Source organism: Cynocephalus volans, chromosome 6 (assembly GCF_027409185.1).
Source record: "Cynocephalus volans isolate mCynVol1 chromosome 6, mCynVol1.pri, whole genome shotgun sequence".
NCBI lineage: Eukaryota > Metazoa > Chordata > Mammalia > Dermoptera > Cynocephalidae > Cynocephalus > Cynocephalus volans.
The window spans coordinates 22,223,986-22,296,074 of record NC_084465.1 but is presented as its reverse complement, the minus strand read 5'-3'; the positions used below and the strand labels follow the sequence as shown (position 1 = coordinate 22,296,074).

At 38.2% G+C, this 72,089-nt stretch overlaps 1 protein-coding gene across 5 annotated transcripts; it reads right to left on the bottom strand.

Annotated features, from left to right (window-relative positions):
* Nucleotides 1-39,659: 39,659 nt before the first annotated feature.
* Nucleotides 39,660-65,029, bottom strand: SLC35B4 (solute carrier family 35 member B4). Of its 5 annotated transcripts, none has more exons than XR_010023875.1 (11): nucleotides 64,770-65,029; nucleotides 58,690-58,803; nucleotides 55,878-55,980; nucleotides 54,770-54,819; nucleotides 52,268-52,349; nucleotides 51,981-52,041; nucleotides 50,258-50,367; nucleotides 48,818-48,893; nucleotides 46,136-46,211; nucleotides 40,736-45,289; nucleotides 39,660-39,685 (listed from the first exon to the last, which is right to left on the bottom strand). XR_010023875.1 is itself a non-coding variant. In XM_063100364.1 (10 exons), exons 1-10 carry the CDS (start codon nucleotides 64,844-64,846, stop codon nucleotides 45,046-45,048), a joined length of 993 nt encoding a protein of 330 aa, XP_062956434.1. In that variant the 5' UTR covers nucleotides 64,847-65,029; the 3' UTR covers nucleotides 40,356-45,045. The 5 variants fall into 5 exon arrangements, 1 of the variants encoding a protein (XP_062956434.1); XR_010023877.1 differs by lacking the exon at nucleotides 39,660-39,685 and having other exon boundaries at nucleotides 40,356-42,145; nucleotides 43,671-45,289; XR_010023876.1 differs by lacking the exon at nucleotides 39,660-39,685 and having other exon boundaries at nucleotides 40,356-43,853; nucleotides 44,536-45,289.
* Between the last annotated feature and the right edge of the window lie 7,060 nt (nucleotides 65,030-72,089).

Sequence of the window (72,089 nt, the reverse complement as noted above, 5' to 3'; positions counted from 1 at the left end):
CAATCATCAATGGCTTAAACTATTTTACAGCTTTTGAAGAACTACAGAAAAATTTTGAGCTTTGTGAAGATTATTTTAAACCTCCCTTTGGACCATATCCTGAAAAGAGGTGAGTTGAGGAGTTTTGTTGGATAGAATTGGTTATTTTCTGGTGGCTAGTTAAAATCATGGTACTCATTCCTAGGTTTTAGAGAAATCCTAAAACTGGGAAGCAGGACCCCACCTCCCACTATGGAATTTGAAGGGAGTAGCCCTTGTACCTCTAGGGAGGGCACTGGCATATAACCTAGGCTCACACAGTTGAAAACTTCCATCTGGGACTTTGAATCTTGAGAGAGTGACACAAAGGTGAAAGAAGTTAGAGATTATTCAAGTTATCAATGTCAGAAAAAGCAAAATCCCAAGAATTGGCCCAAGCATCCATTGTGATAGCTCAGGCAATGATGTTCTACCAATCTCTTCTTGTATTGCGACACACCTGTGTTCTTGGCTCCTAGCTAACCTTGGTTCCTGCCCAGTTTTTAAACCTGGTTCTCTAGTTTCCATTAATTCTACGAACTATCAAATAGCCTTCTAATAACTCCCTTTTTAATATTCAAATTAGCCAGAGTTGGTGTCTGCAATTTGCAACCAACATCTCTGATTAGTACAATACTATATGAGGATACTTCAAAAAGTTTGTGGGAAAGTTGAATAACATATAATACAAATCTTTCCATGAACTTTTAGAAGAGCACTCATATTTCAAAATGTTTACCAAATGATGTCCAACATATAAAAGGCCATTTCAGGGTCCCAGTGTTTAATATGTTAATATGTAGTTCAAAAGCTGAATATGCGTAGGTTGAGGACCCTGTATAGACCACAGCACAGCCTTCACCACTGATTTTAGTGCTTTGCTTTTGTGGGCCTTCTACTACATTCTGTTTCCCTTTCAGTTGCTTCTGCCACTACAATTGACTACCTCTCCGTAGGTTTTGAACATGAACTTCCCAAGCAAAGATCTGACTGGGTAGACAGCTCCAGGGCTCATAGGTTACAGGCTGGTCAATAGATTGGCTGCCCCTATGTCAGGCCTCCATTCTTTAGCCAATCTTCTGGGTTGGCTAATCTTCTAGACCAGTGACAGAGAACCACGTAAAGAACTCTTAAAGGAGGGGTCTGTGGGTATGGCAGTCTCTCTGGGGTGTCCAAATGCTTGGCAACATAAAGATAAGAAATATGACTGGAAGAAAGTACACCAAAATGTTAACAGTGGCTATTCCTCTAGAATTACCAGTTATTTAAATTTTCTTCTTTATCTTTTTTCTGTAACATCTACAGTGTCTGCACAAGATATATATCTTATTCATATGTACTAAAAGACTATTAAAAATCCAGGAGAATTTGATAAAATATTCAATAAATAGGAAAAACAATGAAAAGATGTATACCAAAAATAGTATATTATTATTTTCTAGTGAGGGATGGCCAATTTTTATTTATTCTTTCATTCTTCCTCCATATTTTCAACAGTGAGCATTTTCATCATTTTTGAAATATTAACATAATTTTAAAAAGTTTTTTAAAAGTCCACTTCAGCAAAGGGATATTTTATAAGGGTGATGTGTCATAATGAGGATGGCAGTTTAAAAGATGAGCAATCCTTTCCTTCATTTCTGAGTTTTATTGTTGTGATACTGTAGACTCTAGCATTATAATTAGCTAATTAGCTTTCTGTAACAATGTTGAAACTGTAGCTCTCTGAGGATTTGTCTGAGCTCTGGATTTTTAGTAAAGGGAGGCTGATGGGAATACAGTGAGGAAGAGAAAACAAAATGCCTAATAGACTGCAGTGGGCTCATGAGTCATCTGTTCCCATGGTGAAAGGGTCAGGCCTGTCACTCAAGTCTGCCACTTTACATGTGGTAATACACATGTCTTTCAACTCCACCACTTTCTTCCTTCTGGCTTTCAGAGCATATTCATTTAATACTTTGGCGCAAAGGAAGAGTAACTGTTGAAAGGCAGAACTTGCTCTGTGATCCTTTTTGTGGTGTGTGTTTTAAATGCGGACATATTTTTTTCCAAAAATAAGGAACCAAAACATATGTGGTATGGGTTGAACTATGTCTCCCTCTACTGCCGCTCCCACCCCGCAAATTAATATGGAATCCTAACCCTCAGTACCTCAAAATATGACTTTATTTGGTTTTGGATTCCCAAGAACACCCAAGTGCCGCAGCCTCTGCTTGCCATTCAAACATAATGCAGACAGTGTGAGAGGCCCCACATTGGACATGTCACCTTCCATCCTAGTAGACACAGATACCCTCACTAAATGGCAGGCTTTATCTTGTATAGACCAATTGCATCAGCCTTTGCTACTGCCAGGTGTAAACCTAAGTTAGATGTGGAGTGTGAACAAGCAGAGTTCAGCTTGAACTTGATCCTAGAAATGTACTTCTTTGCTGGGATAGGTATCAATGGAAACATAGCAGCTAGACAGGAAAAAGAAGTTCTGTGGATGTATAGTTGAGCTAGGCAGCTCTAATTAACAATTTTTTTCTGAGTGTTATCAAATGGCTAGAAGAGAGGAGATCGAATGTCCTCATCACAAAGAAATGATTAAATTTTGTAATGAATATGATAATTACCCTGTTTGATCATCACACATTATATAAATATATTGATATTCAACTCTGTACCCCACAAATATGTATAATCAATACATTTCCAAAAAAAAAAAAAAAATTCTAAAGAAAAAAAAATACGAGGATACTTCAAAAAGTTTGTGGAAAAGTAGAATTTAAAAATACAAATCGAATCTGTGAACTTTTTGAAGTACCTTCGTAAAATCACAGCCAACTTCTAGGTTCTACAGTGAGCAATTTTCTATTAATTTTCAACATTTTTAATCAACCTTTGGCCAAATCATGACTAAAAATACAAAACAGTATAATCAACTTTGACATGAAATAAGAACTCTAACAACAAAGTTTAGGAGGTGAAGATGGAGAGTCAATATGATTATCTATTGTTGATGGAGAAGAATGTCACCTCTCCCAGGGTGACGGAGACACAAAGGATTACTCAAAGCCCATTTCTTCTGAGCAGTGAGAGTCCCCAGAGGGGTTAATTTCCAGAAACCCTCAAGAGAGAGGCATTCCTCGGGAAATAAGACCGAACTAGGGTTCTCTCTCAGTATTTATTCTCCAGGCCAGAAAGTTACAGGAAAGGAACATACGTGGTTACAGAAAGAACAGTAAGATAATTGTCATGGCAACAATCATTAGGTTTTGCTGCACCAAGGACATATGCCCTTAGAGCCAGCAATTTTGCTGTGCTACAATTCTTTATCTACAACAGAGACTTTAGCCCGGGGAAAGTTTTCTGTCTTTCGCAAGCTTAACATTTCTATGTGTAATTTTAAAAAGTTAGGCCCTATGAAATACATTTGCTTTATAAATGTTAGTATATTCCACAGAAGAAATGCAAGTTTTTAAATATGGTACATAAAGATGCAGATCTGATAGATAAAGGAACTGAGAATACTGATAGAACTGTATGTGGTAAGGTATATTAGGGGGAGTATTATAAAGTGAGTTAAATCCTTCCCTATCATAGCAGAAATCCCTGTGTACCAATAGGTATGTTTAAAATTGATAAAACAATAAAATTCAGTAACACATATCTTTATAAATAAGATTGTTGTTCAACTATCGGAAAAAAGACATTGTTAAAAATTGTTGGCTCTCAGGAGTGAAACTAGGAGAGATGGAACTTGAATTGTTGCTTTTTATTATAAGCCCTTCTGTATAATTTGACTTAGTTTTAACTCTATGTATATAGCAGGTTGATTAAAATGTTAATAAAAAGTTTTTGGAGATAGGAGAAAAATTACAGAAGAAAAGATGGATACATTTTGATTATATAAACATTCTAAGTTTCTTTAGTTTCAAAACAAATTTAAAAGGAATTGTTTAACAAGCTATATAAAATAACAATGAAAGAGTTAACATTAAATGTATGAAGAGCTAATACAAGTTGATAAGAAAAACTCTAAGGTCCTCAACAGACAAGTGATCAGAAGACATAAACAGTTCACAAAAGAGGGCTGGAGGGGAGCTAACTAACAAATATAAAAAATGATGTTTAATCTTGCTTAGAAAGCAATTTCAGACAATATGTCACTTTTTGTTTGATGAATCAAACCTTATTTTTGTTAACTCTAAGAAAAGAAATTAGTGCAATGTGAAAGACACTGCTGGAAGGCCCAGATTTTGTTGGGGGGGGATAAAATTTCAATCTTTTGGAAAGCAATTAGGAAACTTACAACAAAATTCTAAAAAATATATTTACTATTGACTCAGTTATCCCACTTTTGGGAATTGTACTATCTTAGTCCACTCAGGCTGCTATAACAAAATACCGTTCACTGAGTAGCTTAGGAACAACAGAAATTTACTTCTCACAGTTCTGGAGGCTGGATGTCTAAGATCAAGGTGCAGGCAGATTTGGTGTCTGGTGAGGGCCTGCTTTCTGGTTGGTAGATGGTGCCTTCTTGCTCTGTCTTCACATGGTAGATGGGACAAGGGAGTTCTCTGGCGTCTCTTTTATAAGGACGATAAGCTAATCCCATTTATGAGGGCTCCACCTTCATGACCTAATCACCTGCCAGAGGCCCTACCTCCTAACATTGTCACCTTGAGGGTTAGGTTTACAAAATATGAATTGGGGTGGGGGTGGGGGAATGGGCACAAACATTTAGACCATAGCAGGTACTAATAAGATAACTCAAAGTGTAGAAAATCATTATACTCATTATAACAGAAAGCGAAGATATTCATTATAACAGGAGAACTTGAAAAGAACCTGAATTTCCAAAAATAAAGGGATGGTCAAATAAAGTATGACCATATAGTGGATGGACTGTTATGTGGTCATTAAATATCAGGTTTTAGAGGGTAGTAAATAACGTAAAATTGTTCACTGAAAATGTACACGATTACATAAAGTGAAAAAGTAAAACTATGTATAGATAAAAAAAGTCAAAATGTAGTAGTGGCTTACTGTGTGTAATTTCCCTTTTTCCTTCTACTTTTCTGTATTTTATAAATTGTCAATGTATAATGCATATGTTTTACTTTTATAATGAAGAACAATTAGTAAACTTTATTTCAAGGAAAGAAAAACAATGTGTAAAGATAAGTCAACCCAAAACTATTGAACTAAAGCATGAATGTGCATGGGATATAAGGAGCAGAATGACAAAGCCAGCAGATCTTTATAACCCTTCCTACGTGCCAGTTCCTGTTCTGGGAATGTGACATATGCTATTTTACCACACATATTAATTTCTAACAACCACCCCATGAGGGTAAATACTGTCATTTTCCCCATTTTAAAAGATGTGACAACTGAGGCAAGTTAATTAATGGGGTTAAGGGACTTGTCCAAGGGCATAGCTAACAAGTTGCAGAGCCCAGGCCAAAAGGCTCTAGTCTTGGTGCTAAACCATGTGGCTATACTGTCTGTAAGGCTTAGAATCTAACTGAAAACATAAGACACATATGAGACAAACACTAGAAATGCAGAAAGGTCTATGATGAATGAAAAACAATTAGTTCAGACATCATTTTTGGTGTGATTTTAACTACCTTCTACCAGAGGTTTCTTTTTTCTCTGCTTTTTCTCCTTTCTCCCCAAACCACCTCATATTTGCTAAATCTTCTCACGACATATCAACATCTCCAACAGAGAATTCACATTCTCTGTTACATCTTAAAAGGAACCCCATTAAACTTTTAAAAATGCGAAGGCCCCATATTCACATTTCAATTCCTTGTCTGAGGGGTTAGCCTACATTTATGCCTGTCGTTTTTGACACTTGCTGTTAACTGGAAATCTTTATTTTTGTGTGTGCGTGGGGCAGGGGGACTTTTTTACTTGGCCTCAGCATGATCCTGCACCGAGGACCTCCTAGCAACTGTGGGCACCCATTAGTGAGACAGCTGGTGAGATAGAGGGCACAGTCTATAAAATGCTTAAATCAGCCACTGTCTGGCCCTGGAGTCATTGGTCTGAGAGGCACAGTAACATGGTTTGGAACAAGCCCCGCATGACCCATCTCAGAAGAGATGCACATCACTTTGGCTGCAGCACCCTCTCCCCAATGCCCAATGGTGGTAAAACTCCAGAAATCTCCTACTTTCCCCAACCTACCCTTTCATTAGTTGAGTTATTCTACTCCCATTTGAAGTATCTACTCCTTGTCTTTGTCTTATATGCTGACAGTGAGGATCTTTAGATGCAATGCTCCCTCTACTTAAAACAGTCTCCTTCCTCCTCTCCAGTTCTAACCTCCACCCCACCTTCTCCCTTTGGCTAATTCATCCCTTGGGCCTTAACTAAAATGTCACTTCCTCAAGGCGAGCTGTCCTGGAATCCTTAATGTACCATCTTATGGCATCCTGTGTTTCCCTTCATATCACTTACACATTTTTTTTGTAAAGTATGTATGAGATTGGATAAGGCTGCAAGTCTGTCCATGGAATGAGGGCAGGTCTAGATCTCTGCTTCATTGTTGCATCCCTGAACCTACTCAGTGCTGGCATTACAAATGACCTGGTGAGTGAGTAACAGAAGAGGGCCAAGAGTTCAAACAGACTTTGGGGTCCCAAGGTGGGAGGTAGGGAGTGTATGGGTCAGGCAGAGGAGAGGAGCACGTCCGTCTCCCATGATGTGGGACCAACACTGTCCCCCTTACTGAGTCAGGGAAAACTCACGGCGTGGCTTCAACATTTAGTGAAGAAACTTCGCTAGATCTCTCCCATTTTTATGCCTAAAAATCTGCCATGAGAGTTGCATTCCTTTATTTCCTTAAGATTTTGGGCCTTGTTTAAAGGGAGGAATTCTTCAAAAAGTAATGGTTTAAGTATCAGCCATTTTCCTGTGATCAATTTCGCATTCTTTAACGAGAGCAAAATGGGTAGGGATAAGGGACAATTCTAGCAATGTAAGGTCCGAAACTATGAGAACCAAGGACAGCTGACAAAGTTCACCTACTTTACAGTGCTTTGCAGGATGAGCTCTCCTTGTAGAACTGTCTCCCTGGAAGGAAGCCGGGAAACAGGTGGATTCCAAAGGAGAGGAACCTGGTAGTAGGAAGTGCTTTGGCCCAGAAAAAGGGATTTCAGGCCCCCAGGTCATACCCCAACCTAATCCTTAAAAGGGGAACAAAATCACAGTCCCTCAAAAACTAGCGTTAGATATGCCCAATGTGGGGTCCAGATCAGGCTGCCTAACATGCTTTCATTTTTTCTGTGCTTAATAGCAGTAACTGCCATATATAAATTGCACTTGATTCTAAAGTCCTAGAAATTAGGTTCTGCACCTTATTCGTCTTGTGTTATACTCCAGCACCTGTCATGATGCCTTACTCTTAGTAGAATCTCAGTTATGTTTTGTATAATAGATGAGAAGTTTATGCTAATGTGTACAGTACTTAATATGCTTTAAGATATGTCCACTGCTCTGCAGTGCTTGTAATAGATAATCATTTAAAACTAGCTCAACAGAGACAAGCTTGCGAACTACTGAAGTCATAGGCATGGATTGTATGGCCGCTAGTAGTTTTGTGTCTCAAAAAGATCTTTCATTTTTTCAGTGACAAGGAGTCTTATATTTCCATGAAATATTCTGCATTCCTTCAGTCTTGTCCATGGGCAAGAGAATTGCCTTTTCAGCCTCCAGAGGGCAGCGTTTCTTCACGCCCAGGATCTGGAGTGAGTGATAGTGAGACGGATCAGGCCCTAAAAGGTATGAGTTGTTTTACATATGGCTCTATAAGTATTAATACATATTCTACTCATATATGTTTCTTACTATATTTCTGACTGTTTCTGTTTTGTTTGGTTTTTTAAAATTAAATAAGTGTATTAAGTCAGACTCTCCCTCTGAGGTAGGGTGCATTGTTTTGTCCCTCATTGTTATGGATGAGAAACAAAATTCAGAAAGGTTGGAAATATGCCCAAGGTCACTTAGCTACTTAGAGTGGAAGCTGCTGCTCTGCCCACTTGGCAACACTACCTGCAGGGGTCTGGCACAAGGGCCACATACTCTCTGGAGGATGTCTTGGGTGACTTAGACTCTGCTCAGTAAAAGGAAAGACAAGTGTGGAAGGTTCCAAACTGCTATCCAGTCTTCTACTGGAGGGGTGGGGTTGGCAGGATTCTGATGGTTTAAGACTTGAAGGATGTGGCCCAGCCCCTCTGTTTCACCTTCTTTTTGCCCCCTGCTCCCCAATGCACATATGAATGTAAATGTCCAGGCAGATAGAATAGCCACTGCATTTTTCTCTGTGGGCTCAGTGGCAATGTTCATAAATAATGCTGAGTAAAGACCTTGAACAATACGGGGAAATTGAAGGACTAGAGGTGAGAATGGGAATGGGAAAAAGTAACCCAGGTGTCAGCATGGAAGGTGGGGCTCTATGAGTAATTTTTAGAGGAAGGAGTAAGATGGGGAAATTCTCTAGGACCTGGAGGCCAGGAGGATGATACCATTTGTAGCCATAGGGGATATTCTGCCCGATGCCAGGAGATGATGTTCTGCCTGAACCCCTGCTTGCTCAAGTGACCAGCAGAACTAGAAAAAGAATATAGACCTCTTAGGTTGCCCTGGACAAAAGGACACAGTGGATGGCATCTCCAAAAGGAAGAGGCTATTAAAGCAGGCATTTTTCGAACCAATTCAAAAGTAGACTTCCTCTTCAGCTGTAGTTGTATTTGACCAGAATAGCTGGCTGAAATAAGACATTTTCAAGGATTTTACTCAGGAAGGACACAAGCAATCAGGATTAGAGTTCTGAGACCAAAGGTCCGGGAAATAATCCTAGATTCCCAAGTAGATCTTTATGTCATCTCACAGGAATTGGAAAATGTTCTAGGAACTGCTAAAGGCTGTGACCTGCCACTCCAAGTCCTGAGAGGACCCAGGAGCACTAGGCCAAACAAGGCACCAAGGCTTATTATGGTTCTGGCCCATAGGACAGTGTTCTTAGACCTTCCTCATCTCATTTTGTTTCCTCTGCCTCTATCCTTTCTTAAATGGGATACTTAGAGTCAAACACTGCATTCCAGACAGAGTCTGGCCAGAGTAAAGTGGGGTTGTTACCAATGGTATGGTATAGTGGAAAGAGCATTAGATTAAGAATCAGAAGACCTGGGTTCTAGTTCCATTTTTACATTGTCTGGCAGAATAATGTTGGGCAAATCAGTTAACATTTGAGCCTTGAGAATAACAACTTCTGTCCTGTAATAATACAGTATTATCATAAATTACTATATAACATATATATGTATATTATAATGTAATATATAATATAGGACCAGATAAGATGAGGTATGGTGTAAGAAGTAAAGTGCTAGATACCCGTTAGGTATTGTTATTGTTCATTTTTACACACATAGCAGAAGATTACATTGGTTTTCTTCAAGGATGGCTTCTGTGGATTTATTTTGTTCCTTAGAATGGGCCATGTTTTCCTGTTTCTTTGTATGCCTTGTGATCTCTCTCTCAAAGTTGGTCATTTGAAAAATCAGACACCTCTCCAAGGCTGTGATCTCCAGTACAGGGAAAGACCTTCACTAATTAGCAGGATGTGTTCTGAGCCTAGGATTAGCCCTGTTTGAAGGCTTACATTTTTAGGCCTTTTTTTATTATGCATTTTCCCTGGGCCTGTGGGTGTGATTTTTTTCCATTTTCTCAGTATACGCAGCTGCCTTTAAATGTCTTAATTTTATTGAGAGTCTTACCCCTGCTTTGTCTTGGGGCCTTAGCTGTTCTATTGTATTCCTCAATTAGTAGCCTCCTTGTGGTTTTCATGAGCCTTGTCCACTGCTTCCTGTGGCTTCCCCAGTCTGAGCTCTCAGCTGTGCCTCTTTGGCCATCTGAACTCTGAGTTAGGTGATAAAGAGGCCAGTCAGGCACCCACTAGACAGGTTAGAATATTTCAAATTAGATCTGCTCTACCCTCTCTGGCTCGCAGAAGGGTACTGGAAGGCTGACTGTGCTTCCCCCAAACTATACTGCATTGTGCTGGGGAGAAGGTGGAGCAAGGGTGAGTGAAAACACCATGAAATTTCCTACCATTTTGAATGTGGCTTTTTCTTGGTTGGGCATTCACATGGTTGTCGAGGATCTTTGACTGATTTCAGAGCTTCTGTAAAGTTATTTTAACTAGACTCTATTTATTTAATATTTCCGTACGAGAAAAAGGGCATGGAGCTAAGTCTGCCATTTTGCTTATGTCCTTCTATGGTGGTTTTCTTAGAAACCACATCACACTACTGGCTCTGGGTCAGGTAAACTCTCATATTTTTTTCACATGAACTGCCAAACAATATAATTATATACAGTTGGTTCTTTTACATATATATCAATGCAACTTCTATTTTTATGTTTTTATAATTTTGATTTTGGCCCCACATTCCAACTTGATTAGATCATTTTGGATATTGATTCATCTTCCACATTCACTATTTTATACATTTTTGAAATCTATAAGGCCAACAAGCATGCCACCTATGCCTTTGTTATAGTCACTGTCAACGATAGGACCCAGGACTTGTCCAAGAGTAGTGCCCTATGACAGGTCTTTGGAAACTCAGTTCCAGGGACAGTCCACCTGGTATGTGATTCCTACTCACATCTCAGTAGTGTATTCACATAAGAAAGTTTGATAAGTACCCTGCAGAAATCAAGATGCTTTATATCAGTGGTATTTTCTAACTCAGAGGTCAGCAAGCTTTCTGTAAATGGTCAGACAGTAAATGCTTTTGGCTCTGTGGAGCCATACAGGCTCCTTTGCAACTATTCAACTTACCATTGTAGAGTGAGACCAACCCTAGATAATATGATGAATGGGCATGGGCTAGGTTCCAATAAAGCTTTACTTTCAAAACAGGCTGCAGACCAGATTTGGCCTATGGGCCAAAGTTTGTTGATTCCTGCCTGCCAAAGTAAAAGGGAAATTAAGTTAATTTGAAATAAATTTTCTTTGCAAATCCCTTTCGTCCCATCACTCTCTACAGCATTTTCTAAATGCATGGTTATTTCTTTAATAAACTGAAATTTGCTAAGGTTTAAAGTCAGATGTACTGGCTTGTAAATCTTTGTTCCTATTTTTTAAATGGCAGTATTATATGTCTCCAGTACTTTTCTCACTACCAGTGAAGTCTCAAAGGCCAGATTCTCTAAAACTACTTCTGTAAGTAATTTCATCACCCTGAGATGTAATTTATCTGGTTGTGGAAATTTGAACTGATTGAGAAAAGAGACCTATTCTTCTACTGTCTTTTTTCTTCTCCAGGGCCCTTATTCTAAAATGTTTGCTTTATCATTTCCAGTTTAAAAACCATCTCCATGGTGAAAGAAAGAAAGAAAAAAAGCAAATATGGAGGAGCTTTCTTGTCTTTCTTTCCTTTTCTTTCTTTCTTTCTTTCTTCTCTGTTAACATGATATTTTCTTCTCTATCTGTGTGCCATTTTTGCTCTGAATATACCTTAAAAAGGTCAATTTTCCCTTTTACTTTGGATTGCTTTGGTTTGGCCAATAGATTTAGTCTTCCTGATCTTGCAGATCACTCCCTGTAGAAGTCTCTGCTTCACATTCTGAATCCCTGCTACAATGCCTTCTCACCAGTGAGAATTCTCCTTTTCTATGGCCACCTTGCCTCTACCTTCAGTATCTGTCTTCCAAACACCTCCTGCTTCCTATGGTCCCTGAAGAAAGCTAGCTCCAGATGTCTTCCTTCTTGATGAACAGATCAGTCTTAGAGAGCATTAGATGAAGTGTCTCTAGGAAGGACTTCAGGGTTTGTGTGTGTGAGAGTGTGTGTGTGTGTGTGTGTGTGTGTGTGTGTGTGTCCTGAATCTGCATGTGTATCATTGTGAAAAGGTATGGTGTGGGGCATTGTTACAGAGAGTGTGAGTGTGTGTGTGTGTGTGTGTGTGTGTGTGTGTGTGTGTGTGCCCTGAATCTGCATGTGTATCATTGTGAAAAGGTATGGTGTGGGGCATTGTTACAGAGAGTGTGAGCAGGGTGGAGGAGTAGCATAGTAAGTGCTTGCTGTAGCAACCTTCTGGTCATTGGGCAACTCTTCATAACCTAAGCTTGTCCAACCATGCATGTGATACATTCTGACCTCACCCCCTGTTTTTCTTCTTTGTATGTCATTCATTCCTTACAATTTGTCATGAATGAATTATAAAAATTATTCTGGTGCTTACATCATGCAGTATTTATTTTCTTTGTTTAGGGTACCAAGGAATTAATTATATGTGTTGTATCCTTTTTTCTTAATGTTTTACAGAACTACATGTACAATCATTTTCACATGAAAAAAGGCCACTCCAACATGGAAGACACACCATCTCAATCATCAGTCGCCCAGGTTCCAATACTAAACCTACCCTCCCTCCAATCCCTCAGGGCCGCAAGTAGACCAGTGCTTGACGTCTGATCTTAACATGGAAAACTCGCTCTGATAATGTCCAGTCCCTTTGTCTTACCTGGCCATGGATCCCAGCTGTTTCTCACTCAGCCAACTACCTACAGAAGAATGTTCCACCTGCTTAATTCTCTCAATCAATTTCTTTAGTGATTTTCTGAGTAGTGTCCTTATTTAATTGTTTTTTTAAATGTGAGTTATTCTTAGCTTTTACGAATGTCATTTAAATTTTTCCCATCGCTATAAATGATTCTCCAGCTGCTTCCTGCTGTGAAATATCAGATGGCAATATATCTCAAGATCTCTGCATTGCTATGTGCATAATGATTTTGGGATATATTGAACTGGAATTGTGCTCTTAAAATTTCAATGTGTCTATTATGACATTAGTGCATACTTTAGAGAACTGAACTATTTTGCTCTGATTATAAAGAATTATAGAGTTTCATTGAACTTGTGACAAACATGATATCAACTACATCTCTCAAAGGGAATTAATTAATGTAATTGGAGGGGGCGTTCTTGACTTGCTTTAGCAATAGGAAGGAATAAAGAGTATCAGATAATTCTTTTATTTCACCCTTCCCTAACTCTGATTATGTACGTCTTGTCATTAGACATGTTTTTAAACAAATTTCATCATCTTTGTGGTTTCATTCCCTGCCTTTTGCAGAGAAAAAGCTATTGAGTAGTTATAGACAAGTTGGTATTCAGCTAACATGTGCCAATAAGGTTGTCCTGGTTATTAAAACACGAAAATACATCCTTTTGGATTGGTAAATGGTCTCTTCTCTGAGTCTCCTATGCATGACAACTCGTGGGAACAGGAGCCTCCACATACTACCATAGTAATTGTTAAATATTTAAAATATCAGAATTCTCTAATGATTTCCCTTCTTAAAATATCAAAACCACCTTTAATAGCTCTCTTTCCCGTAACACAAACTTGGATGTAACTTACCATTGGCTCTTGTCTTCCACCTAGCCCTGTTCTCAAACAGGAGCTGGTTAAAGTTCTTCTCTTGGAGTTGGTGGGAGGGGAGCAGGGGAGCCATGGAGGGGAGGACAGGGCTGAGCAGGGAAAAGTGGAGGGGGGGCAATCTTTGTTGGGGAAATTGGGAGGCAAAGGGTGGATCACTCTGCCCCAAGAACCTTAAAGAATAGTTTAACTTTCATAAGTATCTAATCTTTTAAAAATTATTATAAGATATTTTGGACACACTAGAACACATGAAAATAATAGTTTTAATTTCATACAACATGGAGGAGATGCACTTTTCCCTAGTTCTCCCAGTAAGTATAGCTAAAACCCTGGATATTATATATAAAATAAACATAAGAAAACTCTGAGAGGTGGAAAGAAGAGGGAAGATATTCTATGGGCCTCAGAAACTGAGTAACAATGTGGTGGTCAATGCTCTGGATTTCCTTTTTGCCTCATCTATCCTGAACTGGGTGCTGCAGAAGCTACAGTCCAGAACACTAATGGGTATACAGACGAAAGCTTCAACAAAAGCCTGCTTTCTCTAGCCAAAGGACTGGGAAACGGCAATCTCCCAAGACAAACTTTTATTTTTTTATTTTTTTATTTTTTTGGTTTTTTTTTGTCGTTTTTTCGTGACCGGCACTCAGCCAGTGAGTACACCGGTCAGTCCTATATAGGATCCGAACCCACGGCGGGAGCGTCGCCGCGCTGCCAGCGCAGCACTCTACCAAGTGCGCCACCAAGACAAACTTTTAGACAATAGCTGCCCTGCTCTAGCCAAACACCATGGATAAAACTATGGCCCCACCCTCACTCCCCACCCCTATCAGCAAAAGCTTCCACCGTCTTCTGGTTATAACAAGGTTTTCCTTCTCCTCCCTGCTGGGATAGTGTCAGAGAAGGTGTTGTGGAGAGCTGGGACTTTCACCACTGCCAAATATTAATGAAAACCTCCTCCCACAGTGTCATTAAAGGCCACTTGGGAAGCCTGGACTTCTACTACCCTGCCTAATAGTAATGAGGCACCTCTCACCCTTCCCACTTGAGAGTATCAGAAGGTCTCATGGACAGCCAGGACTTAACACCACTGACCCATCTTCTTGAAGGGTCAGTGGGAGGCTATGTGAGGAGCAGTGTCAAGGTGCCCCTCTTCATCCCAGCCAGGGTAGTGTCAATGCCTAGTGGGGATCCTAAACTTTCACCCCACCCCCCAGCATTAATGAGGTATCACTTCCCTCTTTCCCACCCTGAGTGTCAACAGAGTCCAAGAGAACTTGGACTTTCACCTCCACCTGGCAGTAATGAGTCAGTGTCACCTTTCCCCACTGGCATGGTGTCAGAGAAGCCCTGACAAGACAGAAGATTAAATGAGGTCTGGAGTCTCAGAACACACTATCCAAAATGTCCAAGACATAACTGAAAAACTATTTATCATATCAAGAATCAGGAGAACTTCAACTTGAATGGCAAAAGACAATTAACACGCCAAGCGCCAAAATGACTCAAATTTTGGAATTATCTGGCAAGGATTTTTAAAGCAGCAATCATAAGAATTCATAAGAATACAATAACTGAAATTTTAAAACTCCCTGGATAGGCAAAACAGTTAAATGGAGAGGACAGAGAAAAAAAATCAGTGAACATGAAGACAGAACAATTGAAATTACACAATCTAAACAGGGATAAAATAGACTGAATAACTAAATAATCCCCAGAGATATGTAAGACTGTATGAAAATATCTAATATTTGTGTCACTGGAGTTTCAGAAGGAGAACAAAAAACGTGTGGGGCTGGAAAATATTCAAAGAAATAATGACCAAAAATTCCCCAAATTTGGCAAAAGCCAAAAACCTACAAATTTAAGAAGCTGAGTGAACCTCAAACAGGACAAATCCAAAGAAATCCACAAAACACATCATAATCAAATTTCTGAAAACTAAGGCAAAGAAAAAATCTTAAGAAAGTAAGAGAGAAATGACACCTTAATTATAGGAAAAAAGCTAATCAAATGATGGTTGATTTCTCATCAGAAACCATGACACCACCAGAGATCATTAATGGGTTTAACATTTTCAAGTGCTAGAAGAAAAGAACCACCAACCTAAAATTCTATATTTAGTGAAGATGTTCTTCATGGATGAAGGAAAAATTAAGAAATTCTCCAATAAAACTGAAGGAATGTGTTGTCAGCAAACCTATTCTAAGAATGGCTAAAGGAAGTTTTTGAAACAGAATGGAAATGATAAAGGAAGAAAATTTAGAAGGTCAGGAAGGAAGAACAAAAAATGGAAAGAATAAAAACACAGGTAAATAAAATAGAAGTTCCTTCTCATCTTGAGTTTTCTAAATTTTGTCTGATGGTTGTGCAACAATTATAACATTGTCTAATGTCATCAATGTATGTGGGTATGTATAAATTAAGACATTTATAAACAGGGAAGTAAGGGAATTAATAAATTTCTGCATTTCACTTGAATTGGTAAAATGTCAATGCCAATAGACTGTGGTATGTTATATATGAGTAATGTAATACCTAGAACAACCACTAAAAAAGCTATACAAAAAGATACATTCAAAAACATTATCGACAAGAAAAACTTGGAGTTTAAAAAAATGTTCAAGTAACACATAGGAAGGTGGGAAAAAGAAAACAGTAGACTGAAAAACAGGGCAAACAAAACAAAAAACCAAAAGTAAAGTCCTAACATACTCACAATCACATTAAAGGTAAATGGTCTAAATACACCAATTAAAAGGCAGAGGATGGCAGAGTGAATAAAAAACATGAAGGAGATGAACAAAGTTGGAGGACTGACACTACCTGACTTCAAGACTTATAAAGCTACAGGAATCAAGACAGTGTGATAATGGCAAAGAATAGATAACTGTATCAATGAAACAGAAAAGAGAGTTCAGGAATAGACCAACATGGTCAACTGATCTTCTTTGACAAAAGAGCAAAGGCAATACCATGGAGAAAAGGTAGTCTTTTCAACAAATGGTGCTGGAACAACTGGACCTCTAAATGCAAAAATAAATAAGAAAGGAAGGAAGAAAAAAAAAGAAAAAAGAATCTACACACAGACCTGCCCTTCACAAAAAAGAACTAAAATGAATCACAGACCTAAATGGAAAATGCAAAACTATAAAACTCCTAGAAGAAAACATTTTTAAAAATCTAGATAATCTTGGGTTTAACAATGATTTTTATATATGATACCAAAGGTTCATTCAAAGAAAGAAATAATTGATAAGCTGGACTTCATTACAATTAAAATTTTCTGCTCTGGGAAAGACACTGTCAAGAGAATGAAAAGACAATATTGGGAGAAAATATTTGCAAAATACACATCTGATAAAGATATATTATCCAAAAGAAATAAAAAAACTCTTAAAACTTAACAATAAGAGAACAATCTGATTAAAAAATGATCCAAGACCTTAACAGACACCTCACCAAAGAAGATATACAGATAGGAAATAAACATATGAAAAGATGCTCCCCATCATGTGTCATCAAGGAAATGCAAATTAAGACAACAATGTGAGACCACTACACACTTATGAAACTGTTCACAATCCAGAACACTGACAAAACCAAATTCTGGCAAGAATATGAAGCAGTGAGTCTTCTCATTCACTGCTGGTGGGAAGGCAAAAGGGTATAGCCACTTTGGAAAACAGTTTGACAGTTTCTTATAAATCTAAACATACTCTTACCATACAATCCAACAATTGCACTGCTTGGTATTTACCCAAAGAAGTTTTGAAAATTTATGTCTACACAAAAACTGGTATATGGATATTTATGGCAGCTTTACTAATAATTGCCAAAACTTGGAAGCAACCAAGATGTCCTTCAGTATGTAAATGGATAAATAAACTGTGGTACATCTAGACAATGGAATATTATTTAGCACTAAAAAGAATGAACTATTAAGCCATCAAAAGGCACTGAGAAATTTTAAATACATATTATCAAGTGAAAGAAGCCAATCTGAAAAGGCTACATACTGTATGTTTGTACAACTATATAACACTCTGGCAAAGGCAAAACTGAGGAGATAGTAAAAAGATAAGAGGTTGCCAAAGGTTGGGGACGCAACAGATGAATAGGCAAAGCATAGAGGATTTTTAGGGCATTGAAAATACTCTGTATGATACTATAATGGTGGATACATGTCATTACACATTTGTCAAAATCCATAGAATGTACAATACCAAGGGTGATTTCTAATGTAAACTACAAACTTTGGGTGATAATGATGCATCAGTGTAGGGTTATCAATGTAACAAATGTACCACTCTGGTGGGAGGTGTTGATAATGGGGAAGGTTATGCATGTGTACGGAGACAGGGGATATATGGGAAATGTTTGTACCTTCTCAGTTTTGCTGTGAAACTAAAACTGCTCTAAAAAATAAAGCCTTTCAAACAACAACAATAAAACAAAAGAAAAAAAAAAAAAACCTGTGACCCAATTATATACTGTCCATAAGAAACTCACTTGAAATATAACAATCCACAGGCAGGTTGAAAGTAAAAAGATGGAAAAATGTCTGCATATATTAATAAGAAAAAAGCAGGAGTAGTAGAACTGAGAGGAGAAATAGATTTACAATCATAGTTGGTGATTTCAACACTCTTTTTTCAACAATTGATGAGACAACTAGACAAAATTAGCAAAGATATAGAATTCAACAACATCATCAACAAATAGGATTTAATTGACATTAAACACATTATAGAACAGTCCATCCAACAACATCCCATTAAACATTATTTTTAAGTGCTCATAAAATATTTACTGAGACATACATATCCTGAGCTATATAGAACCTCAAAAAATTTAAAAGAACTGAAATCATGTAGCATATATTCTCTGAACACAACAAAATGAAATGAGAAGTTAATAACAGAAGGTAACAGGAACATTTTCTAACATTTGGAAACTGAGCAATACATTCCTAAATAATCTGTGAGTCTACAAGGAATTCTCAAGAGAATTAAAAAAATATTTAAACTAAATGAAAACAAAAATACACCATATCAAAATTGGTGGGATGTATCTAAAATAGTGCTGAAGGGGAAATTTATAGCACTAAATGCATATAATACAAAGGAGAAGTCTTAAATCAATAAAGTCCTACCTCAAGAACCTAGAAAAGAGCAAAATAAACCCAAATTGAGTAGAGGAAATAATAAAGATAAGAGCAGAAATCAATGAAAATAAAAAAAGAAAAAGAATAGAGAAACATAAGTGAAAATTGGTTCTTTGTAAAGATCAATAAAATTGACAATCTCTCTTTAGTAAGACCAACAAAGAAAAAGAGGATACAAATTACCAATAACATGAATAAAATAGGGGATAAAACTAGACTCTACAGACATCAAAAGGATAATGAGAGAATACTACAAACAACTCTACATACATGAATTTGACAACTTAGATGAAATGAACCCATTCCTCAAAAAAACAAAACAAAACAAAAAAACAAAACTAAAAACAAACCACCATAAATCAACATATATGGGATAGACAACTTAAATAACCGTATAAATATATACGTATAAAGAAATTGAATAATTAAATTGAATTAAAGAATTTATAATTGAATTTCAAAAAGAAATCTCTAGGCCCAGATGCTTTCACTGAAGAACCAAATGTTTACAGAAGAATTCACACCAATTCTACACTATCTTTTCAAGAAAATAGGAAAACAAAAGGAATACTTTCCAACTCATTTTATAAGGCCAATATTACCCTGATACCAAAATCAGACAGTATCAATAAAGAAAACTACAAATTAATATTACTCATGAATATAGATGTAAAAGTCCTCAGCAAAATATAAGCAATTAAAATTCAGCAATGCACGAAAGATCTATACACCATGACCTAGTGGAATTAAACCCATGGATATAAGGCTAGCTCAACAGTTGAAACAAGCCAATGGAATCCATCATAATAAAACGCTAAAGAGGAAAAATCAGATGATCATTGTATTAGTCCATTTCTGTTGCTTATAACAAAATACCTGGAACTGGGTAATTTATAAAGAAACAATATTGCTTACAGTTTTGGAGGCTGGGAAGTCCAAAGTCCAGGGAACATTTATGGTAAAGGCCTTCTTTGGTGATGGCTTTATAGTAACACAGGGGTTTCAAATGGTTGAAAATGGTGGAGCAGAGAGAGAGAGAGCGCGCTTCTCATGTGCTCTTCTTTTAAAGCCCTCAGAACCATGCCCACGACCACCATTAAAACATCAACTTAATCACCTCTTCAAGGTCCCACCTTTCAATTACCATGATAGGATTTTCCACATTCTTAACACTGTCACAGTGGGAACCAAGACTCCAACACATTAAACTTTGGGGGGGACGTAATTCAATCCACTGCAATTATATCAGCTGATACAGAACTAGCATTTGCAAAATCCACCACCCATTTATAATAAAAATCCAGGATTAGAGGGGACCTTCCTCAATTTGATGAAGAATATCTGCAAAAAAACTACAATTAACATCACACTTAATAGTTAAAGACTAAACGCTTTCTCCCTAAGAATAAGAACAAGGCAAGGATGACTACTCACACCACTCTTATTCAGTCTAGTACTAAAGGTTCTAGCTAGCACAATAAGGCAAGAAAAGATAATAAAAGAAATACAGATCAGAAAAGGAAAAGGAAATCTCTATTTTCAGATGGCATGATGATCTCCATAGAAAATCCTAAGAAATAGAAAAAAAAAAAGAAAAACTCTCAGAACTAAAAAATGGGTTCATCAAGGAATCAGGAATAAAGATAGACATCAGAAACCAATTGTTTCTCTATATACTAGCAATGAGCTTGTTGAAACAGAAATTAATCTATAATCATTCAAAACATGACGTACTTAGATATAAAGCTTTAAAAGAGTTACAAGATTTGTATGTTATAAACCAAAAAAACCAAAACCAAAAACTGTATACCCATAATATACCCACTTTAATAAATAAAATATAACCAATGTAGTTAACCCATTTTCTATCCTCCCTGATTATATAATCCCCTAATTTCCCACCCAGATGTAACCATATTCTCAATTTGGTTTATATCATTCCCTTGTATTTTTTACACTTTTGCTACATATCATCTATGCCTAAACAATATATACTTTTTTCCTCCACGATTTTAAACTTCATATTATACTGTAAGTATTCAGCAGCTAACTTTTTTCCTGAACATTATGTTTTTAAGATTAATCCATGTAGCTTTTGTTGCCATTTTTAATTCTTTACTGCGATATGATATTCTATTGTAAGAGTATTCCACAATTCATTTATCTGCTCTTCTGTTGATAAACACTGAATTTTTTTTCATATTTTTGCTGTTACAAAGGATGCGGCTGAAAGCATTCATGTCTATGTGTGGAACTGCTGAGTTATAGCTATACAAATCTTTGACTTTACCAGCTATTGCTATAGTGGTTCCTCTAATATGCTGTCACCAGCATGTAAGAGAGTTCCTATTTTTCCATATCTTCACCAACAAGTGGTATTGACAGTCTTTTTATTGCCAGTCCAATAGGTGTTAATCTAATCTCATTGAGGCTTTTAGTTTGAACTTCTCCAATTATCTAGTAAAGTTAAACATTTTAAATGTTCATTGGCCATGTATCGCTCCTCTTCTGTGAATTGCCTATTTATATGTTTTGCCTAGATTTAAATTGGGTTGTTTTTTTTTCTTTTATCAATTTGTAGAATTTATTTATATATTCTGGTTACTAATTCTCTGTTAATTATGTGTATTGCAAATGTCTTTTCCCAGGTTGTGGCTTGTCTTTTCATTTTTTAAAATGTTATCTTTTAATAAAAAGATGGCCAAATTTGTCCATCTTTTTCTTTATGATTTGTATTTTTTATGTTTTATGAATTCCTTTCTTATGCAATAGTCATAAATGTAGTCTCTTCGGTATTCTTAGATTTTCAAAATAAGATTTTGCTCCTCCAAGTTTAGGTCTGTGCTCTACCTGGAATGGATTTCGGCGTATGATGTGAGGTAGGACTGAAATATTTTATTCCAGTTGTCCCATTCTTTTCCCTTTAATTTGTAAGACCATCTCTCTCTCCTACATCATTTCCATAAGTGTATAGATCTATTTATCAAATTCTACAAATGCCTTGTTTAGAATTTATTAGAATTACATTTAATTCATAAATTTGAGGAGGCTTGTTTGTTTTTATTATACCAGATCTCCCTATCTACAAACATGCTCTATTTATGTAGATTTTCTTTAATTTTTTAAACAAATTTTTATGAGGGTACTTCAAAAAGTTTATGGAAGATTGGTATTACCTTTTAATTCTATTTTTCCGTGAAATTTTTTGTAGTAGTCTCATATAATTTTCTCCATAAATATATATCCTAGGTGCCTTTTATTTTGGTTATTGTAAGTGAAATATTCTTAAAGACTATATTTTCTATTTTGGGCATATAGGATGCAATTCATTTCTATAGATATCATCTGCATTAATTCCAACAATGTACTATAGATTATTTAAGGATTTCTATGCAGATAATATAATAAAAAATTAATGATTTTTCCCTTTCTTTCCATTCTTTTTATTATTTCCTTTTTTCTTTTTGTTTAATTTCATTTCTTCTCTTTTTTAAAACTTCACTGGAGAGAACTTCCAATACAATAGAAGCAGTGATAGTAGGCATCCTTGTTCTCACTTTTTATTTTAAAAAGAGTATTTCTAATGCTTCATTATTAAGTTGAAATTTGCTATAGACTTTTAGATAGGTAAACTTTCCTGGAAAAAGAAATTTTTCTTCCTGGTTTACAAGAGTTTTATAATAAATAAGTGCTGATAAGAGGGTGTTTTCTTCATAGGGTACAAAAATTTGAGGTATGTATAATTCAATCATATTAATTGTATTACTCAAATCATTTATTTCCTTCTTAGTTTTTTCCTACTTATTCATAATGATATGTCAAAAAACTCAACCACGAATGAGTTTCTGTTCCTTTTCTCTCCCTTCCTTCCTTCCTCCCCTCCAACCCTTCTGATCTAGATTACATGGTGGCTATAGAAAAGAGTGGTCCATAAAAGAAATGCTTATAGAAGCATGGAAAATAAATATCACACAAATGAAAAGCAAGCAGGGGCAGCAATTTGTAATCAGATAAAGTAGAGGTCAAGACAAGAATCATTAAATGATACATAAAATATATCCTTTTACGTTAAGTCAAGTGCATCCTGTTATTAAGATATAACATGCATAAACCCTTGTGAGTTGAGTAACATCACATCAGAGCAAAAAGGTTAGATGTAAGTCACAGTACTGTCATCTTGAGAATTAGGATCATAACAGGATTGCCTACTGAGATTCTTGTGATGATTAAGATAGATAATTCATGTCTGGTGAATTTGAATACCTCATGCCACAAACTCTACGTTAAGCTGAAATCCAAAGTGAAAGAAACTTAATCTTATTCTCAGTCAACTCAGGACAGTCTCAATCAATTCAGTTTGCCCTCTCTTGCTTTTTACCTGGGATTGCATTCGACTTCCAGGGGGTTACAAAGTTTCGAGGCCTTGGGGAGGCAGCTGGTTCCTGCGTTTATGAGAAAGTCTTGGGTATTGTCTATTTGCCAGAGTCCATGCGTGGGTCTGCGGCTGCATCCCCATCATTCTGACCACCCCTGGTGTGTCAGCCCCTTTTTTCATGTAACTCTTCATGTAAGCATATAATAACCAACTGCTCCCTGTGTCAGAGGTCAGACTCAGCCCCTCTCTGTCTTGACATTCATGTTGTCATCTGTCCTTGACTAATTCCCACCACATGGACAAGTTGGGAACTCCATGAGCCCACTGCCCGGCAGAACACTGTATGGGAAGCCACGCAGTGGGCATACATGCTCTTGCTCTGAGTCCCACACCCAAATGGGATTTCTGTTGTACCCTGGACCCTGAAGTTATGCCTCCATAGTAATGGTTCTCAATCTGGTCTACATAGCAGACTCCATAAGCTTGAAAAATACCAATGCCCAGACTCCATCACAAGCCAGTTAAACAAAAATCTACAGGGATGAAGTTTAAGGCATTGTTAAGTCTCCAGACTGATTCCAATGTGTAGCCGGGTTTAGGAACCATTGCTCCTAGAGGACTGAGTGGGGGCTTTCCAGAATGATTCTGTCAATTTTTTTTTTTTTATTTCTTGCCTTCAGCAGTTTATGAGTGTCCGTCTCATTATACCCTCATAGCATAAAGTATAATCTTTTATCATTACTAATTTGATAGTTGAAAATGTACTTTATTGATTAGGTTTACTCTTTTTCATATGCTTACATTTTATTAGTATTTCCTTCCTAGCTGAACGATGAATTGTTCATTCATGTCTTTGTTACAGTTTTATCCTGGAATGTTAGTGTTTTCTCCTATATTTTTGTGAGAGCTATGTCTATTAAATATTAACTCTTTGGTCCCCATTTGTTATAAATATCCATCCCAGTTTGTTTTTGGTTTGTATTTATTTTAAACAGAGAAGCTTTCAACTGTATCTTTAAGATGTAGTGTTTGCTTTCTGTGTGCTCGTGAATGCTATTTCCTAAAAGCAGCGCTGTCCAATAGAGCTTTCTGTGATGGCGGCATTGGGTGAGAACATCTCCACTGTCCAGTATGATAGCCACTAGCTCCACGTGGCTCTGGAGTACTTAATATATGGCTGGTGTGACTGAGGAAATAAATTTTTAATTTTACTCACTTTTAATTAGTTTAAATGTAAAAAACCCACCTGACTAGTGGCTACCATATTGGACAGTGTAATTTTAAAGGGTTTATTTTTCATTAAGTATCGTTCTTTTGGCCCAATAGTTATTTTGAGAGTTTTTTTCTTGTAAGTTCTAGTTTTGGTGGATTATAATGAAGAAATGAAAATATGGCTTATGTAGTTTACATTTTTAAACTTTGATATGTTCTTTATGCCTTATCATGTGCTCATTTTTTTTAAAAAAAAGCCTGTAGAATTAAAAAGAAAATCTATGATATAAAATTTTGCTACATCAACTAACCCAATTTTACTAATTATGTGTCATTTAAACTACCTAGATACACCTTTTATTTTTATCAACATGTTCTGTAATAGCTTATATTGGTTTATTAGTATCTCACTATAATCGAGTTTCTGTCTCTTTCTTCTTATATATCAAATAGTTTTTTGCCATATAAATTTTGATGTTATGTTAATCAGCTCATAAATGCTTACGACTATTACATCATAATTATAGATTTCATCTTGTTTCAGTATAAAAGGGCCCTTTTTGTTCCCTTGTTGTATGGAGTGGTTTTTGCTTTGAACTTTCCTTTGTTCATACCAGCGCCACCTGTGCTTGTTTTTACTCACACGGTCCACCTGTCCTTTGAATCCTGTTCTTTCTATGTAATTTAATTTTAGACTCACTGTTCTTCTGCCTCTTACTTCGATTGTAGAGCAAACCTATGTTATTTTTAATACTGATGTGTTAGGTCCCTGGAACTGAGAACCTGACTTTTAGAAAGCCCCCACCCTTCAGTTTTGTTTCTCTAACTTTCGATCCTCTAAGTTTCTATCTCCCTAAGTCTCTGTTGCCAGGAGCAAGCTGAGCAGGCTGCACCCAGAGTGTAACGTTGTAACTGTTTCCCTCACTAGCCCAAAGTTTCTGTCTCCCCAAGTCTCTGTCCTCATGAGCAGGCTGTACCCATAATGGAGCATTGTGACTGTCTTCCTAGGCTAGGCCAGATGCCAATCTTAACCCTATACAGGAAGACATACAACTGGCCTCTGGGTGCTGAGGCCATTTTTCAGCTCAGCCTGGCAGGTCCGCTTGCAGCGTGCTAGTAAAATCATTTTTCTTCCTTGACCTGGCTAGGGTCTCCTTCCTCAGCAACCTTACAATAAGTTTAGTTTTATTTCTATTATTTTGTTTTATATTTGTGGTGAGTTTCAGACTGTGTTTTTTTTTTTTTCTCTTTCTTTTATTGGTTTATGTGTTTTGCCATATACTTTACTCTTTTCATTTGGAAGTAATTTGGAAGGTATATTTTTCCCTACCCTGATGTATATCATGGAATTTATAAGGTCAGGTTTTTAAATTTTTTTATTATTATTATTATTTTTTTTTTTTTTGGGTGGCCGGCTGGTGCAGGGATCGAACCCTAGACTGGTGTTATCAGAACCATGCTACAACCAATCGAGCTAACCAGCCAGCCCCCTATCATGAAATTAAAAATGTTTTTATTTCTCCCTGTCTTTTCCATTCCCACAATTATAAATTTAATTAGGACTTGTAGATTCAGTTTATAGAACCTCATCCCATTTTTTTCCCAAATAGATCTTCAAGAGCTGTCTTGGATTTATATTCAATATTTATATTATTTTACTCCCTCTGAATTTTTCAGTTGTTTCAATGTTTACTACCAGTTCTTTTATATGATAACTTTCTCATTGTCAAATTCTTAATCTAAAAGCTAGAAGAGAAAGTGAGGAGAGACGAGCATTACAGAAATAGTTCCACGGTAATGGAGGTGTCCACTTGATTTCCGTATTGTAGCAGGAGAGATGAGAGGTAAATGTTTTTTTTTTTTTTTTTCTTAACATGTATTCTCAGGATATATTTACCTTCTGCTATGCCCAGGACACTATGCTCAGTGGAAAAACCAAGATGTTGGCATGTGAATTTAACTTTAGATTCTATTCCTAGTGTCAGTTACTTTTGTTATTGTTGTTTTTTGTTTTTTTCCCCTAGATTTTCATAATTCATTGAATGGGAAGTTAGGATAAGTAGCTGCTAATATGCTGTCATATTAGCCTGGACATCTGCATTCCAATTTCTACAAAACTTTTAAAAGTTCATAAAGATGTATGTATGTGTGTATTTTTATATCATCTCATTCCAAAAAGGATTACAGCGGCAAATTAAATTCAATCAGATAAAACATGAAAAGGTAAGGATACCGGGGCAAGGAGAGAAAAAGATGATGTTTGATATCAAATGCAAGCCCTAATTGTTAGAGGTGGGTCACAAAATTAAGCTTTCTGAAAGCCACAGCACAGAAGGAAGCATGATTTGCTCCACAGTTTCAGGATTCACGGTAACCTCAAGATGAAGTCAAGTAGCCCAGTAGCAGCACAGTTTTTCTTGACAATGATGTCAGAGACATTTCTTTCCCAGTGCTCCCAAAGGGAGTGTGGTACCAATATGTGGGGCACAGTCTCAGTACCTTACAGGCATTAGATACAGTCCTGAGTTTGATAAAGACATTTCTTGTAATGTCCTCCAGTGCAGACTATACAAGTATAATACGAAATCACAATTGTCCACCCCACAATCCCAGCAATTATTTGGGAGGCCTTGTGTAAATATGTAGGGAGTCACTATAATATAATGGTTAACAGTGTGAGACTGCTGTCAGAATTCCTGAGTTCAAATCCTGGTTATGCCACTTGCCAGGAGCCTGATTTGGGGCAATTTACTCAGCTTTCTGTTTCTTCAGCTGTTAGGCTCAGTTGTGGAGGGACTGATGGAGATGTCATTTCACACAGCCGGGGGGACGGATGGGAGGTTGGCATGAATCGGGGTGAACAACTGCAGGCAGCCTCTGGCCTCAAGTCCCCAGCCCCCTGTGGCTGGGTCTTGGAAGAGGATTAATAATCAAATGGTAGAACACAGGAGGAAAAAAAAGTACTCTATTGATTCTGAGACATTTTTCATGTTGTAATCACTAAAATCAGGGCATATTTAAAAACTGTCGTTATGCCATAGTTGAATTGGCAGCATTGTTTTGTTTCTTGGTGAAATGTAAAATGATGGTGTAAATTGCAATTTATAACATCTTAGGTTCAATAAAATATGGTAGCAATAATTATTATAAGGGACCAGCTGCTCCTCAGGGGCAGCTGAGGCCTGTCTGGGGAGGTAGAATGGATCCCTCTATAGCTCTGGCAATCTAAGAGGGCCACGGCTGTCCATTAGGGTTCTGTCAGATGAGAAGGCATTCAGCAGAAGCATGCCTCTCTCATTTTCAAAAGAAAACCTGCTGGGGATAATTCTTGCATTAGCCACCTTTCCCAGGTCCCTTGTAATGAGGAAAAGGAAACAAGGGCACGTATAGGAAACTCCTTTTGTCTACACGGAGAAGTGTCAAACCACAAGTATGAATAAGACTATGCATATTAGAGGGAGGTGGGGAGTAAGTCAATGGCCTGCCAGGGTCCCCTCCAGTGCCACTTCCCTATTGGTATGTGTTATTTCACCAAGTCATCCAGGACTGCTGAGAGATCATTTCCAGTGGACCCTTCCACTGACCTTTCCCTCCAGTGTGATAGCACGATGTTGGCAAGGCTGGCCCCAAATCCAGTGGGAAGGACATCAGAGACCACTGGGTTTTGAACTCTCAGAAACTCATAGAAGCGCTGGAGGAGCAGGCTGTGAATAGCTAAGCCATGCCAGTTTGGGAAGAGGCTACATCTACCTCAGGGGATGTTTACACCCCATTCTCCCCAGAATTGTCCGTGTAAAGTGCTTATGAAATGATAAATGCTCAATAAACATTAGCTAGTTTTATTTTTATAAGTATTTATGGCAAGACAGGTTTGGAAGATATGAAGGATCTATTAGGGAAAACCACAAATGCTACTGCATTTTGTGGTGCCTGGGAATGATGGGGTGGGGGAAGGTCTAGAAACTCCCTTATGGGTTGAGTGATGATGTGTCTGGTTTGCTTGTGGCTGTCCCAGTTTATGCTATTTTCCCAGCAAAATTATTAACAGGGCTCCCTTTCCCTTTCAAAAGAATTCTAGTGTAGATTATAATTTCTATGATCACTGTGTGTGTGGATCATGTGGAGTCAGTCTTTCCATTTCTATGCACATGTGTGAGAAATGAAGTAGTTTAGATGTAGAAGGAAAAAAAATTGAACTAGTAAGATACTTATAAGCTTAAGAGCAATCATTTCAAAACCCAAAATGCAAGAATAAATAAAAACTCAAAAAGAAAAAAAGAAATGCCATAGTGTAGAAAATATCCACATTAAACTTGTTAAATGAAAACATTTGAAAAAGTTAAAAGAACTATTCTAAACTAAAAGTTCAAAATAAGTATTTTTAAAGTGTTACATAGAATAAATCTTAAAAGACAAAATAGAGACCCCTAAGATTGAATAAACTATAAAATAGGATGAATATAAATGGAAAACAATAGAACAAGAAAAATTCACTTAAACAGTACTTATATCTGTACATAACACACACATGTTTATATTTGTGATATATTTATAGATACATATTTATCCCCACACTAAAACAAACCACAAACTAAAAGAGAAATGATAAAAAGTGAAAACTAGGCCTTAGCTGGAAGTCAGTAAATAGTGATGACTGGTAGAATTCTGTGGTCAGACAACCTTCTCACAGTGTTGGGCCCAACCAGGGTCCACAGGGGGAGAAAGGGCTTGAGGGCACCTGGAGAATAACCTCACACTCTTCCCTCAAAACACATCACACCCTTAAACAAAGACTTCTTGTAACAGTGTTGGTGAGACACTGTGTGCATATTTGCATATGTGCCACTTAGATTTCCAAGTAAGTTATTGTTTTCATGCTTTTTTGAAAAGTAGTCCTTGGTGAAAACTCTTCCCTGAAGTATTTGATTAATGAAAACACCACAATTCCAAACACTATCGATAGTGCAGGGTGTTGTTTAGAAAGATCGTGAAATCAACCTATAAAGAACAGCTACTCAGTAGTACAATAATCAGCCTAGCACCCGACAGAATCTATGGTACTGCATCATATGCAGCAAGTTTTGTTGAACAAGAACTATAAAAATGAGAGAAATTTGATCCACTAGTTAGAATGCATTGATTATATTAAAGTGGCCCTACTAAGGTCACAGCTTGCTTACATTTAAGAAGAAAATTCTGCAGTTTTATGTTTTCTCTTATTTATTAACATGAGAAAAGATTCAGGATTTTATTAACCCAGGTGGTCGTTGGCATGAGAGATTAGTTTAGCAATTTGATGAGGTGAATTCCATAGCATGTTGAACTAGAATCCTAGACAATGAAGTTCCAACTCTAATTTTCACCCTAGTTTATAAGGTTCTCTTGAAAAGTCTATTTTCCTAATGCATGTCTCTAATTCTCTAACTCCTATAGGAAACAGTACTTCCTACCAATGGTAAGGCCAAAGATATTCTCAACTGCCATTGTGGAATATCTAAGTTTTATATCTATGGAATCATTGAGCTTACATACAAAGATCCAATCTATTTTCCCTGAAATTGTGGTACTTGTAAATTGCAGGAAAATTCCTTGTGTAACTATGATTTCTGCAAAATAAAGATTTTGCCTAGGCCACTAAATTTACCTACATAATAATTATAATTGCTTGTTCTTGGGGCACGTCCTTAAAAACCTAATCAATACACGGTTCAGAAAGTCAGATGAAAGAAAGAAAAAGAAAAACAGGAAAGGCAAGTAAGGCGAAAGATGTTGGTTGGTCCCATTATACCAGCCTCGATAAGGTGACCTTCACATATGAAACTGACCTACTGATGAGCCTACACACTTCCTGTTAACTCTCCCCAGATAAGTTTGGGGTGCGCTCCCGCACCTTCTCATGTCTTGGCTGACACATCACTGTCTCGGGTCTTCCCTGATCATTCTATTTAAAATCACTCTGTCTAGAGCCCCCAGCTCCACCTCATCCCCTTTCCCTGCTTCCTTGGTCTCCAGAGCACTTTTTTTTTTTACCATCCAACATTTACTTAAATTGTTTGTCTTGCTTACTGTGTCTTTCCCCTTATTAAAATGTAAGCCCAGGAAGGTAGAGATAACCACAATTCTGAATTTCCAGATTGCCATACCTTGTGTTCTCTTAATGGGACATATTGCTTGATGTTGCTAATTTTCAAGCTTTATGAAAATGCTATCATTCTGTTTGTTGTCTTCTGAGACTGACTTTTCACACTCAACATTAGGTTTTTGAGATTCATCTTTGTTGATGGGTGAAGTGATAGTTCATTCATTCCTTTTTCATTTTTCCATTCTCTTGTCAATGGCAATTTTGGTCTTACTACTTCTTTGCAAAGCAAGCAGTTCTATTATGAACAATCTTGTATATGTCCACTTGTATAGGGTTTCTCCATGGTTATAGCCAGGAGTGGAATTTCTGGTGGCAGGATACACACGTCTTCAGCCTTAAAAGATAACGTCAAATTATTTCCTAAGTTGGCTGTACCCGTTTGCACTCCACAGTAGTATATGAAAAGTTGCTGTTGATACACTCTTCTTGATACACTTGATATTTTCTGACTTCAATTTCAGCCCATCTGATTATTCTAACGTGGTATCGCTCTGGGTTTAGGATGCATTCCCTAGTTATTAATGAGATTGAGCATTCTTTCATGTTTATTGGCCATTGGGTGTTTTTAATTCTGTGAAATACCTATTCTTGCGAAATACCATTCATGTCTTTTTTTTTTTTTTTTGCCTGTTCTTTTCAGTTGCCTTTTTTAAAAAGTTGATTGTAGGACTTCTTTATGAGTACTAGATATTAATCCTTTATCAGTTATATGTATACAAATATGTTCTCCTAGTTTGAGGCTTACTTTTTCTCCTTTCCTCTTTCCTTCCTCCCTCCCTTCCTTGTTTCACTTTTCCCTGGACTCTACGGATTTGGAACAGGAGGGGAAACCATTCATGTCAGTTCAACCCATCACATTCTATGAAAACTCCCAATAGCCTCTTTCTACCTCTTAAATTTTCCCATTCATAGCATTTTTGGCAGTTTTTCTTAGATAACTTTGTGGAAAGATAAATGAATGGGCATCCCCTTTGGCATGTGAATTATTCCTTTTCATTTTTAAATTGGTAAGTAAAATAATTATTTTTTTATTTCTGCCCTTGAGTACGATTTGGAGTTAAACCAATTTCTAATATTCCTTCATAACCTTAACTAACTGAATACAATCCATAATTTGTGGGTATTTGACAGCTGCTATAATGCTTAGCAAATTTTAATACTATTTGCTTGTTGGAATTATTTGCATAAATGGTATTCTGAGAGTCAAAGCTTTCTTTCTGTAATTTTTTCCTATCCCAAAGCTCTTACTTCTGCATAAAATTTAACATTGAATCTAAAAAGAGTCTTGTTCGCAGATCAGATCTAGACTCTCAATGATAAGTTCTGTAAGAACAGGGACCCTGTTGATTTTGCTGACCAATGTACTACTAGTGCCTGGCACCATACCTAGTAGCTCGCCCAATAAATACTTGATAATGAATTATGCGAAGTACAGATCCACAAAACGTTTGCCATATGTCTTTAAGAATCTTGAAATGTTCACACTTGATGGACTAATATGTTTACTTCTAGGGACATATTCTAAGAAAGGAATCTGATCAATGCAGACAGATTTATATACAAAGATGTTCATGAGATTATTATTATAATAAAGTAAGTTTGGAAACATTACATGTCAAATGTTCAACAATAATGAATTTGCTTAAACAATTATGGAACATAACAGACAGACTGTCGTGAAGTCATTAAAACTCATGTTTTCGAAGAATGTAAGCAATGCACACAAAACAGTGTTAAGCAAATAAAACAGAACATAGAACTGTACATTTAGTATGATCCTAATTTGGGCATATGGTATACAGGCATGGAAAAAACTGAAAAGAAATATACTAATATTTCTCAGTAGTAGTCTCTGGGTAGTGGGAATCACCAATGAGTATCGTTCCATCAGACTGCAAGCACCTTGAAATCAGTACCTAGTTTTTTCAGCTTAAATTTCTATACCTTAGCTCAGTCTTGTGAATGTGGTACTCAACAACTAGTTCATTAGAATAGTATACTTCAAAGTAGTAAAAATTCTTAATCCTTCATAGCCTATTATCAATAACTTGTCATTGGTCATGTATTCTAAAACTTCATTTATCATCATATATTCCTGATTGCAAAACAGGGGGTTGCCCACATCCACCAAGGGCACTCTGGGTACTGGAAATGCCAGAGGCATACAACATACGCTTCATCAGCACCTTTGATTGCCTGCAGACAGCCATGACGAAGTGTACTTGTGGAATCTGTGACTTAGCTGCGTGGCTTGAACTCAGCAACATGCAGTATCCACAGCAGAACGTGTGCGCTTTTGTTTGACTGAAATGAATACATTCTTATTCACTCTTGGTGGGAGATTGTCAAGTACAAGGCACTAAGCATACTGTGCTCAGCAATGTTTTCTCCCGTAAATTATCTGCCGTGCTTACATTCTATCTATTTAAGGATGATTTAGGGATTTGGGGATGTGTTTTCATTAAGGAATATTCTGACTCTGTTGTATTACCTGTTGCTAAGATCTGATTCTGTATCTATGGTGTGTGACCCCAGCGGTGGTGTTACTGTGGGGCCTGACCTTCATGACTTCCTGAGATATTTAGTTATAGGATCACAAGTCCTCCTGCCACGAGGGCCCTAGAGGTGCCCTTGCAGAAATGATGCAGAGGACTTTGGGAAAGTAGAGAATGTGTTCCAGGTTTCTCAATAGAGAGGGTCTGAAAGAAGTGTGATTGCTCTCAGGTAAGATCGAAGATTGGCTGAAATTCCTCTGGCCACCCAGGGAAGAGAAATACTCCTTTGGGGTCTTGAGTCAAGGAATGGGTGTGGATGCAGCAGCAGAGGCCAGGGGACCCCACAGACCACACAGGCACAGGCCGCACCATCTCCTTGATGCAAGTGGTATAGTCCTTCCAGTGGCATGGGAACCAGGAGACAGAAAGCTCTACACCAAGCCTCCATTCCTTCCTCTACCTCAAGGTGGGAGAAACATCTACACTCCCGGTGTTTCATCCAGTATGAATCTGCCTCTGCCTTCCCACTCCTTTTCTTCTCTCAAAGCCCTTTCCCTGGCTTCAATTCCCGCACTCCGGGCCCTTTGTGCTCCCTTGCCTAAGGTAAGCCAGGGGTTACACACCCCAGGGGAAGCCAAGGGAAAGTTTCCAGTCATTGATTTTTCATTTCACCCCAGGGAGATGATGGACCTGTGGCAAAGGTGGAGCTTGAGAGGTCGGGGGTGGGAATCAGGTCTTTAGATCAGTTTTACTCTATCAATTATATGTGCCTTTCCTTTCACATCCAGTTTGTGGTCCAAAATTCATACCCACTACACTTACACTCTCTGGGGTGGCGGGCAGTGTGGTTCTTGAAAACTGACAACAAAGTCAGGCTTCCCGAAGACTGTACGGACAAATTCCAAGTGATATCAACAAATATTTGACCCCCATAAGGCAAGAAGCTTTTTGTCTTCCGGCAGATGACAGCAAAGTGTTAATCTTAGCATTGGTGAAATACCTTCTGTCGCTGTCAGCTGCCCCTAAATGCCATTCACAGTTATATATTCTACCAAGTATGCCTCTCTCTACATAATTAACAACCTTCTGCAGGGGTTAATAGATGAGGAGAAAGCTCTCTAAGGAGGCGATTTTAATTCATCCCGTGTCTCTTACAGGAAGACATGAGCTTCCGTGCCAATTGCAGACATTACATGATGGGGAATTTACACACAGCCTTTACAGAGTAATTTGCTAACAAACTTGGATGTATATTATTGTAAACTGCTGCATACCATGTGATTACGAGATTAAGAAAGAAGGAGTGAATTGCTAATCTTGTCAGTCCAACTGTTTTCTTCCTCGATAACATTTGCATTATTACACTTTGGGTGATGAAAGATTGTAATTGGCTGTTGACACTGATTGAAGGAAGGAGACGTGGCTTTTTTAAAAAAGAGAATTAATTAGCTTGGTGAGGGGAGTAACACAATTCAAATCTATGGCTCTCACAGCTGCAAAACAGAAGTGAACTGTCAGAGTGTTTTCATCTCTTTCTTCTCCACCTGTTTTTTCCTTTTGATGGCATCTTTCTCTAGATTTAACACATTTAAAACGGGCCCACCAGAGAAAGAGGGGGAAAGTACGAAGCCCTCAAAAGAAAAGATGTAGCTTTCAGGATTCACAGCAGAAACGCTGCAAATGTGTGCTCCATTTGCATGTGTTTAAGCCATGTTTAAGGAAGATGGCACAGGCAGGGAGATTAAGGTGGGCCAAATCTCCTTATGCCACTCAAGTTGTTTAAATTCAGTAACAAACACCTGAGACCTTGTTGCTTGTGTGGCAGCCAGAAAAAAAGGGATCTAGGTAAGTTGACACATCCCACTTTGCCTGGGTCAGTCTCAATGTAGGCTGATGGTAAGATCAATAAAAAGGTGCTGTCCTATAAGCTACAGTCTGTGCTTGAACTGCAGCCAGTGTATAGTACCTTTGCACAGGCAGGAACTCCAGTCTAAGAGTTAGCAGGTAGAAGTGAAATGGCTTCTCACTATTACCCCTAGTAACCTGCAAAATTTTTGTTTCTTGTTGCCACAACTTTAAGTATTGCTGGTCTAGAAGATTTTTAGTTCCCAAGAGAGGAATGCTGTCACCAAGGAATGCAATGAAGTTGAGGAAGGAATTGAGCCTGTTACCTGGTCACATGTGTCTTTTTATGCCACTGAAGCAGTAGGCAAAGAAGAGGATTATTATAGCTGCTGGGGAAATTGTTCCCGGTTATTAAGGGGAGACAGGGTTCCCGCTACATCATGACGATAAGGAATATTTAAAACTCAAGGCATTCCCTTGATACCATTAATATTTAGTGAAAGGTGTCAGCAACAAAATGGAGTCACATGTGTTAAGAATCCTGGCAAATTGAGTTGGGGACGACCACAAAGGGAAGGGTTTTCATGCATACATGCCTGGTAACAGGAACTGTCACAAAGGGCTCTGCAAGACCACAATCTTGCACAAAGGGCATCACAACCTTACACCAAAAAATACTTCTTGTGAGTTCAGCGCTCAGCAACTGCCTGTCCAACCTTGGAGTGGCATCACCCCTGTTATTCATCCTTGAAGCCAAGAATAATTATCAAAAAAACTATTATGTAATCCATCATATTTCCTTTAAAAACTTTTGTCTTCCTTTACCTCCCTGAATATGCACATAGTTTACTATGGCTCACATTTTCCCAAATAAATATTTTTTTTTAGTCTCTTATTATTTAGAATGACAGTTTACATGTGCAGAGGTAAAAGTTATAGAAGACACAACCACCAGTGTAGGCAGGAGCAGGGTCACATGCTAAATGTCATCAATAAGTCTTGAATCTGTTTTCATACCATGTTAACATGTGTCTTAATCCATATCCTATTTCCTCTGTAAGGAAGAAAGTTGGACAAATACCAACTTTGGCCTTGTGAACAGTTGCAAAAATGAAGATTGTAATAACTGCATATTTCACTCCTTGCACTATTATGAATATATTAGTATATTAACATTAGCAAATTGATTTTATCATCAGCCACAAATTCCTCCCCCTGCCTTCCATTTTATATAAGATGTGTTAACTTTTAATTTTTGGCTTTAGGTTACAGGCTATCAAGAGAGAATTGCAACTGAACTAGAAATGAATATGGTGACTTGAGGGACTTTGGATCTCCATTTGGGAACAAATGATAGCATGTTCATTTGTGTGTTTTCCATTTGTGTCAAACATACTGAATCATTGAAAATGAAAACTCTTGTAATGATTCTTGTACAATGTTTGAAGGTTTATTATTGAAGTATAATTCAGGGATGGCATTTATCCAGGTAGAGGAGAGAATATAAATTCTTTCTGGGACAGAAATTGGAGAAACTGCATAAGGGTGTCTAGGTTGTAGACACCAGGCCTAGGGATAAGGACCCAGCAAGCATGAACGGGGGTGTGAAAAATAATGCAACAGCATTAAGTGATCTACAACATGAGAAGAACACAGAACTTGTCTGGGGCAAATCAGGCTATACGGTCCCATAATGGATAACAGTCTTATTAGGCAGAAGCGTGCTGCTGTTACTCTAATTTTTTACTTAAAAATTAAATATTATTGTTTAATAGTGAAGCTACAGGGGTGGACTGTGCTGGTTTGCCTGTTGGCAATTCAGCCCTATTTCCCCATTTAATCTCTCTCCTGTACCGGAGGGTTTGGGAGTCTTAGAGTCTACGTTTCCCATAATCTTTGCCAGCAGGGTTCTGGGATTGATTCCTCAAATGGCAGGTATTTGTGAGATCTGGAAGGCAGAGATGAAGCAGAGCCACATGACTGCTCCTCTGGCAATAGAGGGCATGCATGCAGCTTTGCAGATGTGCCATTTTAGAGCAGCTTCCACTGGTTTTCCTTGACAACTTCCTTGAGTGGCTGAACCAGCCCCAATCTGCCTACCTCCTGTGAAAAATAAACCATTAGCTTAAGTGACTGAAGTTTAGGTTTCTATTACATGCGATTAAACATAATCCTGATAAAATTTGTATAAAAGGGATGACAGCTTTCATTTTCTGACAAAATTACATATGCAAATACATCTGTAGAGACAAATGTTTTCTAGAAGTAAAATTTGAGCAATATTATAACATTGATTCTTGTTTGAATGGGGGATATTGGGCAATCCTATGTATAATGGATAATTTATGAAACTCCATTTGTGTCAAACGTACTGAATCATTGAAAATGTAATGATTGTTGTACAATGTTTTAAGGTTTATTATCAAAGTATAATTCAGGGATGACATTTATCCAGGTAGATGAGAGAACATAATTTAAATTCTTTCTGGGACAGAACTTGGAGAAACTAAAAGAATGATTAACACATACGTTAGACATTCTGTAAGTCACAGCTACCTTAAGCAAATTGTTGATAAAGGCTTTGTGATTTAATTACCTAAGTTTCTATACTGCACGTTTGATATTGTTGATTAAACCTGGAAGTTGTGTGCTTCAGATACCAGGAAAAATGGGTACATGCTGATGTGAACATTTAAGAACAAGAGTTGTTTCAGGCTTGTCTTGCTACTAAATTTTTGGGTTTTATGTTCTTGCTTGTACTCATGATCATGAGCTCATAGAGAGGAAATAGGATATGGATTCAGACACGTTAACAAGGTACAAAAACAGATTCAAAATACTTATTGATGATATTTAGCATGTAGAGATCTACACCAAGCAGAAAGACATAGGGCAAAGGAAAACTGGATAGTCTCATTACTAAGATTTTAGAGGTAACTTAGTGCAGTGACTTAAGAGAGTATGAATTCTGCAATCAGTCTTCATGGGTTCAAACCCCAGCTCCAACACATAGGAATAACTTAGGCAAGTTAGGCAGTTCCTTTGTGCCTCAGTTTCCTTGTCTGTCAAACAAGGATAATTTTCTTATGTCAATGATTTGTCATGAGGATTAAATGTTAATGTAAGTGATATGCCTCACACATGGTAAATATGTTTACTATTATTACTATGTTACTCCATTTGATTGCTGGAATGAAACCCATTATTTTAACAATGTTAAAGATTCTGGGAGATCAACACAGATGTATGGCCTTCATGAAGGGAATGTGTTTGCTGTGGTTTGAATATGGTTTGTACCCATCAAAACTCAAAACTTAATCCCCCGTATGGTAGTATGAAGAGGTGGGGCTTTTAAGAGGTGATTGGGTCATGAGGGCTCTGCCCTTATAAATGAATTAATCCATTCATGGAATGATGGGTTATCACGGGAGTGGAACTGGTGGCTTTCAAAGTCCAAGGTCGAGGTGCTACATCTGGTGAAGGCCTTTCTACTGGTGGGAACTCTCTGCAGAGGAAGAGCAGAAAAGAGATCTGAGCCAGCACATTAGCACACTGAGCCCCCTCACCTGTGATGGCCTGCGCTACCTTGCAGAGTCCCCATTCAGTAAGAAGGCCCTCACCAGATGAGGCCCCCTCAACTCTGGACTTCCCAGTCTCCAGAACTATAAGAAAAAACCCCTTTTCTTTATAAAGTACCCAGTTTTGGGTATTCTGTTATACGCAACAGAGAATGGACTAAGACAGTGTTCATGCAGTAAACTTCATTCAAAGCATTACAGGAAATGATAAAACCCCAGTAATTATAATCATAAGCTCACTTAGCTTTAGAATGCATTTGTGCATCATGGGGTCACATGTAATAATAGACCCATATGCTAAATCCTTGAAATGCTAAGAAACAAACATTAAAATAATTTTAGTGATGAGATGATTTTACTAATTTGCAGATAAACATCACTGAAAAACTTTGCCTTTTAACAAATACTTGCATAGCCAGATGTGCATTTTTTTCCTTTTAGTTTTAAACACACATACAATTCATTGATCTGCACTCATTTCTGATAGTTGCTTGAATGCTGAATGTAAGATGGAGGACAGAGATCAGATCTTTGCTGATATCCACCTATGTGTTTGTAGCCTTTATTAATGAGGGATATCTCAGGCTGAGATACCACTGCATTATCTGCTATGGTGTTTTGCTGCTAGCACCAGAATCACAGAGTACTGTGTAGAAGACTGCTCCATGGATGAGAGTATACAGTTTGCTCAAGAATTGAACCAAATCCTAATTTAGTCTCTCAAAGTGTTCTTTACCTTTTTTTAGGCTTGTGGTTGATAACATTTTAGAGTTCATCATTCCTTATGCCTATATGACTTTGGAAGCAGTGAGACTATTCCAGCTTGCAATTTACAGGCTCAGAGGTATTTAAGAACGTCCACCTCTGTCCTTCTGATAAAAGTGTGCCAAAATTTCTAAAGAGATACGTTTTAATTATGCTATATTTTGTACAAAATCTCTCATTTGTTTTTTCTTTTTGTGTTCTGTACTGGGGGCTACTGCATAACATGATTAAAACTACACTGGGTATGGTAAACTGCTTTGAGAGTTGCTTTGTGTTAAAGTTTCTTTAAAAGCAACATATTAAAGATAAAGAGCTAGCCATTGCAACATTATGAAAGTCAATGTATTTCTATTAAAGCAAAGAGGTTTTGAGAGATTTACTAATAAAGAAACGTACTGCCATGAACCTCTAAAACTCCAAAAGTAGGCTGATCCTCTTTAAATTTCTGAAGCAGAAACAGATCTGTAGTCTGAGAAGTGGTTTATTATTGATCCAGCTGCTAGGTATTAGGAAGACAGGTTGCTGACAACTGTTTGTAGTAAAATGTTCCACCACCACGATGCAAGGTAAAAACTGAAGAGCTTTTGAAACTGCACACAAGCACTTGGGAGGTAATGGTGATTGGAAACACCTGCAAGAAATTTATCACTTTTATTAAGAAACAATGATTGTATAATTCAAGATAAAAAACAGATGTCTGATGAGTTGTTTCAGAAGGTAAAAAAAAAATGGCTCTTTATAAGAAATAATGGTAAAAAGACTCATTCAGTTTGGCAAGACATTTTATTCACAAAATCTCCCATTCCTCCTTAACTTTCTGCTCAAAGAACTCATAAGGCTGGAAGCCGATGTTTGATATTTGCACAGCTCAAAATCTGAATGAATACTCACTAATGTCTTTTAGCTGTTCTATACGCTATTCTGCTATCTCCTCCCTTCCTCCCCCGATCTTTGTTCTTAGAACATAATGCTGAATGAAGAGCTCAGGGGCTGGATAAATAAAATCCCTGCCACCCCTCTCCACCACATAATTTGTTAGGAAATCCTACTTCTAAAATCATCCTCTTTTTTTGGAGGATGAAGCCATTCTGTAGAATGAAAGCAACCATCACAGAAATGACTCGTGATTGCTAGTGAAACCCAAGACATTTTTATTGCACTGGGGAAGAACCACTGCTACTCTCTCTGGTTCACAGGAGTCTTCTTTACATCTCAAAAGATATCAATAATTCAATGTGCCAAAGGAGTTATTACAACTTTTTTCTTAAAAACTAAGGGCCTTATTTCTTCTAAACATAGGCCAACCTTTCTTTTTCCACCTATCTCAGGTTCCCTTGCAGCTTGTCTCACTTGATTAAAACTGAGGAATTTTGGTAGGACAGTTAGTGATTTAAGTAGGTAAAGCTCAGGGGGGGTGTCTCAGTATGATACTGCGAACAGACAATAATCTCCAGGCATCAGCCAGTACAAACTAACTATACCAGCTACAGAGATGTGAGGGTGGGCTGGTCACCCCAGGCAGCACACTACAGAAACTTTTAAGAATCGTTAATACTCTGATAGGCATCTCCTTGCACTTACTTCCTGAGCATCAAATATGTAACGTCCTAAATATATAATGCTCTTCCCTCCTACCACCAGGCAATCAAGAGAACAAAAAGCTGCATAGCAGGCTGCATACCAATAGCAGTCCCTGGTGTATGTCCCCCAATCTTCCTCCACTCCTCCTCTTGCTTGGAATCTTAGGATGTTTCCCCGTATGTGCTTTCTTGCCAACCAGCTGATGAAGGGTGGGAATAGGAAGCTTTCTCAGAAACTCAAGGGAAGAAGCGATCTTGGCAAGCATTCATTTATTCACATAACATAAGTCACACTCTGCCAGGGGCTGGCGACACAGATACAAATAAGACATGATTGTTGGCCCCTCCTGTCCCTGGAATGTCTACTGGGTGGAAGCTGCTGGAAAGAGAGAAGACATTACAAAGCCAAGAGGGCCAGTCTCCTGCCCGAGCTGGGTACATGTTGCATATATTCCAAGGCTTATGACTAGTTCTTTTACTTACAGACATTGTTTATACTCATTTTCAAATGTCACACCAATCAACAGTAATAATGAATGGATTTTACCTATATTGACAGTTCTTTCAATATAAGAATGAACTGTCACAGATAAGATCCGATCACATCTTTTAGTTATGAGAAAGCTATTGAGACAAAAGTGCTTCGGTTATCTAATAAGGGCAGACTTACTCATAATTCTATTTACTCCAAGCCAAAGAGAAACAAAATACAACAAATGTAGGCTCTTGACTTCAGATCTCTATCATGTGGTTCTCCTCCCTGTGCATTTGGGTATCTGCTTAGGTCAATGCCATGTGGCCCACTGGTGAACATGACCACCAGCTCAGAGCTAATTCACTGGTTTAGAATTACTCCTGACCTAATGTTTTCAATTCCCCTTTCCATAGGTATCCAGCACAGTTGAGTGAAGCCAGCTAAAGATAGGGTAAAAGAGCAAAATAAGAAAACTATTGTTTTCCAAATATAGAAGGGAGTGGCGGTAAATATTCTCAGCCCCCACGTTGAGCTGTAACAGAATATACAAACATTTCTACATTAATCCTTCATGTTTACACAAATGTTCACATATTCTGCCAGATAGTCTCACCCCTATAGATACACACCCCAATACCAATGCTTATAAGAATGTATAACATACATGCTACACAAATATAAATACCCTATAAAAACCCACAAAAACATCCAGAGGCCCCAGAGAACAGAGGCATAGACAGAGCTGAGATTACAGGTCCTCCTCAGTAGAAAACACCACAAGTGAGTGGAGGCTACAACAGAGAAACTGATGGGGGATGAGGATGTTTTTTAAAAAAAAAATCAGGCAGAAGAGAGATAAGGTGCTTGGGAAATGACCATAAGATATTTATCAGAATCCTCTAGAAAGATCATTTACTCTTCCCAGAAGAACAGAAGGGGTTTGTTATAAGTGGCACAGATCAACTCAGCTTTCGTGGTTTTCCTCTGCTTACATCACTGACCAAATTAAAGTACTGCAGCACTTCACTTTGGTTGACTGTGCAGGAAAAAGAAAAAAAAAAAAAATGACCTTTTGGATTCCGTTTAAATACTTTAGAACCTGATATAAACTTATGAAGTGTGTTAATAGTTTTAGTTGGACGAAAAAGAAAATCAAAAATCAAAAATAAATTACTGGTAAAAATGAAAAAGATAGCATTTATAACGTGACAAGAGAATTTTGGCAAAGAGTATGTAGACATTAATATAATTCAAAAATATCCACTGTCTTCTGTTACCTTATCTGCTAAACTAACCACACTGTTTAGTGAGCAGGTAGGTGTACACACACACAAATACATGTTCTGCCTAGGGTTCTTTGTTATTTGATTTTTGCTCTAGCATGGAATTTTTGATGTCTTAAACATGAACTCTTTTAAACCAACTATATCCTCTATCTCTGAAGCACAAAATTACATGGTCTTGACCCAGAGAGAGAGCAGAGGCATTTAATAAACATTTCTCCTCCAGGTAGCTATGAGTCTGATCCTCTACAAAATGATTTATTTGCCCTTTTAATAAAGGCTGAAAATTTTTTAATTGAAAAATCAGTAAATCAAAGGGCAGAATTTAAAAAAAAATAATAGTTTTTTTTAAAAAAAGTATTAACTGGTGTCCATTAGACATATATCCAAATATTAGAGAGCAAACCAATTCACAGGGCATTTCAGGCATTCTGTTCCTGCATGTGCTTGTTTTATTGTATGAGTGCTCTAATCTATTATCTGTCCCTACGTACTGTCCTATTAGTAAGACTGGAAGAGGTATTCACATGCTCTAAAAGAGGAACAGATGCACTCTAATTAAACCAGAATCTAAAACCTAATGGGCCCAGTGTTCAATGTACATCAGCATGTCTCAACTAAAAATTCTAATATTTGCCATTAACATAAAAAGGGTGATACTATGTTATATAAAGCTATATACTGTCAAGAGTTACCTGGAGACTCCATAATGTGTAACAATAGAGACTCTATAATGTGTAACAATCAAGTAGTGCCTAGGGACAGGTTCTTCTATTAAGCAATAAGAAAAAGTAGTTCTTGTTTTTGTTTTTAGGAGGATATTTAACACCTGGTATTCATAGCACCCTCAGTCTGAAGAACTCCACATATTTCAAAGCAAGTATCTTTTGATTCCATGAGTGGGTTCACATCTAATTCAGCATTTTAGAATAGACTGTTACCAGCACTGGAGAGTTACAATGTCCAGAACAACAAATCAGTCTGCAAAGCAGGTGACTTAGATGGAGAAATAGTATCCACATTTTAGGTAATAAAAAACCAAGGCAGCTTAAATGACTTCCCCAAGCCACCCAGTGGTTCTGGGATACTCATGTTACTGTTGCTACTCAGACCCATCAGAGAATAACTCAAGACAGCGGAATAAACATATCACACCATGGCATGAGCCCAGGAGACCCACAGAGCCACACGTCAATCTAAGAACCCAATCTGCACGCAGCACAATGAAAGGCCTTGTCTATACAAAAAGAGAAGTAGCTAGTAAGTTTAGCTGCTTACAGAAGAGCAGGTGCTGATGTGAGGTTGCTGAGGTCCTGGGCTAGGTGAAGAGGAAGGAAAAGAACACCGACTTCCATGCTCTCCGATGGGCACAAACTACACAACAGCACACACACGCTACACACGCTATACTGACAGCGGTCCTCTTTGTCACGATTATCTCATGAGAAGAAAACTAGACCTCTGAAAAGATTAGCAAAAGAGAGGCATGTTTCTACATAAAATAAAGCACATACAACTCTCTCCCCAATACCCATCATCTCCCCAATACCCATCAAGAATATTAAGATGCCTCATAGCGAAAAACAGAAAAACGTTCAATTGCAGTTGGGACTTGACCTGATTTATCCTTCACACCCACACCCACACCCACTGTACGTCTTGGTCTATTCATCTGCCTGTCTGGTAGTGACTATCGGAGTTGTCAGGCAGAGCTCAATCTCCTGGTTAGGTGGCCTTACAAAGACTTATCCTACACCTAGCGACCTGCCCTGTGAGTGCCTGGCTGGGCCTCCAGGAGGAGCGGTGGCTCTTGGGGTGCAGAGGAGGGCCAGCTTAGGCTAATGGGCTTCATGTGGAAGACTGAGGGAAAAAGTCTCCCTCCTCCCAATCCATACACAATCTTCCTTTCTAATTAACACTGTGCTATGCAATGTGCTGCAGGATTGTTCTAAGCACAGAAAGCAAGAGATGGGAAAAGTATCTGATTTTTGTATAGTGGAAAAAAAGCAAAATGTGGGGAAGGGGTGGGGGACGGTCCCACCAGTCCTGCTCCAGTGTCGCCAGGGCTCGGCTCATGGGGCCAACTGCTTCTTTCCCAACAGGCTGGAATTCCAGTCCCAGTGTTACCGGTGTCTCAGTTTACCTGGCCATTCAATTGTTCCTGATGCTGATGGCGCCTGGAGCGTCCGACTGGCTGAAAAGTGCTGCTGAAGAGTGGAGGGGTGATGGGAGAAAAAAGGGACAGGGCCACAGGACGGTAATAACAGTTATGGCAGAGAATCATCAGAACAGCAATGAAAGGCATAATCTTGTCCAAGATCACACATATGAAACCATTACTTCTGGGGAGTCAGAGTTCAATAAACAAGTATAATACTGAATATCTGTGTAAACAAAACAGAAATAACAAATGAAGGGGTCATTCAAGAGTACAGACCTCTTTTTTCTATTTTACGGTGGGGGGATTTCTATTTGGAGTCTACAGATATACAGCCAGGAGAAATGTGAGAAGGCCCTTCTTTCTGAGGACTCTCTGGTGCATGTGTGGCTCAGTACTGGGGGTAATTCTGCATGATCCAAAGTGAAATGGTGGCCAGACCTTGGCCAGACCCCTCCCTCACGGCGACACTGACGCGTACATTCTAGGCAGACCTCAGTTGTTCTTGTCCTTCGGAGGCTGACTTTTTGTGGTCCCTAGGTTGTTCCACACCTCTGTGTACATTAAGGTCCCAGTGAAGACAAACAAGGCACCCAGCCAATGCCACAGAGTGAAGGGGTTCTGGAAATACAAGATGGAAAAGATGAGGCTCACGAACTTGCGCAGAGTCACGACGAGCGTGACAGTGAGGGAGGCGCATTCTGTGGTGAGGATGAACACGCCCCGGATGCAGACGTACCTGCAGGAGCAGAGTTAAGGTGGTTTTCTAGACTGCACTCGAGAGATCAGTGGGGAACCTTCTGGCGTGGTTCTCAGCTTACACTGTCATATTCTAAAAAATATGAGGGCTTGCTATGGCTCCTCTGAGGCTCCTCCTTGGCAGAACATCCTGCAGAATTCCTGTCCTGCCATTCCATTTATGGATCCCAATTTGAAACTGCTTAGAAACCTCCCATTATTCTTATTCTGGATTCTTACAGTTTACAATAAAGGCCACCTCTGAAGTAATGAATGAGGGTGACACTCTCAGTAAGGGTGATCCTATCCACCTTTATTTTATCTCGTCCCCAGCCCTCCCCACCACCTCCAAAAAGGAACTCTGCATGGCAAATATATGCGGTGACTTAAGAGGAATGAGATCTATCCTTAACAACTTTTGGAATAAACTTAAGATCATTCAAAATAAACATTTTAAAAAAATAAAGTCTTGATTAATTTGAAGTTTCTTTTAGAACTCTGTGGTAGCTAGTGATAATCAAAAATATCCTAGGATACCAGAAAACCCCAGGTAGAAATCACAGATCATTTATGTCATTTACTAGTTTTTAATCAATCAGTGGACTCCTCTACTTCCACCCAGAGCATTTCCTCCCCATTGCCCTGTGATTTACCGACCTACTCCACCACTCTTTTTCCTCCTACAAAGGAACTCGCTAAATGGGTCTGTCTCCTTTCTACTGCAGACTAAATTAAGGCAAAAACTAAACTCATGTTACCATACTGTTAGAAGAAAAGAATAAGCATATGTATGCCAAAATAACATGGAGAAGAAGATATCAATATGGCAGAAGGCTGCAAAGGATACTGAGTGATGACGTTCATGAGGAGGTAGAACCACATGATGGGCATTGTCACACCAATGACTGGAACCTGATATAATTCTGCAAAGAGGAAGAGAGGATATAGTCATGTCGCTTTTTGACAGCTAAACTTTGCATCTTTTAAACAGGGTAATACAGACTGAACACAATAAGGACAGCAATGTTATTTCCTTGCAAATAGATTTGGACTATATACCACTTTACTTGCCTTGATTCCAGTCTGTATTAGCCACAGAGTCTTTAAACTGGCTTCTTAAAACAAATGATAATTTTAATTAAACAAATCATCATTTGTTTTAATTTTTAAGTAAACTCTTTACCATTCCCCTGAATAGGACCCCAGTTTACCAAAAAAAAAAAAAAAAAGACTGGAGGCACAGAAGTTCAAAATGATATGGCCTTACCTGACAATCAACACAAAAGGAAAGATAACTGGTAACTCAATACCGTTTGGAGATATGTTCAATCCTACTAGCAATTAAAGAATTCCAAATTAGATAATACTGTACCATTTTATATCTGCTAAATTAGCAATTCAAAATTTATAAATATTATCCTAATCTGGCAAGGTGGTAGTGGAACTGGCAGCCATTCAGTTGGTGGTGGTATAAATTGGTGTTATTCTTTTAAAAATCAATTTCATAATCCTTCTTAAGGGGCCATAAAAGTATTCATACCTATCCTTAGGAATTAATTCCAGATAATTCAAAAGAAGAAAAGAGTTCTGCATTTATTGCAACACTGTTCATAATAAAGAAAAACTCTGAATCAATCTAAATGTCCAATGTTGGAGCAATGGTTAAGTAAGCAAAGGTACTAGATGAGGCATTATGCATGTGATAAAAGCAAAAGTCATAAAGACTATATAGTCACATGAAAAACTCAGAATAAAGGTTAAAAACAAAATAAAATTATATCTACAGAAGGATTTAACTATGTAATAATGTATGTAAGTAGATAATGTCTGAAAGAAAACTGGTAAAAATAAAATTAGCAGATGTATAGGGTGATAGAACAGTAAATAACTGTTTTTTCTTTAAATACATTCTTGTGTTAGTTTTATATGAGATTTACACAGTAAATATAAAGAGAAAAAGGACATAGTAATCTTTAAAGGGTTGGTTTTTTTGTATCGCTAAATTATTTTCAGGGTTTGAATTATGCAGTATAACTTAAGAAATTCTGATAAAGTGATGCTGAGATCTGGTAAGAAAATTAACATTGATTTTCCTTTGCAAATAAAAAAAGTCACATATATATGTATATATAAATAGAGACTTTTTGTTACAACTGTGTGTTCTGGACGAGTGGGCAATGCCAATAATCTAGTATTCTATTGTCTTTGACATACTCAGATAGTACTGAAATAAAAAGGAAGTGAACAAATATGATTACTGTTTAATAACTTCAGAGATCCACTGCATCAATTTTCTGAGGAAAGACAATCAGTGTGACAAACTATTTAGATGAATATTTAGCTCTCCTGGAAAATTCAAGGATAACAGGTTCGTCTTAGACTCTTCACTGTTAAGACAGGCTTGAGAAGAAAATGTGTACTTCACTTTGAAATGATTCTGAAGAAGTTGAAGGCAGATTCTAAAAAAATGTTTTATCATAAATACCCAGCCCTGTGACTTTTAGAAGAAGTATAGCAACTAAATCAATTGCATGGAATTTGATAAGATTTTTATTTCAATAGCCCTTTGCTATGTGGGGACTCTTAGAGAACTTAAAAACTGTTGTGTCAAATATCAAAATGAACTTCCAAGTAATTCAGAGCCTTACAAACTTTTTTACGTACTCCTTCATCACACTTTTTTTTCTGGCCAGACAGGAGAGGTAGCACTGCAAATGCAGAGAGCAGTCACACCTTCACAACTAGTGTTCTGATAGCAAACAAATGTCCCCGGAGCACCCACTGTCAGTCTACAAAATGCACTTACCATTTGACGTACGTGCAGACTTGATTTTAAAAATGTTTATTTGTACCTTATGAGTTCATTTGTCTATATAACACTCTATTCCTGTTAATAGATAATCAGATCATATAAGTGGTTTCCTTCAAGCTAACTGACAATCTATAGTTAATTTATTAAATAGCCACTTTAAAAAGCAATAGCTAACTTACACTGAAGACTCTTGAAACTAATTTTGCTTATCCTGCAGCCTGTCTAACCTGTAACTAGGAAAGAAGCCCTGTTATCACTTTGCTCCCCTCTTGCTCCGCTCCAGGTAGCTTGGATTGGATCTGTGAGCATCTCTGCCTTTCACTGCAGGAAAGGATAAACAGCAGCAGAGAGCACTGGACTGCTGCCCAACTTCACAGGGCTCCGATCACAGTAGTGCGTTATTACTATGTGCTAGCATTCTCAAAACTTCAAACATTCCACATTCGAATGCAAACACACAAATTCCACAGCAAAATAGAAAATGTGCAAATATTTTCTTACTTCATTTGCATATAATTCAGAAGCACCTGTAAAAGCTTTTGCTGCTGCAACTACTATATATAATAGTGCTATATTCCTGGAAGGTAGAATGGGGATGGTTTGGAGATTGACAGGTGATTTGGATAAGATCATGAAAAAAGACGTGAAGTCAAGAAAAAAACTGAGACTTCGCCTCTGAAACTGTCAGATAATTCTACCATATAATGCCAAACTCACCAGACTTATTGAATAGAACTGCATGTTCATAAATATCAGACGCCAAGAAGACAAAACCAGGAAGTGGAAGAGCGTGCTATAGGAAGAAAGAGGTGACATAAATATAAATGTAAAAACATTAGGGAATAATTAGAGTAACTTTACAATGACTGAAAGTTGTACAAGTTGTTTGACAAGCAATATAAAGAAAAGCAAATTAGCCTTATTAAGTTAAATGTATACAGTGCTTCTGACCACTTGACATTGTATGGCATGATATCCACTCCAAAAGTATGGTTCTTGCCCTTATGAAGTCTGATGGCCATCACAGACAAAGCAAAACATGGAGCCGGCATCCTTTCCTCAACCCTTCCTCAATAAAAGGGAATGGGGAAATTCAAACGCATAGTCATTCTGCCCCAAAAGATTTGCTGTTGCCCTATTTTTGAGAAAGGTTAAGCAAAAATAATGGACTTAAAAATTAAAAAGAATGCCAAGTCAGATTTCAGGGGCAGGAAACTAGTTGGATAAAACTAGTTGAGAATAATATTAGGTCAGGGAAAAAGAAATGAAGACAAGAGTAAAAAGAGGTTGAAGAGGAAGAAGAAACAATAGGTAAACAAAGCTTAAGGTGCTTGGCAATAGCCCCCCCCACCACCACGACAGTAATAATGAACCACAGCTAACATTTACTGAGCAATTACTATATGCCAGACACTGTTCTAAGCAAAAGATGTGAACCAAATAAAATGGCTAATTTAAAAAAATTCCCAGCCACATATTCTAGTTCCAATTAAATATCTCAAATTGCTTATTTGCAACTTCAGTACAAAAAGTTGGCAGTGAAGAAGTCCCTGGAGAACTGAGCATGGAGGCAACTATCTTACCCTGACCTTGAGGGGCTGTGCTTTGGGCATATCTCAAAAGGAAAGGAGGAGGAGGAGGAGGAGGGAAGTTAGGGGAGGTGGCACTAGATCAGCAGTTTAAAACAGAGGCTCGAGCACATGTAATTAGTTAATTAAACTCTCTATTAAACGAAAAAAGCCCATCTGGGGGACTTACTCCCCTCAACCCCATCTTCCCCCAATTAGCCCAGATGCCTGCCTACACACATTCCCCTTGGCATGTTGCTTTTAGAACTTATTTTCCCTTTCCAGCTTTCCATATTGGTTTTAATAACCTGATTTCATCTGCTAGAACACTGTGGGTTAGGGTTCCTTGTCCCTTCGGGTTGCCCCTGGTTAACAGACATGTTTTATTCACAATGACTGATGTCATCAGCTTGTGTAGAGAACTGTGGCTCAGAATGCACATAAGCATCCTGTCAAAAGGACTTTAGTCTCCTGGTCTCAAAGCCATTTACTGATCCTTAAATTGCATCAGAAGAATGGCATATTTCACTTGAACTAACAAATACAGCTTAGTAATTTTCATTTTCCCCAGGTTCAAGAAGTTGCTTACGTTATAAAACAAAGCCTCCTTGGAGTGTTTCCCAAATTGTTTGTATAGAGTCTCTTGGAATATGCCCATTCTTGCTGACATCAGAAGAGCAAAAGTCAGTGCCCCAATACCTAAAAACAAACATCAGGTTAGAAGATGCTTGCATGTGTTAATTTCCAGATGCTTTCCTAAATAATATTTATTGATTGTTTAAAGTTCTACAAATATTATAAGGGCCGGCCTGTGGCTCACTCGGGAGAGTGCGGTGCTGATAAAGTTCTACAAATATTATAAACTAATTGTAGAACATGTACAAAACTTTAACAACAAATAAAAATCAACCATAATATTACCACCCAGTCCTTTATAGTTTTCTACATCACCATATATATTTATGCATATATTTTTAAACTAGGACAAGGATTAGATTGTATATACCGCTTTACATATTGCTTTCCTCACAGTCTTTTCCTGGACTTCTCCTTCAAGTCATTCATTAAAATGTTTTAAAGTATGATTTCATGACTCCATATTATTCTATTGTGGATGTACCATACTTAAATGTTTTACATTATGAGAATAGATGAATTATTTCCAATTATTTCATAATTAAAATCAATGTATATCCTTATGCAAAAATCTTTAAACAAAATGTTGATTATTTCCTTAGGATAAACTTCTTAAGTGGAATTAGTCAAACGCTGTGGACATTTTAAACACTCAATACACTACATTTTGCCAGAAAGGCAGTATCAATTTACATCCCAGTTTATATGAAAATGGTTGTCTTACTGCACCCTCAGCAGCAATGAGAATAATCATTTATTATCTTGCCAATATGATAGGCCAAAAATAACAAGGTATTACATTTTGGTTACTATTTGCATTTCTTTGATTACTAGACTAGTGAGGCTGAACATAAAATTATTGGACGTTAATTTTTCCCCATGAATTGTATGATCATGTCCTTCGCAAATTTTGCTCATTGGATAAAGTATTTTTCTAATAGCTCATAAAGATCTTTTTATGTTAAGAACAGCAACCTGAAGGGACAAAGTTCAAAGCCAAGAAGCCAGGAAAACACAGGTCTTTCGTTGCTATTTCTCTTCCACTTCGTCCATCTCAATCTGTTATTGTTATCACTGAAAGCACATGGAAAGAGTTTTACCTCCATATCAGACAACGTGAGAACAAAGCTCTACAGAGGTTGTCTAATTAATTCCACAAAAAGATATTTGTATTTTTAAAAGTTCCCCAGGAGATTGTGATGATCAGTCAGGTTTGGGAACACTGCCATGTGGAACAGCTAACCTATGAAGAAAATAAACCTAAGAAGTAGAAATAGGTCCCTTGAAAATGAGTCGATTGCTCTAATGTGCCCTTCTTTTACAGAAGCTTCAACTAGCAGACAGATCATGCAGAAATGAACGGCACTCCAAGCACTGCTCTCAGAGTGCGATGGGCAAACAGACACACACTTGTCTCTCTATACCAGTGGCAAACCAAGAAAACATGGACCCATTGTAGAACACACTGCCATGTTCATGCCAACACGAACAAGGACTTTTTCTTTTTATCATTTCTTGGACACTAAAGTTCAGAGATATATGATCCCAGGTGCCCTTCTCATCCATGGCATAATTTGTTTAGCTGAAGCTTCTTGCCAAGAAATATGTCCCTTAGGAGAAAACTCAGCAAACACGACTGCAGAGGCAATTAGCTTTATTGTAATTACTGTACTTGCCTAGTAACCACCACGCAAATGCCTGGAATCCATCATTCTTGCCCAAGCTGGACTGGGAAGTCTATGAAATAAGAAAATACACTAGGTACAGGGACCAGAACTACATGCAAAGTGCTGAGATACAAGGGAAACATTTATGTTATCCATATCCCCCCACTCTTCTCTTTCAGAGACTTGAGTCCTTGTGTTACATATGCATTTTAATTTATTTTATTATTAGTAATTGCCTGGTAATTGGGCCCCAATGGCAAGTAGTGAATATAAATGATTTGTGAGCTGATTCTTACCACCTGCTTTGCTGACATGAAAGTGCAAATAAATATCCCCACAGACACCAGGGCAATGGAGGTATATTTGTATATACTGTATCTGCAAAAATAAGAATAAAAACACCTTAGGAAAGCACAGATATGAATTTCTAAATGGTATTTACAATCAGATGGTGCATGAAAGTAAAAATCACTAAATATGACTAAAGGGATCATTTGCTAGCAGAGTCCCTGTAAGTATGTACATGGAGGAATCAGGATGCTGATTGATTTCTAAACAACACCTTTCCAGGGTATTGTTTAAAATAGTTTGTTTCCAATAGTTTGTTGAACAATAGATTGTTTCATAAGAAAACAAAAACAGAAAAAGACATAGACCAAACATGATGTTTCATTCTGCTCTCAAGAGTCTAAAAGAAACCTGACCCAGTCTTAACTGGGATCTGTCACTTTTCCTGTCTTTATGTGACCCAAACGTGAGTCATAAGACACACACCATGCAAGAGGAAGAACAGACTATCAGGTACAAGTAGCAGGATTCAATCCTCATCAAATAATGTAATACTTCATTCTCTGGGAGGGTATTTTATTAAAATCCCTGAACGACTTAAATGTTTTTAAATGTTGGCATAGTTGGATAAAGGGAGGAATATCCAATTTATAGAACTATGAGCAGTAATAACAGCTGCATTTCACATGAATTAAAATAGTATCATTAGCATTTCCTTTCAGATTCTTCGTGATCAAGCCAAAGGCCTCAGGCAAGAATTAAAAGAAATTAAACTTAGAAGATGAACCATCCGAGGTTTTCTACTCAAATACATTTACTGTTCTGGTTACAGTACCTCATAAAAGGCCAACAGAACTGGCTGAGAAGCAGAGAATGGGAACTAAAAAAGCCAAGAGCACATCCTAGAGGGAAGGGGAGTGAGGAAGCATGTACTACTGGAGGCAGATAAAAAAATAATGAAACTCTTCAGTCTTGAAAGATCAAGATGAAGAGGTTTACAATTGAGGCCAAAAAACAATAAAGGGCATGGTTAAGGTAAACAAAGATTTGGTCTTCAAATTCTGCAATGAGGAGCACTCTCTGAATTTGAGGGGCTCCTACCCAAGATAAATAAAAGGAGATAATAATTTACTAAATTATAAAATCCCTGCTGTCTGGGTGATACACACAGAAAAGAGAGACAAAAAGCTTACATAGATAGATTCAAGATGACAGACACAAAACAAGTTCTTAAGGGAAACTGAGATGTTTGAGAAAGGCGCCTGACATTCTGGGACAATATCAGGAGAATATAATTCTTTTTAAAATATATTCTTTTGTATCCCTGTTATGGACCACAGGCCTGTCCCCAGGTGAATTCTATGCTACCAAGAAGCACAATGGTTATTTCAAATGTAATAAACCTGACCATTATATATTTATGCTTAAATGCAGAGAACCTAGACAAAAAGAAATCGACTACAATAATACTTATTGGGGAATATATAAGCCTCAGGAGATAGAGTCTACAATAAGGAGTCTAGGAAGACAGGACAATTGTCCTTTTTATGACAAAGCCCTTATTACTTAAAAACTCTAGCTTCACACATTCTGAATTGACAGCTACTTTCCAAGCTGGTATAGAGAGTTCTAATACTGGGGCCGGATACTGGATACACTGAAAAGTTGCCATCACTTTGTACAATTTTGGTATTAATAATGAGAGTGAACTTTCCCTGAGAAATTCTCTAGACTGTACATGATATCTCTGCCTAGTGTCCTTTTTCCTTGGGAGTGAGGGGTTAGGCTCAGAATGAAGGCAGGAGATAAATACTTTGAAAAAGCATCCCAAGTACTTCTGCTATTTCCCACCCCTACCCCAGAGAGAGCCATTGTTGACAGTCACAAAAAATAGTCCTGAACCTTTCATTCCACCTTCTTGGCTACTTGGGCCTTTGTTAAGAATTTCCTTTTTAATATGCATTATATTCCTTAGTTCACTACATTGTACAGATAAGCACCTTGTAGGAGAGTACTGTCCCACAGAACTTCTGTGATGTTGGAAATGTTCCATATCTGGACTCTCTAATATGGTCCCCACCAGCCACACGTGACTACTGAGTATTTAAAATGAGACTAATGAGACTGAGCAACTAAATATTTAATTTTAAATAATTTAAATTTAAATAGTCACATGTGGCTAGTGGTAGCCATATTGCACAGTGAAGTTCTATATCAATTGGCTTTGTAGGTTAGTATCATACTAAAAATTCAATGATGACAACAGCTAATCAGTTCTATGCAGAGAAAATGCTGCTCCAAAGCCACAGTTAGGGCCTCTTACCTGGTCAACTGCCTGCCTCAGGAAACTGCATCACTGTGCATGATTGTTAGAGAAATAACTATGAAAAAGGGTAGATGGCCAAAAGCAAACTTATCACCACTGTGGGAAATGGAATCCAGAAGATTAGCTTATGGATGGTGGCTCGGGATATCATTCCATAGTTAAAATATGAGAGTGTATTGTTTACCTCTTCTTCAAAATGATAATTCCTAGGATCATGTTGGCAATTAGAGAACCCTGTAAAAGGAGACAACAGTAACAGAGTTTTAGTGCACTAGGGAAAGAAAAAAACATAATTCAAAATGAACATGAACATGGACAATGAAGGAGACAGGGATGAATAATTAATAAGGTTCAGTTGTTCTTGTGATGGCAAAAAGTACAGACCATAGAAGTCTATCATGTAAAATAATAAAACCTTGTAAAGATGACAATGAGAGTAAAAATGATCAATTCTCAACAACTGGTCATAGCTTAAGCTACGGCTAGCAGGAATAAATGATATTACAGACTTGCTTTTGTCAAATTTTCCATCTCTCTAAGTTATAAGAGCTTTTAATAAGCTTCTTCCGACCCCCAGTTTTAATGAAAGAAGTCAGGCAGGGACCTCTCTTTTCTCTGGAAAGGTGTCAATCAATCAACAAATGTTTACTGAAAGTATACTATGTGTTCAGTGCTTTGAAGGTCATCTTGATAATTATAATTAGCTCTGTAAAGTCGCTTCAGGAATAGCACATCCTGTCTCACACAAATCTCAGACCACATAAAATGTTATCATTCCAATTATCACCCATTTTGCATTCTTCTGCAGTCCTCACACTGTATTCCCCCTTGAAGTCTTCCCTGCTCTTCATTCTAAACTTATTTATATACGTATGACAGATACACAGGTCTTCCACCAAACGTGAGGCAAAGAAGAAAACGTGTACTGCTTTGGGAGAAACCCTACCTCCATCAAGATTTCCTTTATTTAATTATCTTAAGTCTCTGCTTAGCAATTTTGAATACAAAATTAAGGAGATGAAGGAGATTCAAGGTAAAATCTGTTTCCCAGGGAAAGTTTAATTCTCTTTTTATTAACCGCCCATTAGACCCCAGATAAATAAAAGTAAACCCATCCACTTTGACATTTGTCTTTTTGCCTTGCTTCTCCAATGAAAGCCGTCCTTGCTCCTCATTCACAAACCACTTCTTGTACCCTAGACCCCCGCACTCATTACGAGACCTTTCCACATGTTCAATCTACCTACTTATATTCCTCAGAGGAACAGCCACATGTGAGGTGTGGCACTTACAGATCTGAATATCATGTGCAGAGGCATGGCAATGTTGAGGTTCAGCGCGTAGTTGTTCACCACGCTGACAGTGAAGAACATGGTGACCATTATGGCATAGTACCTGAAACGCAGAGACAAGCACACTTCACACAGAATCTACCCTTTCAGGAAAACCAAGTATAGAAGGAAATATATATTTTTGGTTAAAAAAGAATTTTGCTTATTTCCTCTGCATGAATGCTGCATCACTATTATCATATGAAATACTAAGTATATATAAAAATACTTTACAAAGCCAGACTAATGTGAGAAAAGTTTGAATTACAGGATATGTTTAAAGAAACACTAGTTTAATATTTTTCAAATATGCATATTGACTTAGAACTAGGCTTTAAAAATGTTACCTAACAGTCATCAACAGGTTTTTTAAAGTGAATGAATAACTTTATTATTGTATCAGTTCTTTGTTTATCATTTTCATATACCTCTGAAAATCTTGAAAGTGGTTAATTCTCTCAAATATTTCCTTTAGACACTTGTTTATGCTATTGCTTTTCACTATTTCTAAAAAAGAGATTTACTAAGTCAAGAATTACTTTTAGCCTAGCAACTGTTAAAATTATCCCACGTTCTGAACCAAATTAATGAGGACATGATTTGACTTGTATAGATTTGTATTTAAAATTAGGGTCCCTGTTTTTTGAGCATTTACAGTTCATAATATAAAAATAAAAACAAAAAAGAAAAAAAAATCCAGTAACCCTAATAACTTAGAAAAATAAAGGGATAAATACAAATGAACAACTACGAACCAATGCTATAAATGAATTAAATAAATATTTTACATATGTATGTCCCCATTTTGATCTGGAAAATTCTTAAGATGCTTTTCATACATATTAAGTTAAACCATATAAAACTGCCATTTTTTAAAGGTCAAAAAGGGCTAAATATCAGCAATTTCATGATTCAACCTACTATATCCAATAAGAGAAAAAAAATATTTAAAATTAATGATTAAAGAATGTAGGTAAAGGAAAATAAGGAAATGTTGATCTTTGAACAAAGATTTCCAACCATTTTCCACTTTTGCACATTTGAAGAATATGACAACACTGAATCCCAAGTTACCTTCCCTGAGAAGAACCTACTCTATGATGTTGGTTAGATATGGAGCCATAGGTCACAACAGGCAGCCAAGCCAAGTCTAAATGAACACAGTCTGGAAAGTTTGAGGATCTTGATAATGAATGCAGAACACTGTATTGCATACGGCAAAATTACTAGCAACAGCTTCTTCACAACTTCTAAATAATATACTATTGGCAACTTCACAAGATTTCTTGCCCAATTTTCTCAGTCTTATCTTGAGGAGATGCCATTTGGAGATAAAGAGAGTTCGTCAAGGTCTTTCCACATTGCTGCCTGCATAGCACTGCCTAGATCGCTTACGGGGATGCAGGACGTGAGCAAGATTTTGATTATGGCTTCATATACAGAAAGTAAAATGGCCACCACAAATAGGACACACATGAGGGTACGGTTGTCAGGGCAAGATCACGGGGAGCTTCATTCTCAACATCATGGTAGCCACTGAGAGGGGTGCCACGATAAAACGGTAGAAGTTGAAACAGAGGGATGAAGAGGTATGTGGGAGGAAGGGAGGTCAGCCAGCTAGGACACTATTATGAAGGTTATGGTGACAGCAAATATGTTCCTGAACTCTGCAAGTGGCGGATAGAGTGGGAAGAGATAGTGGGAGGAGGTGGGAAAGAGCCAGAAGAGTCCAAAAATGCTGGTCTTCAGGAGCAGAAAGTTTTATGCAGCAGCTAAAGCCAATGAAAAACAAACAAGAAAGTATTCAGAATACTTAGCATAGCGTTGGGAAATGAAAAAGTAAAATGTTAATAACAAAATTCGGCCAGATTTTCTATAGCAGGCTATTCACGAATGCTGCAAAAGAGCACCCATGAGCATGAGCGGTGACTTCAGCACCTGGATGCATTTACCTGGAGTGTCACTCTCAAAGGGAGGGATACCATCTTACCAAACATTCATAACTGGATGGTCACGCTTTCACCTCAAGTCTCCACAGCAAGAATGCTGAGTTTTCAATACATTGTTTATTACAAGAACTGCCCTGTTTTCTCTCTGTCTCCATGAGAACAGTTATGCCAATCTGGACTAATGGACAGATCTGGTACCAACAATTTTGACTTAGCTTGCCATTCATTTTCTATTAATTGAAGTGAAATTCACATAACACAAAATTAACCTTTTGAAAGTGAACACTTCAGTGTCATTTATTACACTCACAATGTTGTATAACTACCACCTCTATTTATTTCCAAAAGCCATTCCTTTTTTAAAGGAACAATGATACTGCTCTTAGCATATTTGATAACTTTACCAACACAGAGGACAGCATACATAACTATTAAAAACCTCTGGTCACACTAGGCCTTCTGACTGACCTTACACTACATATGTGTACACACACACACACACACACACAAAGGGGTCTTCAAAAAGTTCATGGAAAGATTCGTACTATCGTTTTATTCCATTTTTCCACGAACTCTCTGAAGTATCCTCGCATATACTCTATTGTCTCCACCACGGCTATTTCAAATAGCGTGGTGGAAATTTTATTCTAAAAATAGGCTCCCTAGAGTTTTACAACATATTAAATTCAGAAAATGAATTATTATTCTACTGATATCTTTGATATAAATCTTATAAAAGGATATCTCATACTCCTTGTTTACAGGTACCATCTCTTAACTTTTTCAAAAAAACAAAAGCTAAAAGAGATTTCAACATGCCATACCTTATTGGAATAGCTGGTGGCTTCCTTCCCAAATCGGCTTCAAAGAGGAAGCCTTCCACAGCAATAAATAAAAATTGTGCAAATGTCACAATGTTGCCACACCCTGGATGCTTCCTGTATAGTAAATAACAAAAAGAAAAAAAACTGAGATAGAGGGCAGTAAAAAGTGTTGCTTTCTTATTTCACTCTTCCCTAGGTGCAGCAGGCCACGAGTGAGAGTTACTATAATACCCTCATTCCCAGAATTATGACACAGCTTTCCTAGCAAACTGTAAGAAATTGGTCTATGTTCTTATTGGGATCCTCACTTAACCAGCAGGCCTTTAGTCAGGATCCTAGTCAGCTTAGGTAGCAAAGCATGCTCAGGGCTCCTGGAATGCTTATATATCTCTCCCGACCAGGAATCACCAAGATTGCTATCCAACGAAGAAATGTACCCAGCGATGATGACAGGAACATAATCTTAGCTCCCCAAGGAGGCAAACACTGGTTCTTGGGATGAGGGGAAATCTTACTTATTTATAAGTATAAAACACAGATATACATGCAGTACATTAACCAGTATACAGTCGTCCCTCGGTATTCATGGGGGATTGGTTCCAGGACCTCCCGTAGATAACAAAATCCCAGGATACTCAAGTCCTTGATATAAAATGACATAGTATTTGCATATAACCAACACACATATTCCTGTATACTTTAAATCATCTCTAGATTACTTATAATACCTAACGCAATGGAAATGCTAAGCAAATAGCTGCTATACAGCATTGGTTAGGGAATAATAACAAGAAAGAAAAATGCCTGCGTGTGTTCAGTAAAGTCACAATTTTCTTTTCCGAATATTTTTGGTCCATAGTTGAGTCCACAAACACGGAACCCCTGAATGGGAAGGGTCAACTATATAGTACATCTATGGAGCAGTAATTTAAAAAAAAAAAATGTCTAAAAAGGGTTCTGAGGGGTGGGGACAATAATGAAGAAAAGAATGAGAAACACTGCTTGTAGTCCACTATCCACAATCCTTCACAAGGTGTTTCAAATATATTAGGCACTCAAGAAATGTTTGTGGAACTCAATTGATCCTCTTCAGCGACCCTATGTAATAGTTGGGGAATCTTCCACAGTGACTATTCAGGAACAAATTTACAAAGTAGAAAAATTCCTGACATCTCTCTTGAGGCATGCTGTGAAAATTGGTCACTTAAAATGTTTATGATTTTCTTGAGCTTGTTCTCCATTCGGCTCTGCTCAATCACCACAAAAAGTACAAAGTGAGCAGTTATTTTTGTTCTCCTGAAGCATCCAGATTTCCTATAATACCAATACTCAGCAGCCTTCATATCCTGTATTTTCATCTTGACCAAGGACATTCACCTGAAGCTACTGAATAGAGGGGTTTAACTGTATTACTGCATATTAATATAATGCTATTTATCAAAAACAACTCAATTCTCAATTGGAGGTATTAATATTAAACAGCAATGCCAAGATACACAAATTCTTAAATATAGCTATTAGGCATAAAAATAGACAACCCCAGGCACGCACCATTCATGTACAAAACTAGGCTTCCTATCTGAAGCAGAACTGGTGCTACTCTTTTTGAAGGTTTCCTTGATAACTACTGCTTTATATCCAATTCAACAATTTTTCCTTTAGCACTTCTTATGTTCAAGGCACAAAGCTAAATGTTGCAGGAATCCATAAATAATCATGTAAGACATTCACCTCATTCAGGGAGCTAATTAAAACTGTTAGCCTAAATATGAATGACAGGAGAAGGAACTTTAACTCTAGATGGTTCCTAGTACAGTGCTTTTCAACTCTAGCCAGTCTGCTCTTTTAAAAACCCATAGGCCTGAAGAGACTCATGCTTCTAGATCTGATTTGATAAGTCTAGGGTAGGGCCCTGGCACCTTCCCATTTGATTCTAATGTGCAGAGTTGGGAACCACCAGTCTAGGTCTGGGGAAAGGACTGGGAGTGTTTGTATGTGTGTGTGCTTATGTGCATGTGTAAGATGAACTGGTAATTCTCATGTGCTGACACAAGGATGGGAATCACTCTACTCCACAGTGGTTAAAAGTACACAATGACACGCAAGATCTCACTGCGTCACTTACCATGTGACAATGGAAGTTAATTAACTTATCTAAGTCTAGTTTTTTTAATCTTTAAAATGGGAACACTACTAGTACTTTTGTCATTGGTTGACTGTAAACAAGCCAGCCCCTGAAAAGAAACAAAGTACCTGCCACAATGAAAAAGACAATGGAACCACGATAATGACCAATATTTAGGATCTTGCATATTGAAAGATCTTTGATCTAAGACACCCGTATAATGACATTCATATTGATCAATTTTTCTCATCTATAAAATGAAAGTGATATATTAGTGTGGTGGTGAGAATTCAATGAGAAAATACACATCAAGTGCCAAGCACAAGACTTAGCCTAAAAGAAGCTCAATAGTGTCCTTGCTTTCCTTTCCATTTTCTCTTTACCAAAAGCTTAGGCCAATTCAATTAAAGAACAATTATCAGGAACCTTTAAGCTCTCGACAGGAGTGAGACTTGATCCCTGCCCTCACGAAGATGACAATATGATGAAAGTGCCCAGCATGAAGTATGAGACAGTGAGAACCCAGTGCTACAGCAGGGGTGGTTAGAGGGCGGATTTCATCTTTGTATCCTCCTATTGGGGCACAGTGTCTGACCTTCAGGCAAGCAAGTGAATGAATGTGGGGATGCCTCACTTTAGGCAAAAGTGATCTACAATATTAGGATTTGTATAAAAGATGAAAAGAGACAATTTATTTTTGAAAAATAATTCAATTTACAAGTCTATTCTCTGTAGGATTTTTTAAAGGCACCATAATACATTTTTAATTTTATTTTTATTTTATACATGTTGGTATTATTTATGCCCATTTCATTCCTAAAGACACTGTGGGCCACATGGCACTGAGTTAGGTAAGTCTTCCCAGGGTCACATGGCAAATAAATAGTGTTTGCAGACACCCTGATTATTATTATTATTATTTTTACAACTCAGTAGTTTTTGGTATGGGTTGTGTAGTCATCACCACTATGTAATTTTAGGACACTCTCTAAAGATATCCCATATCCATTATGAGTCACTGCCCATTTCTCCCTGTCCCAGTCCCTTGACAACTCTAATCTAGTTTTGTCCCTATTTCCACAGTATTATTAAATCTCCCTAACGTACTCACATAATTCAATTAAAAAAGAAAAACTACTTATATTTTTAGGAACACATTGTTGTATAGTCACCAACATAATTACTTATTTTAACTTAATTCATTTTAAAACTACAGAGTAGGGTTGGCCGGTTAGCTCAGTTGGTTAGAGCGTGGTGTTATAACACCAAGGTCAAGGTTCAGATACCTGTACTGGCAGGCTGCCCAAAACAAAAACAAAAACACACAAAAAATTAAGATCTCTAAATCTCTTGTTTTCTTGAACTTTATTCCTCAGGAATTGAAATCACTAACTACAAACAGTTTCTCTTACATTGAATTCTTTGGCAAGAATCCAAATTTTTATTTTTTAAAAATGTTAACTTTGAAGAGAATGAATTGGATAGCTAGTTTATGACTTTTGTATTTCTTTTGCTGAATTTAGCAAACTTCCTTATTTAATTCAACATAAGGAAAAATAAAATGGGAAAAAGAAAATGTTTCAGATTGTTTTCCTGATGTAAAACATGCAATATCTCCCCTAGTTAGTTGATGTGTGTCTATCTTGTTTCCAAGGTAGAACGCAAGCTCCTTAAGGAGGGGAAATCAAAGCACGCATTCATTACTGTGGATCTGCTCTGTACACTAACTGCATTGTATTTTATATTTTATTATTGGTCCCAATTACAGGCATAAAAATCAGAAAGAAAAACCCAAATTTGTTTTCCAATTTGAAAAACATGATTAAAAATGTTCTCTTCTTCTGGCAAGTCACTTTAGCATATGTATGTAGTGTTCTACTTGCCACTTATTAGGGCACCTAAGGAAGTCATATAAAAAGCACAGTTCCTGCTCTATAAAAATTTATGAGTTTTCCACTGTGATGTCCCAAGATAAAGTCACAAATTCCAAGGCTCTATCTAGAAAGAACATTAAAGACCATCTGGTCTAATGAGCTGTCATTTTATTGATAAGTGTAAAATGAGAAGTCATGGCTTGCCTAAGCAAACTAGGAAAAGGTTGCTATCCACTCTAACATCGAATATATTAATAAATGTACTTTCTCACTGCTGTACAAAAACACACTGTTGAATGCAAAAATGCAGATTTGCGAAAAGGGTAAATAAGGATGGCTTACTTACAAATTACTCGGAGTATTCTAAATAGAAGCTTCCATAAAGCACAAAATCATTTTGTAAACCTAGATTTATCCACAATTTTTCAGGAACAGCTCATAAAACAAGACTTCAGTATACTTGTACTGAAACTAAGTTACTAGAGAGAAAGGGAAGCCAACTATTAGTTGTGCATCAGGCTTTACCCATGCATCTCAATCTCTCAAAACTCTGTAAGGCTGGTAGAACTATCACTTCTTTTAGTGACAGAGCAGACTCCAGGAGATCAAGTAATTTGTAAAGAGGGGCTTCAATCACTAGCATATTCTAACGTCATAAAAATTTAATTTAATGGCATATTCAACACAAATATCACACTATTATTCTCTGACCTTCATTTCCATGGCTGGCCTAATTATACTGCGCATATATATATAATCAATTTCCAAAGTGGCCTTCCTTTGAAGTCTATCAGCCTTATAGACAGATACATTTTTTTTTCATTTTCATATCCCTCACCATCTACTTCCAAGACAACAGATCTTCACCAACACCTTCTCCGTAATAAAATTTCAAGCTCTTAAACAGCAAAACTTAACCTCACACAGAGTTTTCTTAAGAGAGCTGGTTGCTTCAGATTGACTTAATCAATGGTGTCAAATAAAATACATTTCTAGTAGGCATCAGTTGAATAACTGGGTGACTACAATCTCTGGATCGCTCAAGTTCAAAAATAACAGGGAAGTTGAAAAAGGTTTTGGATGAGGAGTTTAGACATCTTGGATCCCAGTTGTGGCTCTGCCAATTACAAGTCGTGAAAGGCCACCTAACTTATTTCTTTCAAGTAACCAGAGATTGTAATTTTTAACGCGTCTTGTGCACACGATTGTTTGGATGGTCAATGGAGATAATGCATAGTTTGAGAAATATGGAGCTAGATAGCACCATTTACAGCAGGGAAAAGGAGGCCAAGAGCGGAAAAATGACTTGAAAAGTCCACACAGCCAGCGGCTGACAGAGTCAAGACTGAAATTCATAGCGCTGGGCTTTTTAGTCCAGAGCCTCTTCCATTCCACCTACCGCCTTTTCCCTACAGCTTCTCTCCACTGGACTTTGCACATTCTTGCTCAACGTTGTTTGGGAGCCACTTCAATAAAACCAACCTAGTTTCCCTTTGGGAAAGTGTCATAGCCGATCTCAATTTATGAAGTTATACTTCAAAATGATTGTTTCCCAAGTTGAAGACTATAATATCTTAAAGCTGGAAACGCCCTCTCTGGTCACTTGAACTGGTTTTCTACATAAATAAGAACATCACATCACTGAGATCCAAGTTTGGGCAAAGTGCTCACAACCATCTCTAAGGCCAAGAAAACAAATGCTTTGCAGGATACTTCAATACATATGAAATCTTTGCAGAGTGTACACAATCAGACTGCTTTACATGCCTAAGTCAAGTCAAGCTCGTGCCATCAGCAGGATGGAGAAAAGAGCTGGGGTTGGATGGGAGGGAAGGAAGGAAGGAGACAGCGGTCTGGCGGAGGAACCCCGGGTTCTGCCGCTCACTCTCTGCCGACCTTGAACCAGTCACGTGAGGAACTCCCCAGGCTTCGGTCCCCCAGGGTGTGGAAAGGGGTGATGCCAGCAATACCCTGAGAGTTCCCGTCACTGGGAGGCTGGGAAACTGTTAGGCGGGACGGCGGACCGTGCGCAGGACCACGGGGTGGCAGGTCCCACCCCCGGCCCCGCGCGGGTCACTCACCGAGCCAGGATCTCTAGGAAGATCACGTTACTGCAGCAGCCCGCGAACACCAGGCCCACCGCGAAGGCCGGGCGCATGGCCGGTTCAGGGGAAGGGCAGCGAGCGCGCAGAGGAAGCGCCCGCCTATGCCGCTACCCCGGGAAGCCGGCCTGCTGTCCCTGCCGCGGCGGCACTGGACATCGCCACTGTCCCGGAGCGCTGCTCTCCCCGGAGGCCGCCACAGACGCCGCCAGCCGAGGAGCTGTAGTTCGCAGTCAGCGCCGGCCTCATTCATCCAAGGGTGCGTCCGAGTCCCGGCTGGACTACACGTCCCAGGATGCCGCGCGCCTTACGTCAGGCTATGACGTGACCCGCCTCTGCCGGGCAGCTCCGCCAGAGAGGAGAGAGGGGCGGGGTGCCCGGCATACCTTGCGTGACCCGAGGCCGAGGGGCTTGCTGGGAAATGAAGTTCCAACGCTGTCAGTAATTCTTGGGGCAAGAGCTCAGAAAGACATGCGTCCATCACCGTCACAACAAACTGTACAACTACGGACTTGTGACTCTTCGCTGGAGGAGTTCTAGCATCTGAAACAATTCTCCTGAACTGGGAGAAAGTAGCAATTGTTCTGAACTTACCTCCCTACCTCTAGAAAAGAATAAAGGACTCAGAATATCTGAGGTTGAATCATGCTTATCAGTCGTGCTATCTCAGGCAGGTTCCCAGAGCCCCAATGTCACCGTAGGCAGACAGGGGAGCAGTAATTCCCCTCTTACCTGGACGTTAGGAGGTTAAAAGATATGGTCTATGAAAAGCCCAACATAGTAAGTTAACTGAGTTACGATATTATTACTGGCGAGGCACCCCGCACAGTAATCGACCCTATTAGCAACTCTAGGGTAAGGATTTCTTTAATTCATTGCTGTAATGTGCCCGCATTGTGCCAGCTCGAGGTGGGTGCTCATTAAGTATTAAATGTAACTGGTAGTAGGCATTCTGTTCATGTCAGTTTCTGTTCCTACTCACCTTCTTAGGGCAGCCGTTCTCAAATTTTAGAACGCATTAGAATTAGCTGGGGTGCTTGCTAAAAATACAGATTTCCAGACCCCGTACATAAGGATTCTGATTCGGTAGGTATGAAGTAGGACGCAGTAATCTGCACTTAGAACAAGCACCTCAGATAATTCTGATGTGGTCTTCAGGACACAGATGGGGAAAAAACATTTTGAAGTATGTTGTGGATCTTGAAAAAGACTTCAGACTGTTCATATTTCACAGGAAATAACAAAAATAATATAACATTCCAAAATCCTACTTAGCTTTTCACGGTGTACTTTGCTATTGCTGTTGGATTCAATGACAATTTAAATGTGGTAAAACACTGAGCAGTAGTGCTAACATTTTATACTAGGCACTGGGAAAAAGAAAGGAAGTGTAAACATGTTGCTTCCATCAGAAAACAGTCTTGCTGGGTGGAGAAGGCATGCACACATTTTATAAATAAAGAACAGTGCAGTACTATCCTATGTATATAGTAAGTGCTTAACAAATGTTTATTGATTCAGTGAATTAAGAGCTACGTTGAATGTCTCAGACAGTGCTATGAGAATTCAGTTGGAAGAAGAGGCAAATGTGCCTCCTTTTCACCATTAAAGATCTGATTGCTGATACAGGCATTTTTGACAGTAGAAGTCCCTGGACATTGATAGTTTTCAAAGCGCCTCGGGTAAATTAATTGTGCAGCTATAGTCAAGAACCATTGGAGTAAAGGAAAGAAACACCTTAAAGGGCTGGAGTTAGAGACAATATCAGCAGGTCACCTTTAAGGCTGCACCTTAGCCCAGTTAATCAGAATCACAAGGGGTGGGACCCAGGCATCAGTCCTCTTCAAAACTCACCAAATGATTCTAACGTGCAGTCAAAGATGAGAAGTACTGCTTTACTTTAACTCTCAGTGGTTCTCAATCCAGGCTGCATAATAGAGTCACACAAAATACTTTTTAAAAAAAATAAAAAGAAGTATTAGTTCTACTTCAAGCCAAATAAATCAGAATATCTGGGAGCAAGTCTCAAACAATAGCAATATACCCACCTCCACTGCAAGTAATCCTGCCAAGAGGAAAGCTGAGCAAAGCACCTTTTTCTCTGGATTTCACTAGAAATAATTTGTTATCACACAGACCTTCATTTTCCATATACCCAAGAATTCGGGATCATTTAAAGGATGTCCTAAACATTTCTCATTAAATCTCAAATGAAAACTAAAGCATGGGCTGGCCAGTTAGCTCAGTTGGTTAGAGTGTGGTGCTGATAACACCAAGGTCCAGGGTTCAATCTCTGTACTAGCCAGCAAAACAAACAAACAAACAAACAACCAAAGAATGTGTAAGTGACTGAACAAAGAAATGGCCAGGGTACTATAATGCCTGCATGTGTTCAGTATCTTCCTTCCTTCTTCCATATTTCTGTCTTGACCTACTGCAGTACATACTAGTTTAACGTGCATATTAATTTGCTAGGGATCTTGTTAACATGCAGATTCTGATTCACTTGGCCAGTGGTGTGTTCTGATATTCTGTATTTCTAACAAGCTCCCAGGCAATGCTGATGCTACTGTTCTGTACCACACTTTCAAGAGCAGAAGCCTATAAAATAGTGACCCTAGAGACGTTTCTATCCCTCTCCTCTCATGGGCTCAGGGACCTTGTGCCAGCACACCTACACTTAGGCGTCTTCTCTTTAGATGCAATCATGCTCAAAGAAACTAACTTAACTTTCTTCCTCCTCCATTTTACCACCAAATATCTTAAGAGTAATCTATATCCGTAGTCTCTTCTTTTTAAACCTCCGTCAACTTCTTAAACTACTCTGATCAAAGCCATATTATTGGAAGCAGTCTCATTTAGAGCTCTAGTGACTTCTTAATTGTCAAAACCATAAACCGCAGCCTCATCTTACTTGATCTGGCCGTGGCTTTCAAAAATGAAAGCCCCCTTCTTCTTGACATTTTTATCTCGTCCTATTTATAAACCTTGAGTCTCCTGTTTCTCTCTTCTCTGACTTACCCTTTTCGGTTTCCTTTGTGGGCTATTCCTCCTCTGATCACTGAGTTCTCCTTTCAAAGTTTCCTCATTTGTCCCCCCTTCTTATTGCCCTGACATTTTCTCTTGATGATTTCAACCCCTGTAACTCCCACTGTCACCATATGTATATGTATAGCCCCAATCTCCCTTATGTCCTGAATCCAAGTTCAACTGCTTTGGAATCGTCACAAAGCAAGCTCCTCAACATCGGTTCGTACACATTTCATCACCTACCCTCCCTTATAGGTCTTTATTTCTATTAAGGATATTATTAACTTCCTTTTCTCTTTGGGCAAAAACCTGAAAGATTTCACAGTCTTCCTCTTCTTCCCACTGCTCATTTATTTGATCTTTACATCATATCAATTCTGCCTCACAAGTCTCTCTAGATCCCAGCCTCTTTTCCCTTCCCTTTGACATCCACTTATCCTTGTGTAAAGGCCTCCCCACACATCTCGGTACCTACAGGCTCTGCCTTCTTCAAGCCATTCTCCATGTTGCTTCCAGACTGTGTTTCCCCAAACAAGCCCTGTATCCTCGTGTCACACTGCTGTCCCAAGATGTCTGTTCCAATTACTTAGTACCGTGTAACCGACCACCTCAGAAGGTAGTGATTCAAAGCAAAAAGACAAAGCAAAACAAAACAACCCAATGTTCTCTCTCATGGTTCTCTGTGTTGGCTATGCTCAGAGCGTGGCTGGTCTGTTCTCTTTTGTGGTTTCTCATGCAGTTGCAGTCAGGTATTGGCCAGAGCTGGAGCCATCTGGAAGCTTGAATGGGTTGGTACATGAGATGGCTGGAGCAGCTCTCTTCCTGTGGTCTTTTTCATGCTGTGCTTCCTCACAACATGACGGATCCAGGATGGTTGCACTTCTATGGTGACTGGCTTTCCCTAGAACAAGCATTGTAAGAGAAGCACTGGTGCAGTGCTACACCAAACGGAAGCTGCAGTGGCCTCAGAAGTTACACAATGCCACTTGTACTACATTCTATTGGCTCCAAAGGACCAATCCAGATTCACTGTGGGAGGGAACTAACAAAGGCATCAGTGTGTGTATTGGAGGGGCATCTTTGAAGACTAGCTATATAATGCTAACTGGTTCCTTGTTGTGTAAAATCCACACTTGGTAGAAGGCATACAAACATCACAATCAAGCTTCAGTTCACCTCTCTAGTTTTATCTTCTGTCATTCTCCCCAGTGCTACCTGGATTCCAGCCACATTAAACACTCTTTGCACATTAAATACTCTTTGCCCTCTGAGTTTGCAGTGACTTTCAAAATTCATGTTCAGAATTTGTGTTCAGACAGAAGACACTGTTCTGTCTTCTTGAATATCCCTTTCTCTTTGGCCAACCCCTATTCATCCCCTTATGGCAGTAGAGGACAGTGGATTGAGAAGATACCACTACACTGTGCAGGGGGAAGGTGCCATGCTCAGACATCACATTTCTGTGTGTAGCTTTTCAATCCCCTATTCATGGCTCCCTTCATACCTCCAGCCTCCATCCATACCTCCACTAATCCATTAATTATGTTGCGTTATAGTTATCTGCTTTCATGTCAGTCTCTCCTAGACTGTGCCCTTTGTGCATGAATAACTAATTTATCTCTAGACCCTCAGCATCTTACGTAGTGACTGGTACATAAAATGAACATATATTTTGTATTGAACGTATCGATGAATGAATGAGCTTGACTTGGTCGAATAATTCACATCTCATAAATACGTAATATTTTCAGCCTGACTAATTTTTAAAATGTAAACATCAAAAATGTACTGCTCAATGAGTTTGCATGAATGATGATATATAACCGACACTCAGGTCAGGAAACAGAACATTACCAGTGTTCCAGAAGCTCCTGTGATCTCTTTCAATCACTAACCCCCTCCATGAGTAATCACTATTCTGACTTTCTAGCACCACAGATTAGTTTTGCCTGTTTGGGGATTTAACATAAATGGAATCACACAATATATTTTATTTTGTTTCTGCTTCTTTTATTAAACATTATGTTTGTCAGTTTATTTATGTTGTGTACATTTATAGTTCATTTATTCTTATTGCTATAGAGCATTCCCTCGTTTGAATATACCATAATTCATTTATTTGTTCTCCTGGTGTTGGACTGTAGTGGATTGAATTATGTCCCCCCAAGACTCATTGAAGCTTGAATTGTATCCCCCACGTTTTATGTATTAGAAACTTAGTCCCCACTGTGATTGTTAAGAGGGTGGGAGATCCTATTATGGTGATTGAAAGGTGGGGCCTTAAAGAGGTGATTGGATTGTAGGACTGTGCAGTCATGAATGGATTAAAAATGGTGGTCAGGAGCGTGGTTCTGAGGGCTTTAAAAGAAGAGGAGAGTCTGTCTTTCTCTCTCTGCTCTCTCTGCTTCCACCATCTTGCAATGTGAGACTCCTGGGTCACTGTCACCACTGCCAGATGGACTTTGGACTTCCCAGCCTCAGAAACTATATGCAATAAATTTCATTTTCTTTATAAATCACCCAATCTCAGGTATTCTGTTATAGCAACACCAAAAAGACTAATACATGGACATTTGGGCTGTTACGAGTGTGCTACTATGAAGTATCTTTTAGTGAACACATTTCTGTTGGATGTCCATAAATCAGTCCAAGTTCAGTCAGGAGAAAAATCACATAGTAATCTGAACAGAGAAATTTTAATATAAAGAATTATTAACTAGTGTCAGAGGATTAGCTATTATAAAGGGTTAAGAGAACTCCAAAGATTATAGGAATAGTAGATACAGAGAGCAGTTGCTACCTGGACTGAGGGAAATTACACAAGGAAGGAACAAATTTGGAAGAGGGTCCTCTCCCCACCTCCCCCAAATTGAGATTTAAGACTCATTGAAGAGGGATGGCTGTATCCCTCTGGCTAGCAGAGAAGTTCAGTGAGGTGCTGATGAAATTTGCTCAGAGCCACCCTTGGGGGTCCCGCTAGGGCACTAGCCAACTCTTTGGGAAGTTGCTGGTGGATATGTTATACTTGCCAGGAAGCTGGCTGGGACTTGGGCAGAACTTTCTGGATACTACCTATAAGAGTACTGCTGCACTAATTAGGGTGCATGCCTGGGGGTATCCCACGTGCTGGCTGAGCGCTATAAGAGCAAGAGAGGAAAGCACCCCAGAACCAGGAAGAGGAGCCACCCCCTCCTGCAGTGTCCTGGAGGAGAAGAAATGTCCACAAAGTCCAGCTTCAGCAGCACAAGCAGGGCCATGAACAGTGGATTTGGAGCTAAGAGCCTGTAATTCGATAACTGGAATGTCCAAGAGTTTTTTTAGGGGTCATGTCAACTTCCACATTTTAATTGTTTCATTATTAAGCCAAAGTGTAGTTACGCCTTCATCTCCAAGACCTTTTTTTTCTTTTTTCCCTGAGTTCAAAATTCTAATGTATTTGAATGAACAGCAACTTCCTAGACAGCAGCTGGGCTCAACATGTTTAAACCTCCTCACAGTCCTCTTCCCTGTGAGGAAGGACCTGTCACTTTGGGGATGGATTTTCATCATCACTTTAATGTTGTCAGCGGGAAAAGCTGTCAAGGTTGTTTTAAAAGCCATTTTTGCTTCTAGTTCCAGCCACTCAGACATATTTTGAATCATTTACAAAATCCACTTAACCAAGTTGTTGACAAAAAATTAAGTAAGATGACTCCTGTGGGATACCGCTTGATAAGTCTCAAGTTGACAGTCCCACAGAGATCTGTCATTCGGCTTTTTAAAACGTGGTTTCCATCTCTCTCACATGAGGATGATATTCTCATTTCTACATCACATAAATCTTGAGATGCCTGGAGCTGTGCACAGGAAAGGCACACCATAAATATTCTTAAGGTATTATTTATAAAGTCAAAGTATTCTTGTTGCTTGTTTCATAGGTGAAATTCAAGCAATGCCCCAGGGTATTGATAGATTTATGTACTTCAACTTCTTCAAAGACCGATTTTCTTTTTCAGATTATTATAGTTAAGGTGCATAGAGTTTTGGCTGGGAAGGAAATTTTTTTAACCAGAATGTTAGTGGCTCAAGGGCAAGGACTTTGTCTTATCAGCCATTGTATCCTCCACATCTAGATGGTGTTTGACTCATGTAGATGCTCAATAAACAGCAGCTGGAAGGAAGGAAAGAAGGAAGGAAGGAAGGGAGGAAGGAAGGGACTTTAGAAAACCCAGCTCTGTTTTTAGGAACTCCTATACAAAACAGATGAGGGGTTGAAAATGGCACCTGCCA

Bases quoted from the DNA above. Each gene is read 5' to 3' on its own strand.
- SLC35B4 (XM_063100364.1), bottom strand. From the start codon at position 64,846: ATGCGCCCGGCCTTCGCGGTGGGCCTGGTGTTCGCGGGCTGCTGCAGT. The intron at 52,042-52,267 runs GTAAGAATCAGC...CTTATTTCATAG, and splicing joins TCATGTCAGCAAAGCAGGTG to ACTTCCCAGTCCAGCTTGGG. The intron at 46,212-48,817 runs GTGAGTTTGGCA...TCCTCTTTGCAG, and splicing joins AGTTCTATTCAATAAGTCTG to AATTATATCAGGTTCCAGTC.